Here is a 72,089-nt window from a genome sequence, read left to right on the forward strand (position 1 = left end):
AAGCACCCCCTTAGTTTCAGGCTGCCTTCCACACTCTTTAGAAGGTCCCTGGCTTTCTTTGCCACATGTTATACTTCTAATTACCTGTTAACTGTCTGTCCTCCCTGCTCTACTGTGAGCTGCATGCAGGTATAGTGCCTGACATATAGTTTATGTTCAATGGATATTTGTTGGTTGAATGAATGAATATAGATTGAGCCCTTAGGTAGGCCTGTATGTTTCAGATACTTTCACAAAGACACACTGCATATAGCGTATAGGCATATTATTGTTAGATTTGTTTTTTTTTAAATTTGGTTTTTGTTGTTGTTCAGGCAACTCTGGCTAACTAAAACAAGAATGAAATTTAATGGAGGGAACAGCTAACTCACAGAGAAGGCCAAGAACCAGTCTTGGAAGAAGACGGGAACTGAGCCAGCTCTGGAGGAGCCGAAATGGTAATGACTGAAACAGTCTCCTAGCAGGGAGAGCTGGGTCAGGGGCTGTGGCTATAATCAGTGAATTCCTACTATTTAAAATCACAAGTTTCATGTGTCAGGGAAGGAGCACCCAATTAACATAAGGTAGTGTCTGCTCCTTGGCCCACTGGGGAAAGAGTAGATTTTTCAAAAGAAGATCCTATTAGGAAAGAGGAATGAATGCTGAGCGACTAAGATGGAAAAGCAAAATAAGACACGTGTCCACTCCACATATACATAGAAGAACTGCCTCAAGTCTTTCTGTGCTTTCACAGACTGGGCGAGGTGTTTCCCCGTATGTTGGGCACCTCTCACACGGGGGTGCAGTTCTGCCAAGAGCTCTGCTTTCCCCCTGAGTGTGTGGGCTCCTGAGGCCTGGCATATCGCTGGTGTATCATAAATGTATGCTGAGTGGATGAAAGGCTAAATTTTAAATAGGTGGGATGGTGATCAGAGACAGCTCTCAGAGAGGATGCCAGAGATAGCGATATAAGGTAGATATGGGCAATAATAAACATTCAACTTCAGGTGTATATTCAGTTCTCAATTATTTCTCATAACAACCGTGTAAAAGAGGGAGGACAGTTATATTCTTTATGTTACTGATAAAGAAATTAGACTTAGCGTAAATGATTTATTCAGGGTCACAAAACTAATTATTTGCGAAGCTGGGATCAGAATATAGGTCACCTATCTCCTGCCCCAATGTTTGATATAATGGTTGAGTAATTTTTTTTCATGTTTTTATTCAAATGTTTGGTGATGGATGATAAGTCAGGGATGAATATGGGGTTTTGTAAGGGAACAAAAGAAGCCTGAGGACATTTGAAAATAATGAGCAGTCTTAGAAATGAAGCTAATGAGAAGTACCATGTTTACGTGTACCTAAGGTATGAAAGCAGAGGTGGGTATGAGAGCAGAGAGGGTATTGTGTGCGTTTGTGTGTAAAGAGGAAGATACAGGTAGAGATGCTCTTGGAAATAGGACTCTGTGAAAGGGAGTAAAGAAATAAAAATGTTGTGGGGTCTTTTTTTTTTTTTTTTAATGTTGTGGAGTCTTTAAAAGTTCCATGTCATTGCTTCTATTTTTTTTTTTTTTAAAGATTTTATTTATTTATTTGACAGAGATAGAGACAGCCAGCGAGAGAGGGAACACAAGCAGGGGGAGTGGGAGAGGAAGAAGCAGGCTCATAGCAGAGGAGCCTGATGTGGGGCTTGATCCCATAATGCCGGGATCACGCCCTGAGCCGAAGGCAGACGCTTAACCGCTGTGCCACCTAGGCACCCATTGCTTCTATTTCTGAACATTAAGGGTTTTTTGTTGATGTTGCTCTTGTCATTGCTGTTGACTTATATCTCAAGGAATTATTGAAATGGATGCCTTTGGTTTTAGACAACCCCAGCAACAACAGAAAATGAGCCACAATTATTGAAAAGAGAAACTTGTGTTCTTGGAGAAATTTTTTTTTTTTTAAGATTTTATTTGAGAGAGAGAGTGTAAGAGCTGGGGGAAGAGCAAAGGGAAAGGGACAAAACAGACTCTGTACTGAGTGCAGAGCCTGACATGGGGCTTGATCTCAGGACCCTGAGATCATAATCTGAGGTGAAATTAAGAGTTGGGTGCTCAACCAACTGTGCCACCGAGGCACCCCTTGGAGAAACACATTATGAAAAGAGTGGACTCATAAAACATACATTCAAGATATTTTAGATTGAGTAGTCCTGTAGTACACGAGTATTGCTATGGGATGAAAAGCCTATTACAGGATATATGGACACAAGACTTTTCGTAGGGGAACCAGGAAAGTTTCTAATATGCCCACAGCACAGTTTGGGATCTTATGACTCTCCTGTATTAGAGCAGAGTGGATTACATACTTGAAATTTGCTAAGAGAGTTGATATGAAATACTCTCACCAGGCACACACAAAAATTATAACTGTGTCAGGTGATGGATATGTTAATTAGCTTGATCATGATGCTCATTTCACAATGTATGCATATATCAAAACATCACATTGTACACCTGTATAAGTATATATAACTTTTGTTTGTCAAGTATACTTCAGTAAAGCTAGAAAGAAAAAAAGATTGGAGCAAACCAATTCTCAGTTAAGATATTCCTGGAAGCAAAAAGGTCAAGGAAAGGGCAAGAAGGAAAACCAGAGGCATATGGGGACTTCAGCATGAGGCGGACATGACCTGTAGGCAATAGCCCTTGTTGGAGAAGGGACCCCAAAGAAATCTGCCAGAACAGGAAAAGAAAGTCATCATGTTCCATTGGATCCTTAAGAAACTCTCTGTCTGAAGACTGTGCTATTTAAGGAATGGGGGTACGGGAAGGGGGAAGAGGAAGAGAGAAAATGTTAGAATTCATTGCTGGCAGCATTTTGATAATGAGAGTGATGATTCTATTTAGAGATTCAACTTAAAAAAAAAGAACGTTCTGTCATTTGGTGGTAGGAATGTTTGGTAACCAGTATAAAGAAGGAAAAATCAATGCTTAAAAGTATTGTTTTACCTTCTCCCCTGGGTTCTTTTAGCCCTAGTTTTTCTGAGGCAGAAGAGGAAAGTCCCATTTCCCCTAAAATCCTTCAGACTGTAAATGTAAAGAGGAAAGGATTCCTGAGACGTAGGTTTTGCCTTTCTATAGAGAGCAAAAATTAGCATTCAGCCTCCTTGTTATAAGTCCCATTTTGATCTTTTTTTAATTGCCAAGGAAAAAGTAATGAAGAGCAATTCTAATTTAGCCACAAGAATCCTACAAATGATAAAAAAGGCCGAGCTGACAGGTGCACTGAAAATGGTCATGTCGTTCCCCTCACTTTGAGGCTAACTACAGCTAATAATGGTCTAGAGTCATCCTTTGAACTGCTCATGGTGTCTTTCATCTGGAGAGTTCAAAGCCCTTTACAAACAATAAATAATTAGATTTCACAAAAGTCCTCAAAGTAGGAACGCAAGAATTACACTGTACCCATTTTACAGTTGAATAATGGATCACCCCGGGCTCAGAACTGGCTACAGAAACCCATTCCTGTCTGAGTCCTTTGCCCTTGACCTCTCTCTCACATTGAGGGCCTCTCAACCCCCTAGGAAAAGTGACCTCCACATTCTCATCTTTACCCTGTGCCAACCCCACTGATGTAAGCACTTTTTCTCCATCTCCTGTTTCTGATCGTCCCTCTCATGCTTGCTTCATGAATAATCATTGTCTCTGCTGCTTTGTGAGAATTATTATATCTCTGGTGTACCCTGTACTTATGAATTAGAATAGGGCTTCCACTCCTTTTTAGAAAACAGTTAACGAGTAGGTGTTTCTTGGTTATCTCCTATGTCTGCAGCAATGGCCTGAGCACTGCAGGTGCTACCAAAGGAGCATAAAACAGATCTGACCTTGTGGCAGCTTCAGGCAGGTGAAGGGACAGGCCTAAGATTCAGGGTACAGCAAGGAGCCAGGCCCTGCATCAAAGGCTTTATTGTATGTTACTGAATCCTAGGGATCCAGGAATTAAGAAGGAAGATCTGGGGAGTCAGGTTTCTTGGAGGAAGCTTAGGTTTGGTGGCAATTTTGGAGACTGGGTGAGTAGATTTAGGAGAGGCTTTCCAGGTCCAGGGCCAAAAGGTGTCCTGGGAGGCTGGGGAGATGAGTTGTTAGGGGATGATAACAGAAAAATTTTTTCTGTAGCATGCCCGATAGACCCTTGAACATGTTAGCTACTCAAGGAGATGGGGTGTGTGACTGATACATGTAGTAGCAGTTACAGAGCTCAGCACAGCCCTGTTCACAGTGTTTGGAAGTTTAATCTAGTAACCACAAAGAGGAGATTTGCTTCCTATCAGGTGAACTAAAGGTAACCTTCTCTTAATGAAATTGTTTATTCTCATTTTATTTTAACTTCAGTCTAATGCTTGGGATCTTGAAGCTTGTTTCATGTATGTCAAAACAGGCGGAGGGCTTTGCTGTATAGCAGTATCTCTAAATATAAAGCAGTCTAGGCCAGGGTTCATATATAAATGAGTATCTAAGCAAGAGAATGTTTCTTTTCAGCGGGCTTTGTTCAGCGCTGGCTTCTGGGAGGAGATAAAATACAGGCTGAGCTTGGGTATGAATTGATACAGAGAGTAGGGCATGGGTCCTGGGAAGAATGTAATGAGGATGTGCAATGGGACAATAGGGGGTGGTTATCTGTAGGAATATGCAGCACTTTGTAGTTTTCAGAAGCTTTTTTTCTGTCTACAATATTTCATTTGATCCTTTTGATATCTTTGAGAAGTAGGCATGACAAGTTTTATTACCCCATTTTATAGATGAGGAACGTGAGAATGGAGAGTTTAGGTTTTCTTTAAAGATGATATAGTAGTCTAGTAGCATTGTAGGTCTAGAATCTGACTTCTGTCTCTTAATCCAGGGTTCTTCCTCCTAGTGAGCTATGGCAGGCTTGGAGCAGGGTGGGACAGTGCCAAGGTCCTGCACTAGTCAGGTGTCAGATGATGCTTCTTTTCCTGTCTCTGGGATTGGAGAAGTAGCCAGAGAATCCGGGAGGCAAAGCTGGTCCAGGCTCTGTTGGCTGGGACCTCTGCCTGAGCTAATATTTTAACAATATTTCTCTGTTAGACAGCGAACTTAGTGCAGGGCCACGCACAGTAGGTGTTCCATAAATATTTGTTGATGGTGTGGACTCAGTACAACTGGCTCACAGCAGGCCCACCATACCTAATCGCCTCAGAAAGGACTGGAAGAGATTGAAAATAAAAATCTCATCAATAATAGAATCTGTTGTTTTCCCTTCTCTGCCCAGGGAGAGTTTGGTTCCTCAGTTGCATTTCCAGTATTTTAAGATGAGAATAATTTTCACAGTGGCAGGTTCAGCTGGTGAGATGCTGTTTTAATACGAAGGAAAATGCTAGAATAGAATTTAAGAATATTAAGAAGGGATTTGTTTTCTGACAGAAATATTAGCTGTAAAGGCTGGTATGAAGATTTTAGAGAAATTTAATTAAAATTTAATCTTCTTTCTAATTAAAGTTTCCTTTAATTAAACTTAAAATTAAATTTGCTTTAATTGGAGGAATTTAAAGGGTATTACCTTTTGAGTGTCAATCATATTGAAAGAAAAAAATTATGCTTCTTTGTCTAGTTTAAAATGAGGATTGGTGTCAAATTTCCAGAAAAGTAATAAAAATATTGTATTTAAATATAAATCAGCCTTCCTTGGTGTTTGGTTCCCCATTTGCCTGGTTCACAAACATTTGGCTTGTGTTGCAGTTTCCCTCTGCGTGGGAGATCTCTGGAGAAGGTCAGTTTTAGACCATCAAGGGCCCCAATATGACAGTTCTACATTTCTTTCTCCATTATTCAGGCTCCCTGGGGAGATGCCTCCCTTCTGGCTGCATTGCTATAAGCCTCCTCATGCCTTTTTTGGAGAACCTGCTCAATCGATAAGTCTGGGGAAATGCTTGCCTCCTGTCTTTCTCTGGGGCTCCAAGCCCCTTTCATGCTTCATTCCTTTCTCAAAGCTTTTTCTGTGTGATATATTGGAATCTTTTCAAGCCCCAAATGTCATCCCTTCAAAAACTGAGACTGAAAGTGAGTTAATTTCTTCTTCTAGAATGGCTCCCACGTATGATTTCACCATTTCCAACAATAGCATCCTCATCATTTGATAAGTCTTTCATAGTAGCCAACATGGCCATAGCTTCAGTAGGCTCTCACCTCATTTCTGGATGGGTGAGAGCAATAGCTTCTAATTGATTCTGTCTGCTCCCCGTTCTCTCTCCCATCTATCCTGTACGCTATTGTCAAATCATTAGTCTAAAAATATCTCTCCTTGTCTCCTGAATAAACTCCAAACTTCTAACCCTGGCATTCAAGGACTCGAACAGTTTAGCTTTAGTTTACCTTTCCCACGTTTTATCTCCCTCGACTTTGCTAACACACTTTTTTGGGGGGGGAGGAGGGGCAGAGGGAGAGAGAGAGAATCCCAAACAGACTCCATGCCCACGTGGAGCCCAGCTGGACTTGGGGCTCCATCTCAACCCTGAGATCATGACCTGAGCCAAAATCAAGAGTTGGATGCTTAACCAACTGAGCCCCTTTTACTTTTTTTTTTTTTTTTTGAGAGAGAGAGGACTTTGCTAACATAGTCTGCTCCACCCATGCTAGTTACTCATTGTTCCTTAAACATACCTCAAGCATTTTGGCTTCTGTGCTTTTTTCCATACCATTCTTCCAGCCTGAAATGTTTTCTCTTTCTTTAAGATCCTGATGAAATTCTAAATCTTTCACAAAGTAACCCCTTATCAATCTGGCCTGGCATGATGGCTCATTGTTCTGTAGCATTGTAATGTTTATTCTGCATACTAATGTTTATATCTTTTGTCCATATGTATCATATATTTGACAATTTCTGAAGCTTGAAATGTGTTATCTTCCCATTTGATCACTTGAGCCAGCTGTGACATATGTCACTGAAGTATTACTATTTATATTTAGTATCTGACCATTACGGGGCTCCAAAGGGTTTTGGCTTCCTTAAGATCTCATAGCTAGTGAGTGACAGAGTGAAGATTAGAACTCAGGTTTTCTTCATCCATACAGTTTCTAGTAAAACTAGGTTTTGGCTGTTCAGTTCAAATAGTTTAAATGCTTCAGAAGAGAGGACAAAAGCCTTTCAAGAACTCAGATTTAAAAACTATTAGGAATCGCTGAGCTAGTTATACAGATAATCTTTTGCTATTTTATTCAAACTAAGTATGACACAAATAAAGATCTTCAAAAGAGAATAAATTACTGACTTGTCATCACTAATGGAGAGATATACTATTAAGGGCATTTCTCTCTCAGTTTCCTTCCCTTCCTCCCTCCCTCCTCTTCAATCCCTCCCCTTTCCTCCCTCTCTCCTTTCTCGTGCCTTCTTCCTTCTTTTGGAAGAGAACAAAAGTAATTGCAGTAAAAGACACAGAATGTTGCAGGAAAGAGAAGTGGTTAAAGCAGTAGATAAAATGAACCAGGCTTTTAGGACAGTTCTTGTGTAGTTGCTGGGGTTTCTGCTCTTGAGTGTAGAGCACCGCAGAAATTTCTCTCCTGCTTTTGTCTGGACCAAGGAATGGTTTCAGTCAAGGGCAGCCATGCAATGGCTAAACATACAGGAAGCTAGCCACTGTACTTCGTGGAATAAGGCATCAATCCAACCAGATAGTTTCTCTTGGGGGAATGAAAGCTATGAGCACACAGGGCTGGTGGCTTTGTCTGAGGTCATGGAGAGTCCTGAGTAGATGAACTGTTTTCCTTGGAAATTGGAAGCTCTAGGACCCAGAATGGCTATACTGCTCCTGAGGCAGTTGCCTTGTTGTCCTGCTTCCCTTTGTGACCTTATAATAAATGATCATTAGAGAAGACATCTGAAAATGTCTTAAATCTTAAACACTTAGCATCCTGATTATGTCACTTTATGTCTCAAAATCCTTAAGAGTTTTGGATCTGGTACCTTTCAAATTATGATTAATCAGACTGTTTTGAAAACTGCCTGTCACTTACATACCCTTCTAAACATTCCTCTGTTACTTCTCTAGATCAGGAGTCAGTAAGCTTTTTCTGTAAAAGGCAAGTTAGTAAACAGTTTAGGCTTTTCAGGCCTCACAGTCTGTGTTGTAACTACTCAGTTCTGAAAGTGTCTACAGACAATACAAAATGAATGAGCATGGCTGTGTTCCAGTAAAACTTTATTAATGAACACTGAAATTTTATTCAAAGTTTGTACATTTCATATTGTTTTCACTTATCTTGAAATATTCTTTTAGAAGTATTTTTCAGTCACTTACAAATGTGAAAACCATTCTTCAGACACTGGCTGTACAAAAACAGGTGGTAGATCAGATTTGGCACCCCCCTGCACCCTCGGGGCCTAACTTTACCATCCCCACTAGCTCCATAGATATTGTACTCTTATCGCCCTGGGTCCCCTAAGGATACCTCTTATTTTCTCACTTCTGCATCTTTGTTGATGTTGGTCTCTCAAACAAAATCTTACCTCAGCCTGGGTTTGTTGAAATTCTGCCTATGTTCCAAATCTAGCTCAAATACAGAAGTCAGATTACATTCTGGATTTCCTATTCTCAAGCTATACTAGGAATAGGAAGTGGTTAAGACTTTGAAATCACACTATCCGGGTCTGAATCCTGGTCTCACTGCTTACTAACTCCGTCATCTTGGGTAGCCTAATCTTATTAAACCTCATCTGAAAAATGGAGATAATAACAGCAATCAATTCACAGTTCAGAGGGCTATTGTAAGGATAAAAAATTATAAGCAAGTAAAGAACTTAGCACAGTACCTGACCAGGATGAAGTAATCTGTTCATGTTAGCAGTTGTCAGCTCTTTGTCCTGGGTCCTGCGCTTAATGGTATACTATCCTTCTGCAGTTTATAGAAGAAACAATTTTGCCACGAGAACAAACTCTATGTAATTTTCTCTGTTTTAGCAAATGTCTTCTTACATGTACATTCTAATTTCTTCCACTTGGTTTGGAAATTACTTAAAAGAACAAATGTATTTTTTCCTCCCTTGTCTGTACTCACCTCCACAAAAGAAACTTAATTTTCTCCTTTCTAATTTTTTTTTAAATTTTAGGTTTGTTATATGTGGTGATAGAATTAATGTAGTTTCTCCCTTTAACAAAAATTTATGCTCTCAGAGTCTTATCCTACTACCACATCTTGGTTTGGGTACTAGAACCATCAATTTATATCAACCCAGTTCCAAGAATAATGCTGGTTTATTAATTCTTTCTGTAGACTATAGAAGCAGGGCCAGGAAACTACAGAAAGAATTTATTTCCTTTCACTTGCCTTTTGATAAAGTGTAAAGAACATCAGGTAATTAGGAGTAGGAGGATAAGATTTTTAAAAAATTTAAACTCATCTTAAACCATGTCAGATACAAGTTGGAAACCAGTTTAAACTTTTTGAATTCAAGTGTAGTTTTTCATAATCAAGGATATTTGCCTTCTATGGTTACTTCATCTATCATTTCATTCATTCAGGGCATTTAATGAACACTTAGAGATTATCTTAGCTAGGTTGTCTGGGGGAAAGAAGATAAATGAAAGATAGTCATAATTAACTCAAGTAGCTTCCAGGCCTTGAGAGTGCAGAGCCATACAAACAAAGAACTATAACATCAGGCAGAGTAAAATGCCTGGGTTAGGCAGACAGCCACTGTATGGTAGGAAGGAGGAGCTAATAGTGATGGTCCAAGATGAAAAGGCTCAAGGGAAGTAGGATACGTCTGAGGACTGGTGAAAGGGCTCCCCCAGCCAATGGGACAGCATAAATGTGAAAGTGTGTGGCAAGTTCAGGAAACAACAACAACAATGGTTTGTATGAAAAGAGCAAATAATGTGTACAGGGATATAAGAAGAGATGGGACTGAGAAATTTACACCCACCATTGAAAAGCTTATTGCATCCTTCTTAGAAGAAGGCAAGGACACCCAACTAAAGATGATAATTATCTTTTCAATTCAGAAAATGTTCAGAAAACATTATAAACCAGATATGGAAGTATGAAAATTCTTGACTTTTCAGTGGTGAACTATGGGAATTATGAACACCAAAAGCAGTTTCTAAGGATGAAGCACACATCTTTTGAAAAGCATTGTCAAGTTCTCTGTCTCTGCTTCAAGCCAAAGAATCATAAAAGCTTAGAATAGGGGGTCGCCTGGCTGGCTCAAGTCAGTAGAATGCGACTCTTCACCTTGGGGTCATGAGTTCAAGCCCCATGTTGGGTGTAGAGGCTACTTAAAAAAAATCTTGGAATAGAAAGGAACCATAAATGGCCTCTGATCCAATATATCTAGACATTTTTTATGTGAGGATCCCTTAAAAATACCATAAAATTTCCTAGATTCTCCATATAATACTTGTGCTCTATGATGAAAAAATTCATAATTACAAAAAGGAACTATGAATTTTGTTGAATCTTATTCACCTTTGCATGTATATTATGTTGAAGAAAAATTATCATGAAAGGGTATATATAAACTATATTATTTATTTAGGCTATAGCCAATGCTAGGACCCAGTAGATTTGTGATCTCCTTGCATAACTTGAGGAAGTGTCCTCCCATATCCCAGGCCTCTAGGCCTGTCACCTCTGCTGAGTCTCCCAAGTGACTTGTTGCCTGGTTAGCTATTTTTCAGTTAGGGTAAGACTCCAGAAAGATTCAGTTAAATTCAGCTTTCATTGCTTAAACATTTCCCGTGTGTTTAGTATTGTGCCAAGGCTCTGATGCACATGGAAGAGAGCCAGAAGATGGGATGCTTACCCTCAAGGAGTGTGTAGCTTGAGTGTTGCTGCTCAGTGGGTATCCTTTCTATAGTATATTATCTTTAAAATTTCTCTATGAGGATTCAGTACTAATTAATGATGTAGATCAAAAAGTGGCCAAAAAAAAAAAAAAACCAACCTATTGGAAGATAGACTTTTTTTGAAGCATAGATTTATCTTGTGACCAGAACCGTCATACACAGCACTTTAGTTTGCACATTCTCTATTCTGCTTCCTGTGCAAATGCCCTGCCCCAGACTTCAGGGATAGCTTTGCTCTGGTTCACTACTGATTTCTGTAAGGGGTACTTGGGCAGTAATGTTTGTTACTTCTTTTCCTCACCAAAGATCACTTTTAGTGTTGGTATGTTGGGATTTAAACAGAGTACAGGAGCAGTGTTGAACTGTCTTGACGAGGTTGGGTGAAGCTTTTAAGGACTCAGGGACAGATATTAAATGAAACTCAGTGGAAAATCACTTCTAAGCAATTATTGAATCAACAAATTATGCTGTGGTGGAAATGGCATGGGGCTAGATGCTTGATGACCTACATTTTCTTCTTGAATTTTAAGTTCTTTTATCTGAATGGTAGTATTTCAAAGTGGTGAAGAGCATAGTGCCCATGAATGAGACCAGTGAGATGCAAATCCCAGCTCTGCTCCTTCCTTACTAGCTTTACAGCCTTGTTCTTTGATTGTCTCTGTGTATTGGTTTCCTCATCTGTGAATGGCTATGGTTCATGTAGTAATAGTGCTTGCATCATAAGCTAGCTAATGTATGTTAAGCACTTAGCCCAATGCCTATTGCTTGATATCCAGAAAAGTTAGCAATTACTGTGTGCTACAAAATAATAAAGTTTTTTGGATTCTGTTATTTTTGGAGCTAGAACAGTGGCATTAGGTGGGTTTGAATTCTAGCTCTGTGACTTGCTAACTGGGAAACTTTGGGTAAGTTTTTTAACCTTATTTCTGTAAACCTCACCCTCTTCTGCAAAATGGGGGAAGTAATACATATAAGATTGCTCTGAAGATCAGACCCAATTTCTTATTAGCACATTCTCTGACACACAGTATGTAAAAAATGATTCGTACTCATTTCCCTTTATAATAACATTAATGATGGTGATTTTTGGACGTATTCATGATTGGCTACTATGTTGAAGGTCTAGTGCTAATAGTTTTGAGGAGTAAAGTATTCTCTGTCCTCAAAGAACTGACTAGCTAGCTAAGGAGTTAAGAAATACAAATCATCAGTGGTGCCTAGGTGGCTCAGTGAGTTAAGGATCTGCCTTCAGCTCAGGTTATAATACTGAGGTCCTGGAATGGAGCCCAATGGTGGGCTCCCTGCTCAGTGGGGAGTCTGTTTCTCCCTCTGCCCCTCCCCCTGCTCATTTTATCTCTCTCTCTTTCTCTTTCAAATAAATGAAATCTTAAAAAAATATAAATCATTAACAATAAAAATGGTGTATATGTCATGTAAAAGATGGTAAAAACATGATATGATTAGCTTCAGTTGTCTTTTGAGTTCAAAAAAAGCAAAGATGGAGCAGAGACCTTGATTATGTAATAAATGAAGACTGTATCATAGAAATGTATTTTTGGAAGATGGCAGCAAGCTAGATTTTACCCCTTATCAGTTTCAGGGATTCTTCATCTCTTACATTCTTTATAAACACTGTATTGTAAGTGGGAAATGCAATATCTTGAATAAAACTGTGTTTAAAATTGTCACCAAAAAATGTACAAAAAAATGAGTTTTCCAGTTTTCCCCCTGCTCAAAATCTGGGAGTGACAGATGTCCAAATTGGGAAATCTGCTATTACTTCGTGCTGACCGAATTAGGCCCTGACCAAATTGAGCCCTTTGAATAGAATGTTACTTCTAGTTTATTTCAGGCACTTTGTGAGTTCATCTTCAATGACCCTGCTGCTGCCTCTCTTGCCGTTTCCCACAGAAGCCATTCGGCCTTCTCATCGACTCTTGGTTAGGAACTCTTCCTTTGCAGTAGAGCATATATTTACTTTCTTTCAATCTCATTTCGTTGTTCTGACTAATACCCTCTTGGGTGACATAGAACTATTTTTCACCTCTTTTGGGACTTGTGATCCTTCAATATTTGCCCACTGTTGCCTCCCCAATGCTACCACCCCATCTAGATAACTTTGCTGTGATATTAGTATAAATGTTCTCAGTTTAAATGCTCAATCACTAGGTTATTTTTAAAGACTGTGTGCTGGGAGAAGTGAGGAGGGAACAAGAAAAGGCTGTTGATTTAGAGGAGTGGATTGCAAGCCTGTAGAGGTGAATGACTGTGTGTGTGTTTTCGTGAACTACCTGCCATGTTCCTTGGCTGGTGAGGAGGGGAGAAGTGGCAGCAGTCAACAAGAGACCAATTAAAGTCTGACCTCTTCATCGGCACGGGTCCTGGCTGTGGGTATCTGGGCCAGGGGGTGGCCTCTAACTACCTCTCCACCTATGCAACTGGTTTAGAAGCTTCTTTTCTAAGATTAGATGAAGGTGGGGGTGGAAAGGCATGCTGGAAAGACACTGTGGCTTGAGAATGGCTTTTAATAACATGGCTCCCTTTGGAAGCAGGCAGTGAAGATGAGTAAAACCTTCAGGGAAAAAAGCAAGCAAAAGGTACTAGGAGGAAAAAGTGCAAAGGAGCAAAGTAGGCATTGCCAATTTGTTTTAGAGAACAAGAGGGGAGAATTTTCAGGGACAAAGGGTGAAGAGCAAAAGGGGAAACAAATACACACCCTGAAAACACACCACACACACACGCGTGTGCGCACACGCACATCACATTCAGGGGGGTTCTCTGATGTTGCATGTAGCAGGATTGACAGGTTCTTGTCTGCAGGCTCTCTTTGTCATCCAGAATCTATCAAACAGGCAGTTGCGAGAAGGCACTTTTCTGGGATGACAGTGTTAATGATTAAGGACTTCCTTGTTGAGTTTAGCTTTCCTGACAAACTGGTGTTATCATAATTAAATTCACAAACCTCCCTCCTACCCTTCAAATTACCATTGCATGAGGTTATTTATTTTTTTTCTGTTTGCTTCAGTTCTTCTTGGCACTTCTCCCCTTGAACTCCTTCCTCTGAGAAAAATTTGTACAGGATTCAGAATTTTTTTTCCTGAGAAACTACCTTGTTTCATTATCTGACTGAACAGAAGTTGGATTGTTGAATATTTCCAACTCTGCCGTGCTAGAGATTTCTCAGGCTGGCCAGGGCACCTTGTGTCAAAGATGAACACCATGCAAGGCCACTACCAAATTTTCTGAAATCATATGCCTTGACTCTGAGAGCTTCAACCTTCATCATTAATTAGTTCTGCATTTTGACCCTATTGAGTAGGTATGTTATAGCATAAATTAGTAAGAATGATTGATGTTTTAACTTTAAAACAAGGACCTTACTTTCTAGATTTATTTCTAAAGTCTTTAGATTTATTTCCAAGTACCTTCCAACATGTTCCTTTTGATAGAATGAGGATGGTTGCTGTGAAGTCTAAACATTTTGGGCTCCTGGCCTTTGCTTATTGTAGTTCTCTGCTTTCACTAAGTTTATCCCAATTCCACCCTCTCTGAAGTACCAAATCAAGGTCTACCTCTTCTTCTTCTCTTTTTTCCCCCCCAAGATTTATTTTTTTTATTTGAGAGAGAGAGAGAGGGCATGAGTGAGCACAAGTGTGGGGAGGGGCAGAGGGAGAGAATCTTCAAGCATACTCCCTACAGAGTGGGGAGCCTGTCTTGGGGGATCTAATTTACAACCCATGAGATCATGACCTGAGCTGAAACCAAGAGCCTGACACTTAACTGACTGAGCCACCCAGGTCTGCCTCTTCTAAGAAGCTTTCTGTGACTTTGCCTATTTTTGACAGGTCATTCTAGATGACTTCCTATATCTGTCTATCATCTGTCTCTTTACCAACTAAATAGACTTTTTTCTTTTTACAGCAATTTTAGGTTCACAGCAAAATTGAATGGAAGGTGAAGAGAATTCCCATATACCCCTTACCTTTACACAGGCACCCATTTATTTTTCATTTATTCAGAACATTCTTATATTTTAATGGCTTTTTTGTATGTATGTAACTTTCATCTTTCAATTAGGGAGGATGGGAGTCTTGTCTTCTCTCAGAGTGTCCTGAGTGTTGCTAGTGCTCAAAAATGGCATGTTGGTTGATAATGCCATTTTTTTTCCTTAGTTGTAGAAAAGGTAGAAATTTATGGTACATTTCTTTTGTTACATCTTGCTTTTCAATGTTAATATTGTTTTTATAATACACTAGAAATATAAACACATGGCTAAATGTTCATAATGTATCATATCTCTATCCAGATTTAGTCTTGAGGAGACACCAACCTGGTCTTGGCTAATCATTTGAAATAAAGAGCTGTTTGTCACAAAAGCACCTATTGCACAAGAAACTGTGTAGTTGGTTCTCTTCAGATCCATCTGTCCTTTCCCATCTGGAAAAGGAACATCAACTGATGTTCCACTCATGTTAGAGGGATGCCTTTGTATACCAATGATTATGCCAAATGAAATGAAAAGTTTCAGAAAGTCTTCTTGATCTCTGCTTCCTCACCTGAACAGATCTCTTTAATCTATTTATGCCCAGAGTGGAGGAAAACTCACTCATCTAAGAACCTATGACTAAGGGTATTGAAAGGAAACTTCAATAATATGATGCCCTCACAAGGGTAGGATCAGAAATGAACTAATTTTTGAATCTTATGCTCCTAATGGGGTAAAAAAAGAAATTCTGTATCCAGACAGCTCTGTTTTTTTTTCAGAGCAGGAGTTCGTGAAGTAAGTCCTTAAAATCACATCTGTTCACCTTATGTGACGGGAAGGAGAGGCGACTTCTGAAGCAGGGTGATTGAAATGGAAATACATTCAAATAAATGGACTCTGGAGCTCCACTTTGTTCTAAATAACCTCTACTGTAAGTGATCAGCTTATTTGAAAGTATGATGGGTGGGCTATCGGGGCAAGGCTGTATCTGATTTTTTTTTTTTTTTAATCATTAGTCTATCTTCCCTTTTTATTCAACCTTTTGGAATAAGGTCTTACACTCAGGGCAGAATAGGGGGTGGGGGAGCTGAGCCTTCAAAGGACACTCTGCACATGTTTCTAATGGGTTTTCAAGTGCATTCTTCTCCCCTTGGACTATGTCTCTTTCAGAACACCTAGATTTGAATTTGCTGTATTATTGCTAGGTGGTCAGAAACCAAGGAATGCCATAAGTACTGATTTGTATATAAGAGGAGAAGAAATTAGATTTTTTTAAATTGAGAAAGCCATGTGCTCAACACCCTGCAGCACTAACAACTGTACCTTGCATAGCACGACTGGGTACCATGGTTGAAGGTATCTGAGCTGCATGGGAACAAAGAATCAGTTACAGTGATATGTACATATTTGCATATGGTCAGCTCAGATTTTTCCTTTATAACCTCTGACTACACCTTAAATTAGCCTCAGGTTTTATTTAGCTTGATCCGTGTTTTGTCTCTGTCACCTGAATTGCCTCCTCTATATTTTTGCTCACTTCAGTGTCCTTTTTTCCTTTTTTTCAAGCAGAAAGGTGAGGAAAACTTTCCCCTTTATTGAAAACGCGGTATATTTTAGGCATTATATTTGGGACTTTACATTCTGCATCTTATTTTATCCTTTCAGCAATCCTAAAAAAAATACATTAGTATCCTCATTTTTTAGTCAGGAAATTTGAGGCTTAGAAAGTATTGAATGAATTGTCCAAATTTATATAGATTATAAGTGGTAGTATCAGGATTCCAGTTCTCTATCAAGGCTCAGTCTTTTTTCCTAAATCTGATCTATGATTTTGTCTTGTTTTTTTTTTGTTTTTTTTAAAGGTTTTATTTATTTATTTATTTCACAGAGAGAGACAGCCAGCGAGAGAGGGAACACAAGCAGGGGGAATGGGAGAGGAAGAAGCAGGCTCCCAGCGGAGCAGGGAGCCCGATGTGGGGCTTGATCCCAGAATGCTAGGATCACGCCCTGAGCCGAAGGCAGACGCTTGAGGACTGAGCCACCCAGGCGCCCCTGTTTTGTTTTGTTTTTGATCTATGTTTTATTTATTCACAGATTCAGCTAGATTTTCAGTTCCTGGACAAAGCTGTTTGTCTACCCTTCCTTCTTTTGTGCTTTCTTCCCTTCATCCCCCCCTCTTCTCTTTAAATTATATGCTAATGGCACAAAATCCGAACAGTCTAGACATACAGAGAGCAAGTTTCAAGTCTCTTTATCTCCTTGTCCCATTCTTTTTCCCATCTCTTGAGGCAACATTTGCAATGGATTCTGTTTCTCTCTAGACAATTGTCTTAATACTTAGGCATATACAAAAACATATGCATACATACATATTTATAGTAACATGCATGTATATTTCTATATTCACACATACATTTATAGTTTGGATTGGTGTTTTTCCATAAAAGGAATTAAACTGCATATATTGTCATGAGACCTGATATCTTTCATGTAAGGTATCTGTTCCAGCTATTTGGCTCCATAATAAATTACCACAGAACTTAGTGGCATAAAACAACCATTTATTATGTTCGTGGATTCTGTGGGTCAGAAATTTAGAAAGAACATAGTGTGGAAGGTATGCCTGTACTTTCCAATGTCTGGGGCTTAGAGGACTTGAAAGTTGGAAGCTGGAAGCATCTGAAGATTTATTCAGTCATGTGTCTGAAGGTTGATATGGCTATTAGTTGGGAGCCTTAATTCCCCTCCACGTGGGCTTCCCCATCTGATCTCTGTGTGGTATAGTTTAGGCTCCCCCACAGAGTGGTGTTGGCTTCCTCCAGAATAAGTGTACCCCAAAATAGAGCCAGGAGGATGCTATATCTGCTTTAATGACCTTGACTGGGAGGTCACATGGCATCACTTCCACTCAACACTGTAGTCATAATTCCACACAAATTCAAAGAGAGGGAACATAGCCCCATTTCTAGGTAGGAAGAAAGTCAGAGTTACATTGTGAGAAAAGCATGTGGGATGGGAGATGTTCTTATCTTCATGTAGGAAAAAAACAACAAAACAAACCATCTGCTACAATAGCTTAGATATATTTCCATATCAGTCTGGAGTCCTGTATAGTGTTTTTAAATGGCTGCATAGTATTTTGTGTTACACATGTACTAAAATTTATTTGACTTTCTACCTATTTGTGGACATTCAGATGGCCGCCTTTTTTTCTTAACATAAAAAATGCAGTAAATATCTTTGTTAATGTAATTTTGGGCATCTGTGTATTTCCTTAGATTTTTATCCTAGAGATAGAAGTTTGGGGCCAAAAGGCGTACATATCAGATAGTGCAAAATTGCCCTCCTCAAAAGCTGTTCTAAACTTTGTCCCCACAGGGTATAGGTGGCCTAAGGACAAATGTTTTTGATTTTTGCGTGTATACAGTAAAAAACAGATTCTAGTGGTTGTTTTATTTTTTAATTTGCATTTCCCTATTTACTAGAGAGATTAAATATTTTCCTCTGACTTTGTGCTTGTTTCGTGAATTGTCTATTAATATGTTTTGGTCATTACTTTTTTATTATAGATGGAAAAAATTTTTACATATTACAGATATTAATCCTTTCTTTGTTATATGTGTTGTACTTGGCTCTAAGTTTGTTACTTGTCTTCCCCTAATGTCTTAAGGGAGTTTATAAGTTGTATGATGTAGTCATATGCAGTCATGTAAGTTGTAAGGTTCTCCTCTGTGCCTTCTGAGTTTACTCTTACAAAGGAAAATCTTTCCTACCCCAGTCTTGTTCTTTATATTCTTCCAATGTTATTTATGGCTTTGTTTCTATACTTTTATATTTGGCCCTTAATTCATTTGCATCATTTGTAAGTGGGGAAAGTAAGTAATCAGAAAAGACCAGAAGCTTGTACCTAGTGGTATATGTTTTCTTTCAAGTCATAAATGCTTAAAAGCTTCACATCTAAGTTCATGCCCATTTACAACCTATTTTTCTTTTCGTCTCAGAAATTAAATTTAGTAGTTAGAATGGGAAATGCTTTTGGTGATGTTTTTAAAGGTTAGGGATGTTGGCATTTTTATTTTGAACATGCAGATTGTTGTTTTTTTAAATTTTTTTGTTTTTAAGTCCAGTTAACATACAGTGTTATATTAATTTCAGGTGTTCAGTGTTGTGATTCAACACTTCCATACATCACCTAGTTGCTCATTACAACAAGTGCACTCTTTAATTCTCATCACCTATTTCACCCATCCCCCCCACTCACCTCCCCTCTGGTGACCAGCAGTTTGTAGAACATGCAGATCTTTATAAGAAGCTGGCTGGAAGAGGACATGGTATTTGAGTAAGGAAGACACTCACTAGCACAATAGTAATATCTCTGCCCATCAACCATATGTTTTAGGCCTGAATTATCTTTTACCAGTTTGTGCTAGGAAAAGAATGTACTAATTTCTATTCTGGAGTCCCATCTCACTATTCTGAGTTATCCTTTCAATTTTTTTGTTGACATCAATAGGCCCTTGAGAGAATCACAAAAAAATCTCTAATAAGGGCTAAAATTTCTTTACAACTAGGACCTTTAACACTGCTTTCAACCAGGGAAGCAAGAACTCTGTTTTGTTGATTGTGAATGTCATTTTAACTAACATCTTCTGAGCAATGTTGTTGTCCTTGCATCATTCTCCAGTGAGGCTCAGACTACTTCTCCTGAGGGAAGATAGAAGGCCAAGTGGTAATCATAGCTATGGATCTCATAGTACATGCCTGATGTTTCACATATACCTCCACCACCTTTCTAAAGTTGCCATTAATATCCTTATTTTCGGTTCCAATGACAAAGGCTCTGAAGGTAATGTGACCTAAGTCATGTAGTGAGAAAATATCAGAAGTAAAACTCCAATTCAGGTCTGACTCCAAAGCTTACTGTATTACATATTGCCTCTCCTACTCATGGACTTTGAAATTGTTATCTCATACCTATAAAAATGAAAATGATATGAAATACCTACTGAACACACTGTTTTAAACTTTTTACATACAATAACTCAGTCAGTTTTTATAAAATAACCACGTGAGGTTGTTATTATCTTCATTTGCAGATGTGGAGCCAGAAATTAAGCAATTAGCCTAAATTTTCTTAGCTAATAAGTAGGGGAGTGGGATTCCAAGATAGTATGATTCAAAAATATAAATGTATTTAATAGCATGGGTTAATTCATGAATTATAGCTCCATAAGCTATTATTACAGGGATGTTGATCTTGAAGCTTTGCTGTTAGACTGTGTAACTGTTTTAGTGCCCCTCCAAATGCCCCACAGTGCTGCTCTTGGAGGCAGAGTTCTGGCCTGGATGGATCCAGTATGTCAATATGTGCATTATTCAGTTCTGAAGTTAATCATAAACCTGAACAGAGGAGTCTGGTTAACTCACCCACAAATCTGCTTTATCTTGAGCAGCAGGATTCTCACCCCTTCTGAAGCATCTAATTAATCTGCCTAGTCTTCTAACTGTGGCCAGATGAACACAGCCTTGGCAGAGCAGAGAACCACCTCCGGCCTCTTGGAATGTGGGGAAAGAGACAGGGCACCCTGGAAAGGACTTGTTTTGGAGGTCAGCAGAATTATTGGCAAGCAATTTCTCTAACAGAGGGAGGGAATTTGGAATTCAGAAGTTTCTCCATTCTAAGAGTGCACACATTACAAGGAGGTAATGTCCAGTCCAGGCTGATGGTTCAGATACCCCATTTATAGCCTCAGCATGGGAAGGGCCCTGAGGCAACACTACTGCTGTCAACTCAACTTGTGAAAGAAGCTGTGGAGGAACAGTTACAGGATGTTGCTTCTGGGGAAATATCTCCAACTACAGACATCTGGTTCCAGAATGAGTGCCCATAGAAGAAGAGCAGTGAGTTGAGGCAGTGATAGGAGCCATTGTTCTGTGGCCTCAGCCCCACATTCTTAGAATCACAACCTTTCAAAGCCAGAGTGGCTGTTGTCCAGAAATCTCCACCTGGGGAGGAGGAGAAGTTCTGAAAAATCAAAAGTTTAAAAAAAAATTAACAGGCTATACAAATTTGTATAGGAATTAAGTGGTAAAACTAGACAAGGGACGCAGAAGGTGCTCAATAAGTACTTGATGAACTACCAATTTTAATAAAATCTTCCTGTAGGATCAACTCTGTTCTCCATCATTCTTCCATTGTTTAAAAAATTTGAACCTTGCTAATTATAAAATAACAAGTATTGATATTTAAAATCATGGCCCTGTGATATAACAAGGCTGTGAAGTATTATCTGATTTGTTAAAGATTAAATTAGATCCAGCAAAATCTCTGGGTCAAAATGTATTATTTTTCTGAAGATTTGTAATCCCTATAGAGCACAAAATAATTCAGTTAATCAAAGTCTGATGAACTAAAACAGTCCATTCCAAGCAAATTGTGCAAACAGTAACATTTGTTAAATTCTAAAGCTGCACTTGGGATCCTTTGTTAAATGACATATGAACAAGATGGAACAAATCTGGACACCTATACCATATTCTTTCTTACAAAGAGACCTTTAGGTGTCTTTGATGTTAAAAAAATAATGCATATGGCTTAACTGGTTTTGATATAAATCTGGTGTTAACAATGGCCCAAAATAAAATTGGTTAAAAGCATATAGAAATTAGTTTCTCCTGTGCATGAAGGGCCAAGCGGGTCTGGAGGTTTAAAAAGCCCATAAAACTATAAGTTACCTAGAAGGGTTGAAAAAAATCCCTATGATTGAGCCAAATTATTGGGAAAGATTCTTTGCGCCTCTAGCCTACAACATGTCTCCTTCATCCACATATTTCAAGCCAGCTGTCTATATTTTCATGACTTCCACAGGAAGAGACTTTACCCTTTTCTTGAGAGCACAACCCAGAAGTTGCTGACATCAGTTGCATTAATAGTCCATTGATGAGAACTTTGCCATGTGGTTGGGAAAGGTAGTCCTAGCAAGATGGCCAGTTGCCCTGCTGAAAATTCAACTTTCATGTAAGAAGGAGAGAATAGATAATGAGAGATGATTGGCAGTCTTCCCCATGAGACTCTGTTAAATAAGAGTTACGGGTATTATTTCTTTCTTCATGTCACTGACAGCTTCTGAATATAGGCCATATAGCTGTCTGTTAGCATAATAGAGATATCTGTGCAACTGGCCCTTGTTCTTGTTCCATGGCATTGAATTCAAAATGAGAGAAATGCATGAAAAACTGTGCTTGAGGGTCTGTATTGTCCTGCATTGAACCCTGTAGTCATGGTGTGTAGGCATGACCCATGATTGCTGAGTGTCTCTGACCCAGATAATGTGGTCTCTTTGTATTCATTTGCTCCTACTGAGAGTCTGATGGGACTCTCTTGCTGTCTCAGGTGTCACTACTCATGGTTGTGTACCCTCTTAGTTGAGGGTCTGAAACCTTATACTTCATGTCTATTGCTGAGCTTTCTGCTCTGGGTCCTAAATATGGTTACTTCCTCCTGTGTCCTTTGGTTAAGTGTATTACTCAGGATTCTCCAGAGAAACAGAACCAATGGGATATCTATATAGATATATAGAAAGAGATTAGATGTATAGATAGATGTATAGAGAGAGATGAGGACAAGTCCCATGATCTGCCATCTGTAAGCTGGAGGCTCAAGAAAGTGGGCGATCTAGTTCAAGTCCAAACCTAAAGGCCTTAGAACCAGGGGAGCCTGGATGTAAGTGTTGTAAGTCCTGGTCTGAGTCTAGACGCCCCAAGAGCCATGAGTATAGATGTCCAAAGGCAAGAGAAGATGGAGAGCTCAGCTCAAGCAGAGGAATGAATTTGCCCTTTCTCTGCCTTTTTGTTTTATCTAGGCCTTCAAATGATTGGATGGGGCCCACTTCACTTGTGAGGGTGTCTTCTTTACTAAGCCTGTCCACTTCAGTGCTAGTTTCTCCTGGAAACACTCTCACAAACACACCCAGAAATACTGTTTTACCAGCTATCTGGGCATCCCTTAGCTCAGTCAAATTGACACATAAAATTAACCATCATTAAGTAAATGTGGTCTGACCCAAGTGGTGTCTGTCAAATGTCAATCTCATTTCTCAAGATTTTTTTTGTTCATTTGCACGGGTTTTTGTTCTTACAAAAGAGTTGGTGGGAGGGAACTCACAGCGTGACTTTGTAAGGACAACTCTTGAGTTTGGATGATCCTAGGGTTCTCTGTTTTAGTTTCTCTGTGGAGCAGACTTCTGTATAAACTCCAAGGACAGGAGCAAGTCTGCCTGGCTCAGTCTGTATCCTCAGCATTTAATACAGGATCTGCTATAAAGTAGAAGCCCAGGAAATATTTGTTTATTGAATTTATGGTACTCAAATATAAGACCATTAGAGAGGTCACCGTGGAGCAGTATTAATGCCCTTTTAATACAACTTTTTGTTTCCGAATAAGAATTTGACTTCAGAGACCCTAACATTCCCTTAACATAGATGTTGGATTTATCACTTATTTGTCTCAACTTTGCCAGAATCCTGTTTATAGGGGTAAGAGTTTTTAGTGTTTATTGTTTGGAAAACACTGCCAATTAACCCAGTGCTGTTTTTACCCCAGCATTTTGACAGTGATGATATTTGAACTCTGTGTGAATAAATCAGAATTATACCAACTGATATATTCTAATCAATGAATTTTCATTGAGAAAGATTTTTGAGAGTGAACTCAAAACCAATTTAATACCTTGGTCAGTTTTCTATAGAGTACAGTTAAGCCATTTACTTTTTCCTTATTTTTCTAATTCTATTTTATTAAAATTATTTTCTTCAGGAACAGTTCTCCATGCATAAAATTTATAATAATGATTTGCTTCATCAGTCATCTATAAAAGATCTTGCAATAATGCTTCTGCCAGCCTGAATTTTCTTTTATGGCAATTATTTCTACCGTGTCCAATTTTCCTGGATCAGATTCTCCAGATCAGAATTTGGGAAAGAAAATTAGATTCTTCTGTCAATTTTTAGTCAATAACACACTTTTCTATAATGTGGTTATGGCCATTGTCAGTTTTATTTTGCAAAGATTGTTTCTACTAAGTCTAATTTTTCTTGGTCAATTTTAGCAGTTTGGAACTTATTAACATGGTGGGATTTTTCAGTTGATTTTCTTTTAATCTTGTTGTGTGCAGTGTTAGCCTTTTTCAATTTTAACTTTGTTGTTTGTTTGTTTGTTTTTTAGTATTTATTTTTGGAACAAAAATCCATGATATATGCTGGAGTCCAACAATGGGGTTAAAATGGTAGTATTCACCTCACCTTTGAAGCACCTCCAGTTCTGATGGAGAGATAGAGATAGTCTTTCTCACATAAGGCTCATGTTGAGTATTACTTTGTGAATTTATGTTTAGCTATCCCTGAAGACAGAACTGGGAATATTTGGACTGAGGAGGTGATTTTATTTCAAATTAAGAAAAAAAATGTTTATCAGCTAAAATGGTGCAAGTTGAAATGGAGTTGGTGAGCTTCCCCCTAGTACTCAAAAAATTGTGGAACAGTCTATCAGAGATGTCATTGGGTTTTCTGTATTTTCTTAAAAAATCCGTATCAAATAATATTTTGTCAGTTTATATTGCATATAGTTTAAGGGCAGATTTGAGTTCTCTCTCCTTTTAGCCTCCATCTTTTTAAATTGTAGACAACTAATTGGTTTAATCTAGTTTATTTTTAGGTCTTTCGTGATAGGTCCTTGTTTTTTTCTTCTGCTCCACTTCATCTTGCCCCAGCCCAAACTCTTAGATCCTGTCCTTGGATCTCTGAGAATGTTGCACTTTCTACTTCTACTTCTGTTCTACTTCTACCCCACTTCTACCCTGCCTTCCCCTGGCCCATCAATCCTTGGCCTTCAGAATTCTGCTCACCTCTCAGTAGCTCTGAGCAGCCTGCCCACTCTGGCCTTTTGAAGGCAGGCTAGGTACTCCTTCAGTATTATTCAGATATTTAGTAACAAGTGACATTGGATCATCTGGATGACTGATTGATTTTCAAAAGATTTATTATGAATGTATTAATGAAATACAAGTAGACAGGTATGACATACTTTGTCAAAATTACACAAAGAATTTTGTGTGGCTTAAGTGAGGTCTGGTATGCAGTCCTTCTCTAAGGGCTTCTGTGCTTGTTGAGGGATCAAAATAAATCTTTGTAAACATTTAGAAAAATTACAGGACACTAATTATCCAAGTACTCCATAGGTGTGATAGACAAAACTTGCTATAGAAGTTTACAAAATAAGGATTCATGTGGGCAAGTGTTATAAAAGAAGGCTTAATGGAAGAGGTAAAATTATTAATTATTTATAGGCAGCTTTGATATTTGTGTTGTGTTTACCACAAAGAGAATTATTGTTCAGGAAGTCCTGCCAGTGTTTTGATTTAAAATTTATTTGAGTTATAACCGAGTAAGCTGTTAAGTTTTCAGCTGGCCTTTGGAGTGTATGACAATCACACACACAAATCCTCTTTTTGTAAAGGAGATCTTAGAAAATCTAGATTGTAAAGAAGGAAATTCAGAAACTGTGGCTAGAACTCTGGTCCAGAGCAATGGTGGTTGAATCCTAAATTTCCTCAGAGAGCTCAAAGAACAATAGTGAAGAGAGATCCCAGGCAGCGTGGGATTCATTCATTCATTCCTGTCACAAATATTCACTGAGTATCTGTGATGTGTCAGGTGCTATCCTAATTATTGGGGAGGAAGAAATGGACTAGACAGAATGCAGTTGGGACTTTTCATGATTCTAAGCGGAAGAAACATCCACATTTCCCCCTGCTCCTGTCACCTATTTATAATACTCATTCTGCATCCAGCTCTACCTTGCATGTAAAATGTTATTTTGTCATGAAAGAGCAAGTGAAGTGGCCTAGGGGAAGGGTAATGGGCCTAATAACCTCTGAATGTCCCATCTAGCTTGAGCAATCCATGATGCTCTCCAGCTCTTCATGAGCCATAAATCTGGAGGGCTGATGATCTTTCCCTGGTCTTCTCCGTGTTACACTGGAGCTGCGGCAGTTCCCCAGCAAGGCTTGCAATTGACAGTCATTTAATAATGCCCCTTCGCTCTGAACCTAGGATTGCTCACTTTAAAAAAAAATGGATCTGAAAACCCATATGGGGGATTATTCTCACTTTATGTGTATATATTTTCCCTCGAAGGTGGTAACATATGGAGGAATAATTACAGCAAGATTTTCTTCTGTCATTATCGCATTTAACATTTTTTCCCCACATGGAATATTCATTTTTAAAATCCTTGGCCAAAACTCAATGTTGTCCTTTTAAATGACTAAACCTTTGTTGAGTTCTCACGTGCTGTGTAATATAGGCTTAGCTAACCAGCCTCACCCAGCTCATATATCATAGCAAAGTGTTTCTCAGAGCAGCTCAATCTGGTGGCAATGATGATGAAACTATTGAATTTAACAGGCCTATTTCATATGTGCCCTTTCAAACTGCAGCTGTGATGTCTGTGACACTAATCATCTTCCCCTTCCACTCTTTCCCCTTCCTTCTGTCTACCTCTTTTTTCTTTCTCTTCTTCATCCTCCCTACTTTCTCCTTTTTCTCTGCTTCCTCCCTGTTTGCCACAACACAAAGCAGGCAGGTATTAGATCCTTGCTGATAACTGTCTTTAACTCATAAGGTGTGGTAAATTATGTGAATTCCCTGAGTCTTCCAACAGTCAGAATTCCGGTCAACTTTCCCTAAGCTATGGTGTTAGTTCCCTTCCCACAGGAAGGTTGAGACCAAAGGGCAAGAGTTTCCCACCCTTCCTCCTGATTTAATCCTAGTTCACTTCTTCTATTTTGCAGAATTTTTTCTTAATGCTACAAATGGACTGGCCTTCTCAAATTCTGCAGCCCTGAATGTGCTGCTTGCTTATCTGGTTCTTGCCATGTTCTGTACTGTTATTCATCAGCTTCCTCATGGGTAAAGTTTAATCTGCCTAGGGAATAAAGGGGAAGATAGCTCATGGTTTTGAACTTCTTTTGTAAGCCAGGCAGTGTCAGAAATTGTCATGTACATAAGTTACCTCCTAATGCGAACAACAACCCAGTAAGGTGGGTTTCATTGTCCCCTTTCAAGTTGAGAAAACTGAAGTTCAGTAGGATTTGAAACATTCACATATTACTATTTGGACTTGAACTAGGGTTTATTGACTTCAAAGGAAATGCTTACGTTTCTAAACAAATTTGTTACCAGCCATGTTACTTAAGGACATAGACTTTTCTTTTGAATTACTTATATCTAGCATAGCACATTTATTTAAGTACCCAAACATTATTGTAACGATTTCTGCATTCTCCAATATCCTGGTAGTCTCAAAATAGGAGCCCTCCCCTAATAAATATTGATTAATTAACCATTGATTGATTTTTTGCATAACCTTTAAATATTCCCAGATATCATAAATTTTTAAGATACATGTACTGACTATCCATAAAACCAACATATCCTACCTATTATTTATTACAAAAATATTGTTTGTCATAATGCCTCTTTCTGGGTTTCATATAATCTTCTTAAATTGGTACCTTATATTTACTTTCTCCATTTCTATGTTTTTAACTTTGATCTTGTGGTTTATAAATCTGATTTTAGTCCTTACCATTATTAGGGATGGGGGGGTGGTTTGTGCCTCATTATACCTCTAAACTCTCCTCCCTCTGGAATTACTGCAGAAGATAGATATACACAACTAACCATAGTAAAAATATAAGACAAAATATTATTCTGGTGATACCTGTGCTACTATTTCCAAATTTCAAGTGTAGTGCTCTAAGGAAAGCTGCACATGACTTGGACTAGGGTAGTCTTTGCTACTTCCATCCTCTCCTCTGAATCTCAGATAGTCAAGCATTGCCAAAGTGGTTTTGGATGCAGAATGTTCCCAATCTGTTCCTTCCTTGCCCTGGTTGTAGCAGATGCAGTGAGGGAAGTTAGAGAAGAGTAGATTGGCTGTTTCTAGGAAGCAGGCCCTAAATACTCCTGCTTAGCATATTAACCATGCAGAGAGTCAGAAAGGCAGATAAGATGCAGGATGGCTGAGTAGGTCCAAAGAAACAGAACCTGCCCTGGAGGTTTAGCACGTGGGGCAGGAAGTGGGAGCTCTGTCCCCATACTTTGGCATTGATGCGTAACACACAGTGACCTTGATCACTAGTAAGAAAAAAAATGGCTTTGTGTTTCAGACTCTTAGCAATCAGATTGAGAGCTGCTCTTCCTTGTTAGAAATTAGTGAGGATGATAGGAAGAGGCCTGAGTATAGTAAGCACCAATTCCCAGTGTTCTCTCTGTGCTTGCTGGAGATTCTTGAAGAGTTGGGCACTTTAGAGGACAGCTGCCTTTTCTCTGTTAACTTGTAGCACAAACTGCATTTATTTGTTTTTACCTGTTTGCTTTTTGAGTAGGGGAATGGAGAGAGCAGCAGTTATGCACTGATCCTTCAGGTGTGGCAGCACAGTGAGCTGGAAATGTGGGGATTTTCCTGCTCAGCAATGGGCAGGTCATCCCAGTCTGCTGTCCTTTGGCAAAGCCCAGAAGGCTAATCCTTGTTTATATGTGTCATTATAATTCTGTATTATAGGTGGATATTATTCTTCAACAGTGGGTTAAACAGTGACTAGAGAAATCAGTCAGATAGAAGTCAAGGGGAGACGGCCATGTAGATTTAGAGCTGTGACTTCAAGAATTGGAGGGAGGTCTGAGATCCAGGACAGCCATTCCTTGATTTCTCTTGTGTCTGGACCTTGGCGTGTGTCATTTGCTTTATGTTCTTTGTCCCTCCTGCTGGCTGTCTTGAACTCAATAGCCTACATTCCCCTCTTGAGTCTTCCCTGATCATCTCTCTCTTTTTTTTTTTTCTGCTTCCTAACTTCTCCAGGCTGGACTAGGGAACTCCCGCTGTGTCCTTCTGAGGTCCTGTTCTCATCTCTAGCTTGTAACTGCTTATTTAATTGCATTCCCCCCACCCCAACCTCCCTTGGCTGTGAGCCTGCTAGGGCAGCTCCTAGAATGGGGATTAAGGTTTGCGGAGTACCTTCAACTTGCCAGACATTGTGCCAGACGTGTCCTATCCATTATCTTAATAAATCTCTACACTCTGCCCTGTGAGGTGGATTTTATTATCTTTATTTTATGGATGGGTAAATGGTGGCTTAGAGATATTAAGTAGCTTGCCCAAGGCCATTTATTAAGTGGTAGAGCTGGGATTTGAAACCAGTTTTCTCTGACACTCCAGCCCTTGCTTTTCTCCTGGTGTTGCCCTTCAGATCCTGTGCTACAGTTCATGGGCTCTACTGATTCGTACATTCACTGCTGGCTCAATTAATGTTGCTGTCTTTATTTCACTTTTCTGACCACCTATCAGGGGCACCTCCAGCCACGGCTGAACCTGTCGACTTCTCCCTTTCCCATTTCAGCTTCTAGGTTTCTCTTGCTGACTAGAAGATTTGCAACTCGAGTGACAGAGAGTGACTGATATCATCCCCACTCATTTCACTGTCAAGGGTTGGGCCTGACAGCAGTTGGTGAATAATATGCTGGCAATGGGCACTGATCATAAATTGTTCCCCATTAGCTGTCATGGTCAAACTCACCTCCCCAAGTTGTGGAGTTCCAGATGGGCCATGTCCTGCACTTAGGCTTTGAAAAAATCTTTCACTACTTGGTCATTTGATTTTTCACTCTGATTTCCTACTGATTTGCATTTCTGTATTCTAAGAGGAAAATGGATCATTCATGATGGAGCACAGACTCCTTTCTATGCTTATCACAAATTGACAGTCATCAGATTAAAAAAGCAATTAACAGCTTTCTTCTCTCTAGATATGGAGTCAGAAAAGAGACCCTGTTTTTGCTTGTTTATTTTTCTTGCTATTCTCTGTTTCCTCCTCATTGCCACTCTTTTGCCAAATCTGTTGTAACAATAATTTATGCTCATTGAGTGTTTCAGAGGTACCAGGCTCTGGTCGGAGAGCGTTACGCAGATCAACTCATGTAATCCTTGTTCCAGCCCTGCGTGGTAGGAGCTATTCAAGGCTGCTGAGTAGAGCCTCTCTGGACATGCACTACACCCCTCCAGGGCACCATTAACATATATGCAATGTGAACAACATCCCTGGATCTGTGTAATGGCCACTCTCCTGGCACTATTATCACCTCCATATTAAAGATGAGGAAATGGAGAAGCAGAGAAGTTCAGTAACATGCTGCCTCACAGTGCTGTGGGTAGTGCATGCTGGCTCCAGAGTCTCCTGCTTCCCTCATTGTACTGCTGCTTTCACTTGCTCGGTCACTTAAGTAAAAAGTAGAACCTAAGAAATAAAAGATTTTGTTTGGTGACATATTCTGGGTAACTGAGAGCAAGAAAATGTGTTTTGTTTTTGTTTTTGCTTTAACAGACATCCTTGAAAATCTTTCTAAAATGACCCATTTGACTTTCTGCTCTAATGAGTTTAAGTCCTCAGTAAACCGTATTTTTATCTGTGTAAGTAAGGGTCCTGCAGGTGCATAGGTTCATTCTAAAACTCTGCTTATAGTTCAAAGGAATTTCCATGTAGATGGAGAAAGTATAAGAGATCAGAAGAGTCTCTCCATAAAACTGGACCTAATTTAGACATCTGACTTTAAAAATTAATTCCTCATTTTCATGTACAAACTTTACAGGGTCCACTAAAATAATAGATTTCCTTATTTTTACTGTTAGGCTAGTTTGTAGTTGACCACGGAGTTGATTTGATAGAACTTTTACTCCAAATTACCTTTCAGTATGAATTAAATAAGTGTATATACTCCAATGATGGGATAGAAACATTTCTTTTTTTAACCATTCCTTGATTAGACATCCTGTATTTCAACCTAAATTAGAAATCACTTTACCACTTCTGTGCATTTAAAAAAAATATTTAAATTCAATTTAGTTAACACGTAGTATATTAGCAGTTTCAGGGGTAGAATTTAGTGATTCATCAGTTGCGTATAACACCCAGTGCTCATTGCATCAAGTGCCCTCCTTAATGCCCATCAACTAATTACTCCACGTCCCTTCCCCTCCAACTAATCTCTGTTCATTTTCTATAGTTTAGAGTCTCTTATGGTTTGCCTCCCTCTCTCTTTTTATTTTATTTTATTTTATTTTATTTTATTTTATTTTATTTTATTTATTTTATTTTATTTTATTTTATTTTATTTTATTTTATTTTAATTTATTTTTCCTTCCCTTCCCCTGTGTTCATCTGTTTTGTTTCTTAATTCCATATGAAATCATATGGTATTTGTGTTTCTCTAACTGACTTATTTTGCTTAGCATATACCCTCTAGTTCTATCCACATCATTGCAAATCACAGGATTTCATTTTTTGATGACTGAGTAGTATTCCAGTGTGTGTGTGTGTGTGTGTGTGTGTGTGTGTGTGTATGTGTATTCCACATTTTCTTTATCCTTTCATTGTTGATGGACATCTGGCTCTTTCCATGTTTTGGCTATTGTGGACATTGCTGCTATAAACATTGGGATGCATGTGCCCCTTCAAATCACTATTTTTGTATCTTTTGGGTAAATACCTAGAAGTACGATTGCTGGGTCGTAGGGTAGCTCTATTTTTAACTTTTGAGGAACCTCCATACTGCTTTCCAGAGTGGCTGCATCAGTTTGCATTCCTACCGACAGTGTGAGAGGGTTCCCCTTTCTCTGCATCCTCGCCAACATCTGTTGTTTCCTGACTGGTTAATTTTAGCCATTCTGACTGGTATGAGGTGGTATCTCATTGTGATTTTGATTTGTATTTCCCTGATGCCAAATGATGTTGAGTATTTTTTCATGTGTCACAGGGATCTCACCACCTCTGAAGATTGCACTGGTCCATTAAAAGACCATTTGCATAGATTAACTTGTGGATCACCCAATTCCTACCAGTCTTGGGGAAGGAGAGGTTTCTGGCCTAGGCCATGTGCTGAGAGGGCCCTAAAATAACAAACACATGCACAATTGATCAGTTGCTTTAAAAGTGCTTGTGTGCCTCTCTTGGGGTCTGATGCAGCACGGCTCATGACTCTAAACATCTGCTCTCATAACTTAACACCATTCGGCCCCCAGGGAAAGTCTTCTCATCTCTTTCTCTAAGTCCTCAAAATACCAAGCACCTGTGTCTGAGTTTCATGGAGGCTTGTAGATTGAACATGTGGAAGCCAGCGGGCAAAGAGTGCTTTGGAGTATGGGACTGATTTGAGCAGAGAAAGCATATAGTTAAGATAAAAGACAAATTAATTAGCTTGTCAAGTCTTCTCTCAGAAGGCATGGAGACAGTCAATTTCTGCAGTAGAGCTGGGGTCCATTTCTTACTGCTCTTTCAGTTCCACATCATGATTCTGGAGGTATACACAAAGCGCCAAGGTGGCTAGGGAAATTTTGCAATATTAAACAGTGTGTATTATTTTCAAATTAGTGTATATATGGTTTTAGTTATATGTAACATACATGAAGAGTAATACTGATTCTTTACCTGGACAATTAGATGAACATTGAAAGCTAGTATAGTGAATATTTTTAATTAAAAATGTTTAATATATCTTACTATATTTTCAAATTATTAAATCATTCAGCTTATGAAGATAATAGTTCCAAAAATTTTATTCACTAATTATTACTGATACTGTGCCTTTTAATTTTTAATACTTTAGGAGAAAAGTTTTAAAAATATACATGAAAATATTTTTATGTTATATTTACGTTTGGTCAAAATATATTAAAATGTTTATACTTTGAATACATTTACATTTAAAATATATAGATCATTATGTTCAATAAAATCCAAATTATGTGCAAATATTGGTAACAGCATAATTAGTAATTTTATTAAAATGAAGTCAAGATAATACATTTGGTGGAATAAATATATAACTTATGAATTATTAACATATTTTTAAATATCACAGGTCCATCCATAGAACATTCAGACCTATAATTGTAATAATAAATTCAGCCATCTTTCGTATTTTGCCAAATTTTAGCCATAAAAAAGTATATATATTTTTGGCATTGTGGTTTGAAGATACATTTTCCAAGGGAGGAGGGAATTAAATACAAAGCTTCAACTGTTTGTTGCTTGATTTATAACTTTTAAATATTATTTAGGCATAAAGTATGTTAGTTGCATTCTTGCCCTCAGTCCTGCAAATGTGATACCCTAGGACCACAGATTAATCTCTGTAGGGATCAGTCTGCTATTTATAATCTAGAGACCATAATCTCTGGTGGCTGTGGTGAGAATTGATGTGCACATCATAGCACTTTGTAAATCCAAGGCACCATTCCCATATGTAAATTATTATTGTCTAGCATCACTGACTAAAAACACTTTTAATGAATGAAAATCTATTTTCACATAACGTAGAATAACAGAATCTTCAAGTGGAAAGAAACCTTACAGATAATATAGACCACTTCTCTTTTCTTCCCTCCGCACTTTCTGAGACAGCCCTTTTTATTCTTTGATAGCTCAGGTTTTAGAGAGTTGAAATGTACCCCTCCTTCCATCTTTGTAATCTGCCTTTATCAGAGGCATCATTACTGCTGCACTTTTTTCTTGCATGTTACCTCTTGCCTGCCTTAAAAATTGAGATAATTTTCAAAGACATAATAAATTGCAATTTAAAGACACTTCCACCTCTTGTGAGTCTTATTCCCTTTAAAAAGCACTCACCAGGGCACCATATCTCTATTTTCCTTGACATCACATTTTCTCCCCAAATATACATATCCAAGTGCTCCTCTCTTTAATGTCATGAATTCCAGGTTGACACGATCACTTTCTTTCCTGCCTTATTTCTAAACTAATAGTTTATTTTTTTTTATTGGTCAGAATGAAACCCAGAATAACAACTTCCCTCTTTGCTTCTTCCTCCTTCAGAGCAACCACATTCATCAGTAAGACAAGCTGAAGTCATATCAGATACTGTACCTTTAACATAATTACATCATTTCTTTTGTTGATGAGGATTGTGCATATATAAGCAGCCTATGTGGGGGAATTACTGAGATGCTGCATTAATTTTCATTTCGTATAACTGTGAAATCATCCGTATTCCAATCTAGCAGATGTCCTGAGCAAAGAGAATTGAATGTAGTAGGAGTAATGGCGGGAGCCCTATGATGAGTTAGAGAGATTTCTAAATATTTGTTTTAGTAAAATTCGTGCCCAAACCTTGAAACACTGTTTTTTTTTTTTCCCCTACAGAACATTGTATCCAAACATCTACATGAAATAAAGAAAAGTACAATTGTATTATATAGCTGACAGTGTGTGTATATAACATTAACTGCGTGGGGTAGCACCGCAGCAGTTTAGAGTGAAGTTATGGAGGCTTATATCCTCCTCCTGCTGCCTCCCTTCCACATTATCAAGTGATAGATCATTTGAAGTCGAAAGTAAACCCTGTTGAGTTTCTATATCCAACTTAGGGGTTGTACCAGAATTAATTATACCTTCTGCTACTTTGTAAAGGATTGTCATCAATAAATTCTAATAAACAGGAGTAGAAAGATTTTATTCATGCCATTCCAAAGAAATTAGAACATAGTAGTGTTATTTAGCAATGCAGATGTTATATTATTGTGTTGTTTATATGAAAATGGATATGACATGGAGAGGTATATCAAATGAGTAGGAGAGGGGTTTGAGCTGGGCTACTGTTTTGATTATGCGTATTTATTCATAATGCAGAAGTCGTTCTATGGAACCTCTTCTCCTAAGATGGATTACATATTTTTGGAAGCCATATTCTATTTTTTTTTTAATATTTAGATGTGTCAATACCACCCTGGTACAATATTTATGAATGCCTTATTTAAATTGTACCTTAATTGGTTTAGTCTCCAGAAGTCTAAGACGTGATGCTAATACCTGATGTCCAAGTGAGCAAGGGAGATGATGATGTGGTGCTGTTGGTTGGCTGCTGGGGAATGGGCCCGCTGTACATGGCCTGAAAACAGTAATTGCACTGTGACTCTGAGTTGTTGTTTTGGGCATAATGTGGTTTTACCAGTAGATCACCTTATTTTCTATTACGATTATTCTGTCAGGACCATATCCCCTTGCACATTTTATTTTATGTACTCACTAGCATTATGCCAGAAAAGGATCACTGTTAACCAGCTGACTAAAGAATTAAAACAATTAGATGACTCCATTCATGCATGTGCACATGCACACACATACACACCCCCATCTTTCACTCTCTTTTTCCCTCTCTTTCTGTGTGTGTGTGTGTGTGTGTGTGTGTGTGTGTGTATGTGTTTCTTGCTTGAAATATTCATCATGTTTTGGTCAAAGTGATTTAGGGAGTACCTTGAATTATCAATATCATGAGCCAGTTTGATGACTCTTTTCTTCAGTGGTATAGTCACACCCAAGTATTTCATATGTTTTGAAAAGAAAGATAAAGAGTAATAAGTTTTTTTGGACGGAGAAGTTAATATCTTCTAAGTTAATATCCTATATGGGACAGATTAGAAGGATCAAGAAAAGAAAGGGACCTAGTAGCTTTGCAATTCTGTTTCCAATTTGGTACAATAATTACATCCATCTTCAGAATCAGTACAGGTCTTACACACTTTTCACAAAACCTTATAACTTTATACTCTAAACTCATCCCCACTTTACGTTATTCCTCATCTCATCAAGCTCACAACATGACATGTCAGTTTCAAGTTTTTCTAGTTTCATCACACTTGATTCCAATATGCTGATTCTTCCAAGCCTACTCAATCTAGTCCTCCAATCTAGTCCCTGCCTATTTTTCTGTGTCTGCAATGCCCAAGGACTATTACATAGCTTATAGATCCAGTGGAAGTTCTCCCATGTGTCTCTTTTATGATTGGTTATACCTAGCAACAAGGACAACCAAATATTGTATAACATTTTATGTTTGTGTCAGAAGTACACATTTTAAAAATTTCTACTGTCTCTAAGCAGGTGAGAGAAGGAAGGAACCTAACTGAAAGACATACTCTACAATTTCAGCCCTCTGATGGTAGCTGAAACCAGTCAAAACAATGCATAGGGACCAAGGGCCTCTCCTGCCATCTCCCAGTTTCTCTCAAGACTGTGGTTCATCTTCTTGTGGGCAGGCAGCATTTCTCCTGTGTGTCCCAATGATTGCAGTTGTCAAGCCCATAGTTATGACTTTGTCAAGATGCCCTGAAGAGGAGATGCAGCATCTGCCTTTTCATGAAGTTTTTGAGGGTGTATCTGTGATTTTTACAAGTTACCAGCAGATGTGCCAGGTGGTTCACTTCTTGGACAATTGAATCATTCTAATTAAAGATCCAGGGTCACCTTGTGTCATTATAAAGGTATGATAGAAAATCTGAAATTTCTTCAGTTAAGTCTTCAATTAATTTAGTCAGTGGGATGGTAGCCATTATCCAAAGGGGTCTTATTATATAGTTAATAAAAGCCAAGAGCCTGGAAAAAATCCAAGGCGAGAGATTTTCTTCTGGCTGCATTTGTGTTACTTCAGGTTCCAAATTCCATCTTCTCCCTGATGCCTACACTGACCATTTCAGCTTGCCTACTTTAGACTTTAAAAGCATGTACTGCCACTCAGTGATTTTGCCCTTCTTACGTACTGCACATATTCCTAGTTACCTAAATAATTTCTGATGTCTTTTTGCCTTTTCCTTTCACTTAGGATGTAAGGAACTTGAATGCAGGAAATTATTATGATTCTTTTTATTCTGTAAAGTCACCCAAACTGTGATTTAGCAAATACTGAACCACAGTTCCTAGGGGAAATTGATCAGAAATGTTATAGTGACTTGCCTGAGACCACCGTTAATAGGTGCCAGAGTTGTGATTCAAACCCCTTCCACTGGCCCCAGAGCTGGAGCTTCTTGCATTACACTGTGCTTCTTCCTGCTGTCTCCGTCCTCTGGTCATTTCTGCATGAGAGCTGGAACAAGATGGCAGAGCTTTATTTTATTTGACCTCAGCTGGGAAATGCAGGTTGGAGTCTCGAATTTTTCACCGCTCTGGGCATATGTCCATGCATGTCTGCAAATTACCTGAAAGCCAGTGAGTATTGATTTTGGGATTACAAATCAATTTTAGCAGTAGGTGAATTTGCAAATGTGGAATCCATGAATAATGAAGATTGATTATATTTGTCATATTTCTTTGGGTGCCCCAAACACTGAATATAGCCCTTTGCTGGTAGTGATTGCTCAATAAAGGTTTGTTCAGTGATGGGTTGGGTGAGTGAGTAAGATGACAGCCCCAGAATCAAAGAGCTAGGTTTATTTCTCATTCTTTTGTAGTATACCTCCCGGTGTGTTGAAAGACACATAGTGAAGGAGCTGAGAGCATGGACTTTGGAGACATAAGGTCTGGATTTGAGTCCTAACTCCACCATTACATCTTCCCCCATGACATTGGGCCTCAGTTTCCTCATTTATAAAATGAGAGATAATAGCAGTATTGATTTAGGGAGTTGTTACAAGAATTAAATGAGTTAATATTCAAAAAGAACTTAGAAAGTGCGTGATACAAAGTGCTATGTAAGTGGTAAAATAAAAAACAGAAACAAAAACCCCAATACCATGTTCTGAATACCTAATGTTATAATAAATTATTTATACTGTATATCTAAAATTCAATATAAGCTTCAATTTCCGTATCCTTATTGTAGGTAACAACATCCAACTTCTTTCTTTATAAGAAGACTAGGAAAGCATAATAGAAACTATATGGAGAAGTATAAACTTAAAGAAATGCAAAATAGTACTGTAAAAGTCTGGCCTCTTCGAAACCAGGTTGTGGTCTCTTGGGTCTGTCCTGGTACTACTCTGAAACTCGCACTTTGTGGTGCACCCAGTGCATGGACAGGTAGCAATTTTGTTGTGACTTTCTCACACTAATGTCTTTGAATGAGCTGACAGAGCTCACTGCTGCACTGCCAGAAATAACCGCTTAGGGTGGAACTGTATACATTTTTTCCCTTTCCCACCAATCAACAGGTTGTAACTTAAGATAGAAATGAGGCCCCTGAGTTCATGCTGGAAATGGGGGGAAAAAAGTAAGAAATGATAGGTTGTCAGCTACCCTGAAAAGGTGCAAGGCATCAGAACTGAAAATAAAGACTTTATTGCCTTGCAAAGGAGGCTTGGTAGCATTCAGATATTACCTACATCTGCTTTAATGATTCCATTTAAGCTGTCATTTTCTGCATTTACCTTGCAGCATTCAAAAGCAACTATACTTACATGTTCAGAGCCAATGCATTGCCAGCATTACAAAAGTGGGGAGGCAGGGGGGTAGAAAATGGTGTATGATGTATTTCAAAGAACAGTTTCCTTGTGGAAAATTAGCGGTAATTTTGAGGCTAACTCTTAAAAAGGAATAAAGTTTCTTTGGAGATAAAAAATGCTGACACTGAACAGAGGAGAAGGAGGTCGGGAGGGGGGACTAAAATCACTCTCCTGTCCTTTCTCTCTCTACCCTTTTGCTGTTTGCTGGACACCTGGTCAAGTAGTTCAGTGGGCACTGTAAGGAAGCAGAGGATGACGTCACCCTGATTTTATTCCCAGCATGACCAGTCCTGATCGATACAGGAACGAAATAAAACTGGTTTTCCTGGAGATTGACTTGGCTGCATCTGAAATGGGGGTAATGGTGACTATGAAGAAGGTCCCAAGTTTTTCTCAATGCTCCTTGGAAGTCCCACAGTGATTTATAGTTAAGAAATGCAAATCACTTTGAATATAGCAATTTTGTTATGACTTGTCAAATATTCTTAATCAAATGATGCAATTTCTTTTCTATGTAGGCTTCATTTTTCAAGTTCAGCTTAAATCCCACCACCACTACTTCTGATGCCTCTAACTCCCAGAAGTCTCTTCCTCCTCTTGGTTCCTGTGGTTTTGGTTAACCTGACTCCAGGTCTGTACTTTGAGTGCTGAGCTAGGGCATTTGTTTGTTTGCTTGTTTCTGTATCTGTGTTTATTTTCTTAGCTCTGCAATTAAATTTTAATTGTGTGAATTCAGAGTTACACTTTTTAGGGTCACTCATGTCTCCTGCATGGCATATTGCAAAGAGGAGGTGCTTGAAACAATAATAATCTGTTCGCTAATTTTTACTTAAGGTGAGCTCCAAATCCACAATTTATATGACTATGTCTGTTTACTTTTTGGACTCCTTCTCGTGTCTATTTGCCTGTTAAGGGATTCTGCCAACATTAAGCTTCCAAAGGGTTTCAAATTCATTATGTTAGTGCTTCAGACGAACTTGAACTGACAATTTTAGATCAATCAAACTAGGTTTCATAGAACACTTAGGACTGAGCTGACCTGGCCCATCTACCCATGATTCTCAACGACAGCCTCTCCAGGACCAGCTAATGGTGAAGACAACTGTGTGGTCTTCCTTAGTACTGAGAATACAGAGCACTCATGATTATAGAAAGTGGAATACCATAAATCTCTCTTTAATAAATGAATGCACTAATGAATTAATAAACAAATTCAGCATTCTTGCCCATTTTGCTTAGTTGGATCTTCTGTAATCATGGGGCTACTACTTAGTGTCCTTTTAATCTGGTACATAATTCAACAAATTTATGCTCATTTATTTTGAGAAATAATTTTTAATCTTTTTTTGAAGGAATTAATACTTTAAAAGAGAAAATCAGGAATTCTGAAATAGATGGTAGGATCAGAAACAGAAGCAGAGAGAGGAAATGTTTATTAATGTTACTCTAATAGTATTTTATTTTGTGGAAGGTGAAAGAACCCTAGGAAACATGGGCTAGAGTTTAGTTATAAATTTTAATTATTTTCTTTCTTGACTGAGGGAAGAGTTCTTGTCTTAATTTGCTTTTGCATTCAAGTGCCAAGCACAATGTCTAGAATATGATAGGTGTTCAATAATTATGAGGGGTAGGCCACGTGGATGGAAGTTGACAGCCTAACGGAGAACATTTTATCTGTGTTTCTGCCTCGTCTTTTTCCAGATACACTTCCACGTGGGAGTTGGAAAAAGAAGGGAGTAAATTTTTTATTGCTGCCATTTTTATTCCATATCTCTGCCAGGCCCTGGCTCTAATTCCTTGTGTTTGCAATTCAGAAACGGACTTTACACCTCACCTCACCCCCACCTTCTCACTTCCCATCAACTCAACTCTCTTATGGAGAGAATTTAAAGAAATAATTGCCATGGAAGTGCTGATAATTGAATGTAAATTGTGAAGTTTTTCACAGATATTTGGCTTTACCAGGAAACAAATTCTGATACCAAGGATCTCATGTCTAATAGAATTCAAGATAAGATTTACCAAAGATAATTAATCACTAATTTAAAAACCATACATGCATGTATTTTTTCCTGAGGTCCAAATAAGTTTGAAGAGTATGGCTTAAACACAAACAGATTGAACTTCCCAGTTTTCTGTCTTTAATATACAAAAGCCTATGTGAATCTCCACATTTCTGGAAGTTATTTTCCCATGGAACTTTGTTTTTGTTTTTTTTTTAAATAGAGTGTTTTGAGATATTAGCATTCTATGCAGAATTCTTTGGAAAAATTTATAATAAGTCATCTCCCAGAGCTCATTCACAGAGTGAGGGCTATAAGCTTCAATCTGAAAACAAGCTGAAATGGAATAATTTTCTGATTCATTTTTTTCCATTTTGCAATTCACACAGCATTATTTATCTCAAGCTATAATAATGTTGAGCACTACTTCCCCTTCACCAAAACAAGAAAAAATATAGGTGTGTGCAAGAAATTTTGCAGTAAAATCACCTGCCCCGCAAAAGGACTGGTTTAGTTATTGATAAGGCTGGGGAAAATAACTCTCTAAAATCTATGCTGTGACATTTCTCATAAGCCATATCTCCCAAATTCTTCAGCTGCTTCAAAACCTTTTAATTAGTGAAGAAGTGTATCCTGAATGCAATAATTTCCCAATGGAAACTACATGTATCAGATTGAATGGATGCAAGCTGATCAAAATATGTTATGTTTCCCATAATCATGGCGGATTATTTGGTTAGTATTGAAATTTAGACTTTAATTTTCTGCCATGACCAAAAGGAAATTTGAGCCAAATGTGGCAGAAACTCAGGAGGCTGTGCTTGCCACAGGTGTTTAATCATCAGGGATGCTCTGGGGGAATAGCACTGATGGCTGGCAGGCCAGTGTCTACAGATGGGGAAAAGCTAGTGGGGGGTGGGGTATAGGCAGGTTAGAAGACTATCACAATCTGGACAAGCTCCAAAGAAAATCTCATCTCTCATTTCACACCTTTGCTATTTGCTGTCAGTCTCTCTGCAGAAAGCGTTATTACTTTGCAGTGCTCAACAGGGGTTGATGGGCAACCCTGACGTTTCCCCTCAGCTTCACTGCCTCACGGATGGACTTCTTCATTAAAGCCGGCACCACACTTCTCCCGGTTTAATGGGCATAAATATAGCTACTCAAAGAGGGGAAACACTTTCCTATCCATGAAGATATTACATCCAAGAGACGAAAGGAAAACCTGCTAATTGAGAATCGCACTTTGGTTTAATTACACAGATGCTAAAATAATGTAACTGAAGCTCCTTAAAAATATAATTATCCACTATGCAATGCTTGAGAGCATGTTTTATCTTTTTGCCTTTAATACACATGATCAAGAAAGAGCCAACAAAATAATCATTCCTGGGTAATTTGGGAAACTGGGACATGTTTGGTTTTGAAAGATGTTTTAGAAAATACCTTGTTTTTGGAAGGAATCATCAAAGGTATTTTGTGAGTAACTACACGTAAAATCCTTCTTTACCTGGATGTTCTTCAAAGGCACTTGGGATTAAAATAAATAATAAGTTTTAGGGTAGCTTGAAGCTGTATCCAATTATCTTCTCCGATATAGTAAAGAGTGAGGACTGCTGTACATTTGAAAAGACATACCGTGTTTGTGGTGTGACTTGAAGAAGGTCTAGAAAGTGTGTTTGACTGACTAATTATTTTTTCCACCTTTCATTCCCCAACCTTAAGCCCCATCCTCTTGAATTTATTATTAATACAATACTGACATATATTTTTTCAAAGTATTTGCATGGAATGCTAATATCTCAAAACATTGTTAAACATAAACCTGATTATGTATTGTTTTCTATTGCTATTTACTTTGTGTTTTGATGTTTGTTTTATTTTCCTTGTAGATTTTGTCTATTTCTGTAAGTAGCATTTGACATGGGTTATATATAGTAAACGCTGCCTGATTGATGCTAACGTTGTGCGTTTATGATTAACATGGTGGGCATTGCATACTATTGCTATCCTTCTAAGAAAGATTTTCAGACAGAAATGTATAGTAAGTTAGCAAAGGGAGGGCTGATAAAGCCTACTTCCATATAGTAATCTAGAGATGGTACTAAAATCATTTTGTAGACCCAGTTCTAGCCTTCAGGAGATCAGAAACTTCTAAATACGGGAAAGAGATGCATGTAGCCCTGAGAGGAGAAGGAAGGAAGCAGGAAATGGAATATGTGGAGCTTCTAAGGCCAATAGGAGGAGGACTGTGGGTGATGTGGTGCATCCACAAACCATCTTGGTTAGCCTCTTGATAAATAGGCTGCAGAGGTGGGAATATGACAGGGAGAGAATGGAGCCTGAGCTGGTTAGGTTTAAGCTGAGGGAGGTGTCCACCCCAACCCCCCCCTCCGTCCCTGCCTCCCACTGCCTCCACGGGGCCATAGAGCTGTGGAGAGCATGGGATGAAAGCGCAGGCTCTGGAGAATGAATGCCTGGCCCCTAATCCTGTCTTCATCTGTCAGTAGCTGTGGAGCCTCGGAAAAGTGACCCATCTGTCTAATCCGCAGTTTCTTCCTTTGTAAAATAAAGTTAAAGTACCCACTGAGTTGAGTTGATGTGATAATTAAATGAAATAATCCAAATGACACACTTAAAAGAGTGCCTAGCCTGTTGTGAACACTCAGAAAATTAGCTGGCATCAGTTCTCCAAATCCCAGGAGAATTCGGCTTTGCCAAACCATGTATACATTTCAAACACCATATGTGTGAACACTCAGAAGGTGGTCTGTAGCTTTCAGAACTTTGGAGAAGAAAGAATTCCTCAAAGTTTGAGGAATCTTGGATTTTAATCCAGTGTCAAGCCAGTTTGTCTGCTACATCCTTGCTCTGCTAGGAGAAGAAAAGCGTCATAGGTAAGAAAAGGAGCTAGAGCTGCACTGGACAGTTCGCAGGTTGGATAGTCACAGATGTGTTTACATTTACATCTAGATGCTACATGGCTCATTACTTCAGGGTGAGAGGCTACTGCATACATGTGCATCTGCTAATGAATCTGGACCTGCCCCAGCAGACTGCCTAGACAGTTACATTTTTTTGGATGATGTGTTTTTGAGTGGAATGAGGAAAGAAGAAAGGGAGGTATTTTGTTAGTTGCTAAACATCTTGAATGGTCAGTGTTTCCGGTTAGTGTTCCCTAATTTTTGTATTGATAGAATTGTAATAATGGGTAATATTTATAGAATGCTTTATATGTATTAGATTTATTGTAAAAGAAATCAGGAGCATTAATGAAATCTTCTTTTTTTTTTAAAGATGTTATTTATTTATTTGACAGAGATAGACAGCCAGCGAGAGAGGGAACACAAGCAGGGGGAGTGGGAGAGGAAGAAGCAGGCTCATAGCGGAGGAGCCTGATGTGGGGCTCAGTCCCAGCCAGGATCATGCCCTGAGCCGAAGGCAGATGCTTAACTACTGAGCCACCCAGGCACCCCCATTAATGAAATCTTCTTAAAGGTGTATTTGTAAGCTCATGTTAATAATGTTACTTATGATTTTGCCACTGTTGATATAGGAAGTTTCTTGATTAACTTTTCTTACCAAGATTGATTTGTGCCTTTCCAGTCTTGAACCACATGACAATTCACTGTAAAGAAGAAGGTGTGCCGGGTGCCTGGGTGGTTCATTCGGTTAAGCATCTGCCTTGGACTCAGGTCACAACCTCAGGGTCCTAGGATTGAGCTCCACATCAGGCTCCCTGCTCAGTGGGGAGTCCACTTCTCCCTCTCCCTCTGTGATCTCTCTCGCTTTCACTCTCTCTCAAATAAATAAATAAATAAATAAAAATAAAATTAAAAAAAAGAGGTGCAATAGTATAAAGAAATTTGAGGGTTAAATGGACCTGGGTTGAAACTTAGCTCCACCACTTGTTACCTGTGTGACCTTAAACAATTAGGTTTTCTGAGTCTCAGTTTCTCATCTCTGGTATGGAAATAGTAATACCTACCTTTGGCCTTAGAAGCTCCATGTATTCCATCTCCTGCTTCCTTCCTTCTTCTCTCAGGGCTACACACATCTCTTTCCAGTGTCAGGAAGTTTCTGACCTTTGTAAGAATTAGAACTAATATATGTAAAATGTTTAGAATATAGCAGACACTAAAAAAAATTCGCTACTTGGTAGGTTTAATTTTGATCCTTTATTATAGTAGCTCACAGGCCAGACACTAAGGATGCCTGTTAAGTCCTACCAATATGGTCTTTGTATCCCAAAAGTTACTCTTCAGCAGCAAACAGAATTATCAGCAAGTAAGGGAACGAATTTATCAGTGTGCCTATCTGTGTGCCTCCCACATCAAATTGATATACGGTGGTTGCGTAAGGACAAGGTTATGTGAATTAACTCCCATTTTGGAAAAGGAAGGATAGAAAACATACAGATATCATTGGTCCATAGTAAAATGAAAGGTTGTAGGTCAAGTGTTGTGAAATTCAGTGGGGAAATTCCTGATGAGACTGGTTTATCCTCCGGGAGTGTTTCATTTTATCTCCTTGGCTACTGGCACCACTCTGTAGGGGAAGGGCTTCTTTCTGTTCACCATCCTTCCTGCAACATTTGGGGTGGTCAAAGTTCTCCAGAGAAACAGAACCAACAGGATATAAAGGAGATTTATTATATGGGATTGGCTGAGGGATGCAGTTATGAAGCTGAGAAGTCCTGTGATCTGCTATCCGTAATCTGGAAACCCAGAAAAGTTGGTGGTGAATTTCAGTTGGAGCCTTTAGGCAGGAGAACCAGGGGTGTTGATGACGTAAATTCCATTTTGTGGGGCAGTCTGTCCCAGCCCAAGCAATTAGGCAGAACAAAGGGGACAGATTGTTCCTGCTTCAGCTTTTTTGTTCTGTGTAGGCCCTCAGTGGATTAGATGATGGTAACCCACAATGTGGAGGGCCATCAGCTCTACTGAGTCCTCTAATTCAAATGCTAATCTCTTCCAGAAACACCCTCACAGACACACCCAGAATCATGTGTAACCATATCTGGGCATCTCCTGATTCAGTCAAATCGACAGATAAAATTAACTGTCATAGTAGGTGCTGGGATGTGTGCCCTTCTTGGGTCTGTGGAGTTTTCAGAACCCATTTAGAAGGCTGTGGTCACAAGGATTTTTTAAAAATCCTGAATGGTAAAGGGGTTGTACTATCCTGGTAGTTTACCTTCTGACGGTATACTCTAGGAACACACCTCCCTTGAAAAACTAAGAAGGCTGCTGCTGATCTGTTTGCTTAAAGTCAATCTCACATGTTAGTAACTGAGGCACCCAAGTTTCTTTCCCTAGGAAGAGTCCAGAGCTGTGTTATTTCTTTGCTTCCTCTGAGTCACGTTTTCCTCTTTCAGCTTAATGGCAGATACCTTGAGGATATTGGGTTATCTTTAATCTGATTTTTTTCCAGAAAGCTGGGTCCTAGTGGGATTCTGTTGCTCAAAGCTTTATTTGATCTTTTCTTCCTGTTTCTTGGAGCCCATGAAATAGCCAATATTTGTAATCCAAGGTCCCATATTACTGGACTCTCTCTATTCCCTTTTCTTTTTGCAAGCTGATCAGTTTTCTCTTGAACTTATCACTTTATTATAATTTCTGACCAAATTCAGCAATAATTGTAAACACATGCTAACACTCTACTTTCCTTCCAGCTGCTTTACCTAGAGCCACAGGCTCGGAAGGTGTGGGATATTTTTGTCAGGTTACTGCACGTGTGGCCTTTGCATACGCAAATCACCATCCTCCCAGACTATAATGTCATCTTCCCTGTTATCTGCCCCCTGACTTCTAAGTCAGTGTCATGTATTTTTGGTCTTTGTTTTAATAGCACTCCATTTCAGAGTAACCATTTCCATACTAGAGTAACTAATGCCACCTATTGTGGGGTAAAACAAACAAACAAACAAACCAAATAAACCTCCAATTCTCAGTGGATTAACACATTAAACATGTATTCTTTACTCTGACTGGCAGGGGAAGGGGAAGTATGAGGCTCTGCTCCATGTGGTTAGTCAGGAACTCAAGATCCTTCCATCTTTAGTTACTGCCATCTTCAGCATGTGGCTTTTCAAGCTCCCCACTGAAGGAGGAGAGAAGACCCACCTGCTCTTAGCCATCATAGTCTATAAGTCCCCAGTTAGTTTTCCTTACTTTCCTCTGGCTCCATTGAGACATAGGGAGCAGGGGAATGTAGTTTTGCTATGTATCCAAAAAGAGGGAAATGCGTTTTGTGAGCATCTAGAATGGTGTCTGCCAGTGATCTAATTGTTTATTTCACTTTTTAAAAAGTAGTTTTGTCCTAGGTCATTTCTGAAGAAGGCAGCATTAGAAAAGAAGGAGAGTGGGGAGTGTTGACCGGATAAAAAGAACTTAAATCAGAACAACCTTACAATTCAATACAACCGGCATTTATACTTTTCCCCTAACTCTTGTCTGGGTAGCTTTGATTTTATTGAGTCACTTCTAGTACAGCATCTCTAAATATCAGCTAGAGACTGAACGTGCAAGGTACTTCATGATTGTGCCACTTGGTGTTCTTTTGTTTTTTGGGTGTAGAAATAAATCTTACCAAGGTGTTAGGATAATTTTTTTTTTAAGATTTTATTTATTTATGTGACAGAGAGACAGCCAGCGAGAGAGGGAACACAAGCAGGGGGAGTGGGAGAGGAAAAAGCAAGCTCCCAGCGGAGGAGCCTGATGTGGGACTCGATCCTGGAACGCCAGGATCACGCCCTGAGCCGAAGGCAGCTGCCTAACGACTGCGCTACCCAGGCGCCCTGGGATAATTTTTTTTTATCACAAAGGAAATTTCTCCATTGATTCTTTATTCTCGAATTCATTTGGCTATTAACCCAAAATGTAAGAGAAGAAACAAATGTTATTTATAAATTAAATCCCTTTTAGGTTCAGTGATATCTATTTCTTGTCCTGCAACATAGCCACATAATGTCCAGGTATTAGGGCATTATGATAACCAGATACTCACTGGTTGAAGCTGAGCTGAATAATGCATTAGCACAGCATCATGCCATACCCTCCCCGCTCTCATTGAGTGAAGTGCTTTGTTTTTAAAAACCTCCTTTGGGAGACTTCACAAACAACTGCTATTCAGCTCCTAGATTCCAAAGATGATAGACAGAGACCTTTCCCTGCAGGTATAGATAGCTTACCTTCTGATGGTAGAAATCTGATTATTGCACCCTCCCTGCAAATGACCCTGTCCAATATCAAACAAAAATCTGAGATATTCAAAACCAAGTGAGAAAAGACTTAGAGTCTAGCAAAATTCAAATTAATGCTGACTTCCACTAGCAGAATATATAAAACGGTATACTTATTAAGAGGTGCATTTGAGCCGTTTGGGCTTGAGAACTTTGTGTTGCTGATTTTGAAAGAAGCGGGGGGCGGGGGGGAGAAGCAAACCCAGGCAGCTGCCCTAGTTTCTAGTTGGACATGAGAGTATTTACTTAGCACAGAACCAGTCGGAGCTAATGGTTCTGAGTGCCTCTAATGGGCCTCAGGGCTGGGCAGAGCCAATTTTGGCAAGAGCAGAGACGGATGCCCATTTGCGAGTGGGCATATATCCTCAGGTGGGCCTACACCACCCTCTCTTTCCCTCCATCCTCTCTCCTCGGGAGCTTTCAGATCCTCCCCACAGAGTGCGTGTGCGTGCTTCCAAAGCTCAAGAGTTTGGATCGATACCTAAAAGTTTGGAAGTTTATGAAATCTTCCAAATTGGAATGAAAACATCTCCCTGGGTATTCTGCAGTGCTAGTAATTGGAAATGAAACATCTGAGTGAAGGCAAAGCATTCCCCAGACCTTCATCTTATTTCCACTCAGATGTAATCCAAAATTAACACTTGCTCCAGACACCCAGCCTATTAGCACCCGGAACGATTCCTCAGCTTCAACAAGAAGGGCAGAGGCTGGGGGCCTGAGTGAGTGGTGATGAGCTCCCCCACTTGGAATTCCACCCTGGTAACCCAACAAGAGACACGCATTACCATTTAATTATAATGACGGAACAGATGTGATAACAAGGTTGTCTTCTCTGGCTCTGTTCCTGATGTCACCACAAGGGTTTCCAGTTGTTGCTCTTTCTCATTTTGCGCTTCCTCATTAATCTCAGCTCCTCCAGCTGCCTCCTGCTCTCCTCCCTGACATGTCTGGTCGGCCTTTGTGCCAGGCGATCACAGCCTTTCAGAGAAGTGGCTGCGTGGGGCTGGGTCTTTGCTTAGTTTGCTTCCAGCCATCTGTGCCTTCCTGCGGGCCACCTCATGCTCCTCGCGAAGCCCTGTGACTTCATCTTCACCAAATTATTGCATTAAAAAAAAGATATTTCAAACCCAAATGATTCCTTTGTGGTATCCATAAAAGGCCTTTTTCTTTGTATTCTGTGACTGTTATTTGGAATTTGCTCCTCATTAGGTTCCTGACACTCTCAAAGCTCGCTCCTCTCTCTTTGTCATTTTTCCTAAATCCATACTTGAATATAGTTATAATCATTTAATTTTCCTCAAAGTTCAGGCTTACCAAACGCAAAATCAGGAACAAATTAATGGATTCATTAGTCTGACATAAGCTAGAATTCTGTATGTCTTCCTGTGAGAGTGAAACCTGAGGATGAGGTTGATTTTGGTAAAGTTTTATATAAATGCTTCACAAAATGTATGGTGTTTGAATTTTTGAACACAACTAGGCATATTTCTGTTTTTCAGTTTTGAGTTTCCTGGCACTTGTGGGACAGACAGGTGGTGAGCTGCTTTAGCAAATATGAAATAATAGGATACATATAAGCTCTTTGTTGAGAGAAGACATGTCTTTTTCTTTCTCGTGTTATTCCCAGTACTTGCCATAGGATAACCAATTCTACAGCGAATTATAATAGACTTTTATATATTTTTTGAGTAGTTAGTATATGCCTAGTACTGTACTAAGCTTTTTATGCATAGAATCTTGTGACAGCTCTCTAATGCAGGGGCTGTTCTACCATTCCCGTTTTACAGATGTGAAAACTGAGGCACTGGAGAGTTAAGACTTGCCAAAGTTATAGAAAAGGTATTGTTGGAGGCTGACTAGGAATCCTGGCAGGGTTATTTCAAGACCTGATATCTTAGTCATTATACATTTTTCTTTTCATAAAAAGCAACATAGCTGTCTGTGAAGCTTTTCATCTAAACATGGAAGCAGTGCTCAAGCACAGTAGCTGAGGAGTCTGTCTGTAATGTAGGTGACCACAGCTGTAAGGATCCAGGACACAAATGGATGTGTTTTTCAGTCTCTTAGAGGAAAATAGATTGGGGGGGGGCGGCGGGAGAGAATACTGCAGGTCGGGTAACACCTGATGCAAGCACAGGGAAGGGCCTTTGACTGCAGAGGAAGGAAATAGGATTGCCGTTCCTGTGCATACCTGTGGCTCTGTACAGGGAGTCAGACTCCTGGACTCTTCTGAAGATATGTTAAAGCAATGGAGAGAGCCACACATTTGAGGACTAGATTATTATTTAGAGGCTTTATTATTGCTGCCCATTTCATACACTTGTGCTGTATGTGCAGTTAAAGTCTGAAAGCAGTGACATCTCTCATCCTCAGGTGCTGAACCAAGGAGAGGAGCTAGAAGTCCTTGGCATTCACAGGTGAGCTTTTCTTCTTCAAATGCTCTGCTTGCTCTTTAAGCTGGAGCGACAGTTTTACCCAGCAGGCACACTGGGCTGATCTGATTCTAGCTGTCTTCTTGATCGATCCCAACTAGATCAATACAGAATGCTCATATCAGAGGTCATTCCTTAAAGCTGCAAGTTTAGGTCAAAGAAAAGAAACATTATTACACATAAAAATGGATAACTTGCAGATTTTTAGAAACAATTACATCATCGCAGAGTTGAAAAATACGAAGAATTTCAAGGAGTGAAATATATTTAGATACATAAACTCTAATATATTAGAGATACATATATTTAGAGATACATAAAGTTGATAGTTAATATCAACTTCTGGAGAATGTTATCCAGAGATGCAGTCAATTTGCTGATTATAAATCAAGGTCAGGTGTAATGGTGTTCTTGCGTTTGGGCCCCAGGTACGCAAGTATCAGTGATTACATATCCAGGGAGCTGTGTGGTTCCAAGACTATCCATGGAGAGATATGGGGGAGAGCCAGAAACAAAACCACTTAACCCATTTCAAGTTTATTGTTGTTCCGGTGGTGTGGCTCTTGGTAATTTACGAGACTGTCTGTGGGGTTCAGGAGCTCTTGAGACCTCCCGTCTAATAAAATAGCCATGTCGTTTTTCCTGAGTGAAGGGACCGACATATATCAAGAAGTGCAATTTGTTTGATATCCTTTTGTACAGGAAAAGGAAAGGTTGTGGCATTTGTAGGTTAGTAAAAAGAGGGAGGAAGTTAAGGTATATAGGTATGTTGAGAAAGACTTTGCAGTTGAAAGTACATAAAGGTCCTTTTGTATTTAACATCTTGGGGGCATACTAAAGTTTCCAGATGGAGCTGTCAGTTTAAAGTCTTAAATGTAGTCCATTGCATATTCCTTCAGGTTTTAAAGGTAGCAAAACAGCTCTTTCTTTCTAATAATTGGTTAAATCACCCCTTACCTGAAGAAGCAGGCCACTTTGCTTTTCCTGTTTGCAATAAAAACTGTAATCCTGACTATGAAAGAAGGTGTATGGATGAGTCTTTATTCCCAGTAAGTTGTCCTTTTATAATGGAATTCCCAAAAGAGGGATTTTGTAGTTACATATTGAGAGATTTGATCCGAAGACTATGTCACTGAATGAGCAGTCTGACTCACCACACAGCTATCCCAGGAAGTGAAGATCCATTAAGTCTCTTGTTTAATTTATAAAATTATGATTTTTACTGACAGAAAAAATAAGGCTGTGCTACATAAATTAATGACACAAATATTGAATTATCTGTGATCCTAGGCAACAGCTAGGCCTGGATAATTTGATACAGGCCGTAAGACTAGAAGTATGTGTCTGTTTGCTTGTGGGGTATGTGTGTGTGCCTGTGTACATATGCGTGTGTATGTAAGTACATGAATGAGATGATGAAATCATAAGGCTGAGGACTCAAGGTTGTACTGGTGGCATCGGGGCTATCAATTGGCATATAGGATTCTAATTAGGAAAGTTGAGATTTTCTGACTAAAAACTAGGAGTTTTTGTGGGCAGGGCATAAATGTACAAATGAATGTATTGAACTATGGGCTTTTATAACAGCTTATGGATGACAGTGCTGTCACACATTCAATACACACCTTTTCATGGCAGGATATAGGATAGCTTTCTTCTTCAAAAGATATTTTTTGTCTGGCTAGAGCTTCTCTCAATAGTGCTGAATGTTCAGTTCAGGCACAATTCAGAGTAAAGAAATCTGGCTCTTAAAGCTCTGTCTTTTCTAGTAGAAATCATTTAGTCAGTTCCTTCCTTGTGGTCTCTGCTAATGAGAATGTTGAGTCAACGTGGAGTGGTTATGGGAGGAGCCTGATTGCATTCCCCTTGGGGGTCCCTAAGAATGGGTATTCCTGGCATTGGGCAGAGTAGTAGCCAGTAACTTACATGAAGCTCCGGCAACTTTGCAATAACTCTTCCAACTGTCTGACTCAATAGCAGCCTTTGGAAGGGTATTTTTTATCTATGACAGTTGCACCTTTCAATCCTAGATTGGATTTCTCCCTGTCCTCCCAGAAGATGTTTTAGTGATGTACCAGCTTTAGCATATGATTGGTAAATCCTTGAAATAAATCCGCAGCTAAAAGAGAGGCATGGTAGGGTAGGGTGGAAAAGGGCGTTCAGATTCACTAGTAAATCTAATACCCTGCTAATACCATTTTTAAGAAAGGAGGGGCTTGTTCTTCATTTCTATATCCTTTCTAAGTTTCTTAACTCTCTTCTCTTTTTATTGTCTTTTCTCTGTACAATGAATTAATCAGATCAGTTGTCACTGTTCTGAAATTTGTGGTGCCTGGTTGCTGCCAGGGAATTGATTTTTACATCTGACGTGGTACATGGGACCAGTCAGTGACGTGGTCTTCATGGGGGCTGAATGTCCACTGTCCTCATTGGGACTAACTTGCTGTGGCTTTGGACAATAACCTTTTCTGCCAGGGCCTTAGTTCTCTTTATCCTGAAAACAAAATGAAACAAAACTGGTTTTGTTCGTACGCCACCTACCTCCCAGGTAGGAAGGAGACTGAGAAATCAAAGTTGGAGAATAATGAATGGATGAGGAGACATAGGCTGAGAAAATTATATGTAAGGCCATGATCAATGATTGGAAGTCCACAGAGAAAAGCAAGGGGAGAGGCAGAATAATAGAAGTCCTGGGGAAATAGAAAAGGAAACAGAAGATGCATTGAGACAAAGGAGAAAGAGAGCAAGCTGGCAGAAAGGAGAACGGGTACGAGAGTTGCAGAGAGGGATTTTCTTCAGGAGGAGCTTTTGAAGCTTCTTGGGACCATGGGCCCTCTCTGGGCACAAAGTGGCAGCCTGACCAATGTGTCATACACAGACAAGGCCACTTGTAGTGCCTGGGGTGTGCAGGGTAAAATGTGAATGAATGTTTTCATGCCAATTCCGCCCTTTAAAGATGTTTTCCCATGGTTTCCTGGAAGGTCTGAATCTCTGAACAGGGTATTAGATAAGGGCAGGAGCAGTATCTCCTAAAGATTCCACAAAAATCCAGACTACTTATCTAAGAATCCACGGAATTTTCCTATTAACACTCCCGTGCAGCTCCAGTAATAAGCCTGGCACAATGAGGATAGAGGGCCATTAGGTGACATGCCCTGCCTTTGCAGAGTTACAGTCAGGGGAAGGCAAACATAGACAGAGGACAAAGGTGGTAGAGGGGTGTGTGTGTGTGTGTGTGTGTGTGTGTGTGCGTGTGCGCATGTGCACATAGAAATGCTTTCTTAAGGGCACCTGGGTGGCTTCGTCGTTAAGCATCTGCCTTCGGCTCAGGGCGTGATCCCAGAGTTCTGGATTCAAGCCCCGCATCAGGCTCCTCCGCTGGGAGCCTGCTTCTTCCTCTGCCACTCCCCCTGCTTGTGTTCCCTCTCTTGCTGGCTGTCTCTCTCTCTCTGTCAAATAAATAAATAAATAAAATCTTAAAAAAAAAAAAAAAGAAATACTTTTTTAATTAGGTGGCTTAAAAACTAAAGAGATGATTATGGACTTGAGAAATCAGATCCATTTTCAGAGAGGAAATGGAACATGAGAAAAATATGGACCATTTGGAATAAATGGAGAGGCATGAGGTGGAGCATTTCCTCCTGGTGAGAAAGATGAGGACACCCCTAAAGACGTGGAAAGTCATGGCTTGCACAGATGACAATTAAGAAACCCTGCTTATATCAAAATAGAGTAAATAGGTTCTTTTGAGGAAAGGACTTAAATATCAGGATAAAATGTGGCATCCTAAGCAAACAGGATAAAAGCAGCCTATGATTTGACAGTAGGTTAAAAGCTATAGAGCCTGTATTTTCTCTCTTAGTAAAGTTCGCTTTGCATTTTACAAACAGTTTTTAATTCATTTCTGGGTATAGAAAAAAGTCCATTTTTTGGATGTATAGATTACCATTATATTGATTTTGAGATCTGTAGGTGATGGCTACTCAGACTCCAAATTGTGAATTTTTAAGATTTAATTAATTATATTGTATCAGTGAGGTTTGTATTCACCTGCAGGTGAAACCTGATTACAGATTCTTTTTTTAAAAAAAGATTTATTTATTTCAGAGAGAGATAGAGAGTGAGAGGGTGCGTGCACGCGCAGGATGAGGGGCAGAGGGAGAGGAGAAGCAGACTCCCTGCTGAGTGCAGAGCCCTATGTAGGGCTAGATGTGGGGCTCGATCTCCCCACCAGGAGATCCTGACCTGACCTGAGTAGAAATCATGGTGGGATGCTCAACCTGCTGAGCCACCCAGGTACCCCTGATTACAGATTCTTATTATGCAAATAGAGTTGTATTTTTCCTCACATAACAAAGGATCTCAAGGTCAGCAGTTACCGGATTGGGTCTGTGGTTTGGTGATGTCAGGGCTCAATTCTCTGTGAGTCTCCTGGCTTTTCCTTTACTGTCTGAAGATGGCTCTAGCCATTACATGCACAATCAAATCAGGAAGAAAAGAGAAAATAGAAGGCCTAAATTGGATCACAGAGACTCTCTTAGTCAAAGAGAAAGCTGAGAAAGGTGGTGCTTGGCTTTGCAGGCAATTCAGTGAGGTGCAGAAATGAAGAAGAGAGATGGGAATAGTTTTTAATTGCCACAACTACCATGATCATCTGGGTATTTAGTGATTCAAATCTTTGTTATATCTTTTTTTTTTTTTCTTAAGATTTTATTTTTATTTATTCAACAGAGATAGAGACAGCCAGCGAGAGAGGGAACACAAGCAGGGGGAGTGGGAGAGGAAGAAGCAGGCTCATAGCGGAGGAGCCTGATGTGGGGCTCGATCCCAGAACCCCGGGATCACGCCCTGAGCTGAAGGCAGACGCTTAACTGCTGTGCCACCCAGGAGCCCCCGTTGTATCTTCTAAATATGAAAACACCTGCATAAACAAAGCCTGTGGTGGCTCTCAATGTCCAGATATTTTTTGTTTGTTTCAGGTTTTTATTTAAATTCAGGTTAGTTAACATATAGTGTAATACTGGCTTCAGGAATAGAATTTAGTGTTTCATCACTTAAATACAACACCCAGTGCTCATCACAACAAGTGCCCTTCTTAATACCCATCACCCCTTTAGCCCATCCTCCCCTCCAACAACCCTCAGGTCTGTTCTCTGTAGTGAAGCGTCTCTTAACGGTTTGCTGCTTTTTTTTTTTTTCCACCTATGTGTATCTGTTTTGTTTCTTAAATTCCACATACACGTGAAATCATATATCTCAATGTCTAGATATTAATATTATATAGCAAACAACTGGATTTTTCAACTTTCATGTAACAGTCATCATTTCTAATAGCTTTATAAATATTATTCACATTTCTCCCTATTTTCTGGTAAACGATTTCCATGCCAAACGTAAGATTTCTTCCAAAATGCTAACCAGTTTTCCAGCAGTTTTTGCTTTAAGTCATGATCATGATCATCTTCCTTGTTGTCAACATTTATTGTGCCCTTGCACGTGAGGTCTTTTTATTTGTAATTCTCATTTTCGTAATACCTAGAAGTAGTTGTCGTTATTCCTATTTTATAAATAAGGAAAGTGAGGCTCAGATAAAAGTAAAGTGAGTTTCTCAAGGGCATATGGCTGGAAGGTGGCAGAATGAATTGAAAGCTAATTCTTTCTATTCCAAAACCTGTTTCATTTTGTGTTTTGGTTTTTGTTTTGATTTGTTTGCTTTCAGAAGGTTGTGCTGACTTCCCTGTGCCATTTGAGGGAGTTTGCAGTTATCTGTTTCCCAGATCCCATCTGGGTTAAAACTATGATTATGAATTCAGGGATAATTTTTTTTTTTTTTTTTTTACTCTAACTCAGCCTCGGGTACTGATTACCTGGAGTCAGAATATAAAGGGCCAACTCCAAGAGTTGCAAAAATCACAGCTATCATAGAGATAAGTCTTGCTTCAGTTATTAGGCAGAAGATAATGATTAGGTTTTTAATAACATTAATCTCTCCCTGTCCCTGTTTCTAGCTGCTTCATTTGGAAGGAACAGATTTTGTTCTTGAGGAGAGTTTCCATCAAGAGCTTTGGATTTGGGTCTTGCCTGAAAGGGACTGGTCAAACATACTTCTGTCAGTGAAGTGCCATGATGTGTCTGGAACAGTGGTTCTCAACACACACATTAGAATCACCTCAGAAACCTGAAAGCATGTAAAAGCCTGCACCAGCCTCCAGAGATTCTGATTTAAATGGTGTGGAGTGAAGTCCAAGCATCAGTCTTTATTATGATGTTTGTTGTTGTGTTTTGTTTTGTTTTGTTTTTAGATCCCCAGGTGATTCTAATGCTCAGCTTGAGGAGGAAACCACTGGCCTAGATGATTAATAGAGGTACTAATGGAGGAGAGGGAAGAGAAAGCCCCAGAGTGAATGGTCCTCAAACCTTTTGGTTTGGTCTATGGACCATTTTATGGGGGTGTTGAAAGAAATGGGTCTCTTTAGAATTAGTAGAGATAATTGCCTGGCTGTTGATGAGACAGGATGAGTGGAAGGATAAGTAAATGACTAACGAGAGAGAAGTTATATGGAGGGAGTAACTTCATCGTGTGTTTCCATGATGCTTTTATAGTTTTTTAAATATCATCCAAATTTACCAGTGAAAAAACTAAGATCTTTTGGGATAAATAAATTAAAGAGACTATAGTTTTAGTGTGTGGCAAAACTTGAATTAGAATTTCGATCTGCTAAGACTTAGTCCAGATTCTTTCTTGTTCTGGAGATCCTGGATAACATCCCAATGGTGAAATCACCTTTTATGAACACCCCTGGGAGATTTCACGGAATGCACAGATTTGTATTCTTGGGGGGGAAGAATAATTGATCTGATTTGGTCCCCAAATTTCATTTTGCAGAAGCTCTGTTCTGAACAATTTTCTCACAGCAGCGAGAGAAGCCTGTTGTGTACTTAAACACAACACTGTGTCAGCATAGATGTTTGCCATGGCTATTTTCAATTCCCTGGGCCTAGTGTATTTCCTTTTTGTTTAGTGGCAGATGCCCCTTTGTTTCCCAAAGCCCATTTCTTTACACTTTTTTTTTTTCTGTTTTCAAGTTTGATCCATCTGAAATCTATACATTATTTCACAGACATCAGTGGCTTTTTTCCAGGTTAAATTATTTAATGGCATTGTTTCATTGAAGGCTTCAGATTAGCTGCTGACACTTATTGGCAGAAAGAAACACGTTTTTCCATTGGGATAAAACATATTTTGTATCAGAGAAAAGAGCAACTGAATTGAGTTTCTGTCTTCTAAATCTTAGCTGTGGCAAATGAAGACATCTGATGCTTTAAATGACAATTTACCTTTGTATCAAAATTAAGCATTAGTCACCCAACCTATATTTTCTTTCTCCCTCCTTCCCTCTTGCCATTTCACCCTCCTGCTTTCTCTCCTCTTCTCTTTCCTTCATTCCCCTACCCCTTCCCCTCTCTCTTTCCCTAGATCCCAACTCCTCCCTGAGCTCTCTCCCTTTTCCTGTCCACCTCTCCACCCCTCCTCCTCTCATCTCATTTATTTTCTCTTCTCTTTCTGCCCTTGCTTCTCTCTCTTTTGCCTTTTCTAACTTACTCTATTTTGGTTAGCTTATCTTCTCATCTTCTGAGTCTTTATTCCTCTGGGTTTGGAGGTTTTAATTCCAAATGCCACTCATCTTGTGGAGTGAATAAATCAGGCATCTGAAAGGAAAGAGGAAAAAAAAAATGAGGTTTAATTTCATTTCTCTTTCTTTCTCTGCCAAGCACTTTCCTTGGGAATTTTACAGAAACAAATGGAAAGAACATACACTTTGCCTGTTTGACTATCCAGGTGAGAAATGGCAGCGAGGAGGTCAGCAGCTATCTGGGTGCTCCTACCGCCCCAGCATGGAAGCATGTAAGTGCAGTTAGGCATCTGTTTTCCTGTCCTTTCTAGACATCTGTCTGCCTGGAATGCCAGGCACTGCATTGGTATAACACTGCTTTATATATTTGCCCAAATAGCTTCATAGCTACGGTTTGACCATTTATCATCACAATAACCTCTCGCTGCAGTATATGCCCATTTTCCAGATCAGGTCAGTGATCTAAGCATTGGTAGGATGAATCTTCAGCTGTTAGAGAGGAGAGCAGTGCTATATATTGCAGAGCCTGGGAACTAAGGTAAACATTAGCAATCTGGAAAAGCATCCTTTTGGATGCCAGATCCAAATGGGGCTAAATGAGTTGAGGGAGGGCAAAGCTGAGGATGTTTGGAACATGCTGCTCAAGGAAGGGTGGGGCAGGAGGAGAAAGAAGAGGTCAGGAGGAATTTTCTTGTATTAATGTCACATATTAATATTACAGTAATGTCACAATAATGTCCTAGAGCCTTCTGTGTGCCTGAATGTTTAAGAGGGCAGGTTAGCAAAGGACAATCAGGCAAGACCACAGACCACCTCCTGTGGTGGGATCATGTGTGCCCTGAAGAGATGCTTGGCAAGGGGCTGAATGAGGCTGAGCTTAAGCCACTCTCAGCTCTCTGAGCTGGGCTATAGTTACAGAGGGAGAAGGGCCTTTGTCTTAGCAGAAGGGTCATTTAGGCTTAACTAATCAGACATTGCACCTTAAACTCAGGTAACTTACTTGATAGTTAGGGTTTCCTAGTACATAAAGTGGGGCCCAAGACCAGGAATTGGGATCCTTGATATTTAGGCTGACTTCCTGTGTTTCTTCTACCTGCTGCTGTCCACTGGATAGCACTGTGTATTACAATTGCAAAAAAGATGAAATGCAAAAAAATGAAGTGGTAAGCTTTTCTTTTCAAAATGGTTTGAGAGGACAACCTCAGAAATTTCTTTTAGAGAAGAATGTAGCAATCTTGTGGAGAGCAGGCATTTTCTGTGCCTGATTTAACCAGATACTTTTCAGCCACACTATGCTAAGGACAGCACTTGACTGCTATGTTACAGCCTCTTAGTCTTAATGGTGCTGCCACCTCCGCTTCACTAGGATTCTTCAGAACTTGCTTAGCCATGGATATAGTAATTGGAATCAGTTATTCATTCCTAATAAATGAGCCGAGTAACTGGGAGTACGTGGGGTAGAAGTGGGGGGTCATCGCCTCAGCACTGACAGTCAAGAAAATAGCATGAAAGCCTTCTTGAATATAAGGAAAAACAAGAGTATTTCAGGGAATGATGAGTGGTCTTTGTTTTGGATCCCTTATTCCATCTAAAGCGAAAATAAAGAAGAGACTAGCGATTGGGGAGATGGAAGGAAGGGGAGCTGGCAAGAAACAAACCAAGAGCATTCTTCACAGTATCTGTTTAGCACAATGAATTGAGGTCAGATTAACAGCCACAAAATAGTCATTACAAACATTGAGTTAGATTCTGGAATTAGGAGTTCTGTAACCCCCTAGCTGGGTCTACTTTGGAGATGTCCGCACAGCTGTGTGAAAGGAATGATGTCTGTCTGGCTGCCTTGCAGTCATCATGAGACTCAGTAGAGAAAATACATTCAAAAGCACATTGGAAAATACAGTAAACTGTGCAAATAAAGGCATTTTTATAATTTTATAAATTCCCTTTTTATTCCTGGACTCTTTTCTAAGCCCAGTAGTCCTATGCCGTCTCTCCTGTCTTCTGTATTTTCTCCCTTTATCTAAGGACTACAGTTATCTGATTTGAGGAGTCAGTGTTTGGCAGATAGCTAGCAGAGCTCTTACTCATGGCATGCTCATTAGGAGAAGAAAATGAGAGGACAATTTGAACCATCTTGTTGGAGGAAAGAAAAGAAGAAATACATTCACTTATTAATATATAAACTTATTCATCATGTATTTGCAGAGGGTCCACTGGATCACAGTCACTGCACTAGACACTTAGGTTGTGGTAATGAATGATGCATAATCATCCTCTTGAGAATGTCAGAATCTAGTACTTTTCTTGGAGGTCTTCCTGGAAAAATTCATGTATTTTCTAAGAAAAGTCCAGAAATTTGCTAGACTAGGTAGGTATCTTCTAAGCAGAGTATGTGTGTTGTTTTGGAGGAATAGACTTTCCCTCACCAAATGTAAAAGTGACTCTGTATGTTGGGAGTAAGTTTTGTATTTATTGCCTCTTCCTCTCATGGAAGCAAAATACTGATAATTCATGCATCTAGGGAGTGAACCCATGGTTTTTTTTTTAATTTTCTTTGGAAGTCAAACAGCCACTGTGTTAGGCCAAACAGGAAAGACAAAACTGTTGCCAGAAAGCTAGCCAGGTTAGAAGCAACCTAATTACATGGGCAAGGCAAGAATGCAATGATAGAATGAGTATAAAGTCGGCCAGAAATAGATATGGGTGAATGGAGTGAGGAAGAAAAAATCTTACAGTAGCAGGTGAGGTAGGGAGTTTACGAAATGACGGGAAGGAGTGTGTGTTAGGATATGGATGAATCTGCTGTAGCTGGGGTGACTCTTAAAAGTTACCAAACATGACATTTAGTAAATGCTTCCTGAGCCAAATCACACCGTTTAGGGGAACTCAGAATCTGAGTCTAATATCTGTACCAAAAGGAAAATATTTTCAGTTACTTTATCCTAGTTTCTACCCAGATTTTTATCTCTTCCATAAACAGGTTAATCAATAGCAAGTTAAATCAGCAAATATTTACTGGGAACTTCTTTGTGTAAGAGCTTTGGGGTTCAGAGATAATACGATTTGGGGTTTTTCGAAGATGACTCAGAGTCTTGGGGCAGATACTGTTTTCAGGGAATTTACAGAGTGACAGAGCAATGTGACATACACAAGAATGACTCTGCAGAACGTGAGAAGCCATGGGAGAGCCATGTCTAATAATCTCTGGGAGTTCAAAGAAAGCAATGATCACTTCAGTTGAGAATCTCAGGGAGAATTAGGAAGGGCACATTTGGAAGTAACGTTTGACCAGGAAAGTTACGAGGTGATGAGAAAATGAATGTTTCCTATGAAAGAAACAAATTGAACCAGGAAATTGAAGGAAACGTGGCACATAAATAGGAAACAGTGAGCTCTGTGAGGACAGTAGGGGGAAATTAAAGTTGGAAAGGTCATTCTGGACTCGGTTATAAAGTACAGAATGACTTAAAAGCTGCAAGTCTCACTTTATTCTACAGCCAACAAGGAGCCAGTCACAATTTTTTGTCTATGATGGTAATGTTATAACCAGAATTGCATGTCAGAAATATTAATTCAGTTATCAATCAACAGTTATTTACTGGGTATCTACTCATTGCAAGGTACTATGCCAAATGTTGACGAGAATGCAAAAGAAATACATCACACAATCCTTGATCCAAAGGTCTTGCACTCTGAGTAAGGAGATAAATGCCATATTCAAAGAATGATGACTAATTATTGAGTTATTTTACAATCATGTTGGATAAACGGTGATACTTGTAACACTATTCTGGTTCCCTCTGAGCATAATCTGGAATCTTCCATGTTGAAATTGTTACAAGGTTTTCTCATTATGCTTAGTTTGTAATCTGTTAGTTGGTTCTAAACTGCTGCTTGTAGAAGGGAAATTACATAGCAAATTTGAGTGCTGCAAACCTACTACCTTGAGCGGATTTGTAAAGAAAATCTTCCTAAGCCCCCTTCTCCCCCCAGCTGTGAAGTGCATTTAGCTGAATGGAGATTCTTTGTTTGTCTCAATGATTAATTGTATCTTGCACTGTCCTAGAACCTGATATTTAATTATCCTAAAATGCTTTATGAATATAGATTATGTGTCTCCAGGACCATGTGAGTGGGCCAGGGATGTTTTGCTGAGTGATCTTTTCTCCAGTCAATGTAAATTTTGCCAGAGACAGGCCGTGACTTCTTCATTGTCTGACTTTGAGCCATTGCTACGTCTGGAAAGAAGGACATACCACCATAGGGTGCCATTTATCTCAGGCCACAACTGGAATCTGGATGTTTGCACCAGCCTTAGCTGTTAATTCTGGCTTATTTCCTTGTCAGGGGTGTGCCTGTGTGTGCGTGCACACACACACACACACACACACACACACAATCATTGATAATATAGATGGCATAAAATGAGTTTTGTTTTTGTTTTTGATTTATGTTATGCTTCTTTTATTTATTTCTTTATTTCGGGGTGAGGCACAAGAAAATTGCTTGCCCTTTGCTGGTAGAAATCTTAGAGAAGATCTTTGTCTTTGTTAACATTGCCATCATCACCCCGTCATCATGACAGCATTATCAGATCTCATCATCCAAACTTTATGAAGTACTGCCCATGAGTTGGGTTCTGTGTTTGGCTGTTTTATTCGCTATGAAAGAGATGCATTTAGAATCCTTTATGGACAAGAGATGCCACCATTATATCCATATCAATGAACTGTTCTGTCAGGCAGTAGAATCAGATTATGCTCTTGCCCAGGTAACTTTGTAAGATGACTAACTGGAATATGGAGCTTAGCCTGAGGCCACAGGATATAACATGTGTAAAGTTAGGACCTATACTTTTATATGGGTTAGATCTCAGAACACTCTGTACAGAATCCACGGGGCTAATTGCCTACAGGCAAATATGGAACTGAGAGTTAATGTTTTAGGTGCTGATGAAGGCACTGATGTCTTCTCAAAATAGCTGCTTCCCTCAAAACCTTTTTTTTTTCATATTTTTTTCTCCTAATGGGAAGTCCTTCCTTGTCTTTTCCAGCCATACATTAAACCAGTCTTAAAATTGGTGTAGACACAGACCCACATCTGGGAGATATTAGTCTGCCCAAAGGAATTCAGCCTGTGAACGGGTAAGAATCTAAATAAAATATTTGAAAATTAGGTTCATTCCCTTGCTCTCATGTTTCTACAGGTATTTACATTTTCTGGGTTAGCAGCCACATCACTCAGTATTGTTGAGTGTGGAAAGGGTTTGTGAAAACGTTGTGGGCTGACAGATGTTTTGAACTTCTCTGTCTCCCCAGCTGCACCAGATCTAACAGCCTGAAAGTGATTTCCCTTTATGATATTTCATACCACATTACAAATCTAAATTGAGGCCTATTTCCTAAATACATTTAAATATTAGCTGAATATAAAAATGTGAATACAGCCAACAATCCATGAATACGCAAATGTATTTCAAAACATTCTTCACCCTGAGAATCAGAAAATGGCATATCTGGGACAAGGGAAGATGGATACAAAAGACCAAAATGGAAACATGCCTATCTGTGTATCTAACAGTTACTTTTGTGTCTATCACCATAGTGCCTGGGCCTTTTGTTGAGAAACATTTCTTCTCCTTAATGATGATAAACTCAGGAATATGCAGGAACAAGAGAGCTAATTTATAAATAACGCGAATCTCATCCATAATGGCCAGTATCGGGAGGCCATTATGTAGATGTATCCAGATCATTAAGTGGTAAGGTTGGCAACATTACAAATTCTATATCCATGTGCAGAGGCTGAGGGAGGGTGGTAGGAAGAGCGTGTACAAGGCAGGTGTTCTCTTTTGGTTTTGGAAATCCAGAATACAAGGGAACCTCTCAACTTCAGATTTTAGCATTGTTTGCACCAGTAATGTTTTGCTACCCTTAGTTTATAGACCTGCTGATCACGTGTTTGCCTTCTTTGTGAAATTTCTAGGAATGAAAGGTCTTGATGGAGTCCTTAAAAAGCACATTACCATGCCATGGATTTGTTTTTATTGTGGGTTACATAAAATTTTCCATTTACATAGTTACTCATGATGCAGCTAAATCCATGATGATATGCTTTGTAAGAAATGTATAGATATCCATCATGACTGATTAGTGGGCCAAGATTGAGTCCAATTTAATAGTATTCTCTTCAGCTTTTTCCTAGAAAATCTTTGTCTCCTATTTTTTTTACCCGAGGCTATTCTCAGTGTACCCTACAAAGAATAAGGATTGTTTATTATCAGCCCCTGGTATAGAGCAAATACGTGTCGATGAAGTAATTTTTATGGGCATGAACTACTGTTTCTTTTTATTTTTTTAAATAATCGTCCAAAGATCAAAGACAATTAGTGAATGAATCTCATAAATTGAACTAATTTTTATTTTATGTTGCTATATCATTTTCATTTCCATATTGCACTGGATATTATTGACCAAACAGGAATTCACTTTAAGAGAGTATATAGTGTTTGGTTTTTTTCTCTTTAAAGAATGAATGAGGTTTTCTTTTTTAACATACTGAAAATATCTTGTAGACATTTTAATTTTTCTGGTATTTGTCTTAATGTGGTCTGTAATTCTACAAGGTAGATAAGAGCAGGGGTATTTGTTTTTTGAGAAACCCAAAAGGAAAAGTGTCACTCTCCATTGGGTAGCTCCCCAGGCTCTGTGCTAAATTCGTTACACAGGTGAACAAATGATTGATTCTGGACTTCACTGTACACGAAATCTAGAGCAGGTACTATACCAGCTGATGTAAAGAGGACAGAATATTTAAAATAGATCTTGATCTCAAGGAATTTACATTTAGAAAGGGAGATTAGGCTTATATATGTAAATAGGTAATTAACCGTATAATGTAATTTGTGAGACGGTGGTGGAGATAACCAAGCACTACCAATACTCAGACGAGGGTCTTTCACATTGAGACTTTCAAGGAAGACTCCTAGAGAGGGACTGACTGCGATTTAGGGGGAGATTTTGATTGGTGGAGGAAGGTTTGTAGTGGCTGGCAAGTGGGGAAGAACGTGATGCAGTGTGTGGGGACAAGTTGGAGGAAGGCATATCCAGCAGGCATTGTTCAGATCAACATGACTAAGACAGAAAGTATATGGGAAGACATTGTGAGAATGCTTTGACTAGGTTCAGTGAAGTTTGAGTAGCCTGTTAAGGAATTTAAGCCATAAAGGCCATGAGAGTCCACTGAAAGTTTTTTGAGTAAAGTAAAATTAAATACTTAAGAATTATGTATCTGAGAGTTGGCAGGAAACTTGTGAGATCATCAACTTCTAGCCCATGTTTTCATATAACAAAGTATTATACCAAACCGGACAGGAAGTACTTCTGAAACATTCTGATTTTCTAGTCCAGTAGATTACTATGTTCTTTCAATTAAGATTTTGGCTCTTTCTGCAGTCCAACTCAGACAAATCAGATTTTCACAAATCAGGACCTAGTCTTGTTCATCTCAGACACATTTATGGGATATCTTTGATTGCCTTAGACATTTGACAGCCTGGCATTTGTCAAAAGTTGATATACTGGTCACCCTGCTCAATTTCAGCACTTTTATAATTGTGATATGTAAAGATGAAACGAAGTAATAATATTCCACTCCCCCACATGAAGATTCTTCTTACCCATCTGCTCTGATGTCTTTGTAACAATATCATGAAGTTATGTATGACATGCTGATCCAGTGAGGATCAGGGTGTTTCGCAGTGCAGCGATTTTAGTATCATGTTCTGCATTCCCTCTTACTTCCAGACACTGTGCAAGTTAAAGCTAGGTAAGCATTATTTCTTTTTTTAAGTACATTAAGGATGGGTAGTGGGCAGCCAACGGGATAAATTAATTGTCTGCTTAAAGCAGCTGAGTGCATTATCTCACCAGAAGTGGAAATCTTTAGCTCCCAGGTAGCAGCACAATGGGAAAACCCAACCAATTACTTCTGAGGGATTCAAAATACCCTGAAGTGAGGCAGTCGGGGAGGCCTTGGATAAAAGTGAGATGTATGCCCTTGTTGAGATAGGGCATGGACCATATTTTGGGCTGTTCAGTACTTTCTTCTTTTTTACTCTGATGGCTGTACTCTGGCCATTTTCTGCCCCAGAAGTGGACTGGGCTCACTGCTTGCAAACATGCTTTGTTTCCCCAGGCAGCTCTCCATGATCCTTAGAACTTGCAGTCTGTTTTCCTGTAGGAGTGCTGATGAACTCACCTAGAGGACCTGCTCCTTTGTTTTTGCTGTTTATCTTCTACCCATTCTTGAAGGTCTGCCCTCTCCAGGACACCTTCTGTGTCTATAACTAACCCTCATTCTCATTGGTTTCACCTCTCAAACACCCACAGTGGCTAAAGTCCATGCTGTACCATCTGGAATTGCATTTCGTATGCTTGTTCTCATTTCTGGTTGCTCAACAGAATCACCCATGCAAGGATTACTTTCTTTTTTCTTTTTTAATATTGAATCATTGGCTTTCAACTTGGCTGTGCATCAGGATTATTTACGGAAGTTTGCAAAAACAAAAAGGCTGCACCCAGAGATTGGGACTTTGGATGACCTGATCCCCTGCATTTGTATAAAGTCCTGCAGGTGATTCAGAGGCATAGTTAAAGTTCAGAATTTCAATTCCGTATGTTTTGCATCACCTATTTTTGTTTTGAGTTAATCTTTTCTTTATAATTAAATTATTAGGCACTGAAGTTTCTTTGGAGTATTTTATCTACAGCATTTGCATTGCCAATAGTATAGTATATTGCTTTGGTTAATTTACTTCGCAGAGATGTTGGGAGAAGACATCGTTCTCATTCTAGATCTGCTTGTCCTGGGCAATTATTAAACAATTCTGGTCACATGGACATGCAAAGACACCCCCCCCCCCCCCCGCGCCCCCAGCCCCAGCCTCAGGGAGGCTTCACAGGACAAACCCATTTCAAGAGAACACGGTTTATTTTTCCAGGAACAGAAGCCTGAGGGCAGTTTTAGATATTTTTGTTTTAGAATGCAGAATTTATGTGAATGACAGTAGCCCCAATGAAGATAAAAATTGGGGATGATGTGATGTTCCAATATGCATTTACCCTGGTTTACCCTGGCTATTATGGAATTCACTTTAGAAGAGGGTGGAGCTCCAGAATCTCATTAGAATCTCCAAACAGACCAAAATAAAGCAAAAAGGAGTCTGGGTAGCCCATTTCTTAAGTGCCTGTGCCCCTGTGCATCCTGGGAAGAGTTGAAATCAGGTGGGAAAATTTCATCTCCCTCCCACATTGGTCTTCCCTTTCTGTTGCTGTGGGTTTTTCCCCACAATAGGAGAGCTGTGCTGTAGACTATATATGATCTGGAAACTCACTGATAAGATAAAGATATAGCCACCTCTGGGTAAGGGCAGGTGACCATCCTTATAGCCTCTTCAGTAGCCAGGGTGGTCAGACTGGACATGAACCTGCCACTTCCTTTCTATTCTTAGGGAGGAGCCCATGTTGCCTGTGACAGGACATTATGCCTCATAGAAAGCTGAACCAGATATGTTTGCAAGGCTGCCTTCCATTGATGGTGCCCCCCAGACCCTGCCCCTCTGCTGGCCCCCCAAAACCCATCCACTATCCGCTATTTCAGCTTGGCCGTTGTAAGAATTTTGTTAAATGGGGCTCAGAGTAGTGAGAAAGGTGAAGCAGCTGCATCTGGAATGTATCGCCCTTGCCGTGCTTTTAGGTCAGAGAGTCTGGATGGCTAAGCTAGTTTTAGGCCTCCTTTCTTCTCCCCCCCCCCCCCCACGGCACTGAGGGGAGGCCTATTTTCACATATGCGCTCAGACATGCAGAAGCAAATGCCAAAATGAATTAACTGGAATAGCTCTATTAATTTATGCCTCGACAGTAATGACCTTAAGACACAGAAGAATTATATATTAATTTGTTTCTAGTGTATAGCACTGCTAAGTTAACACATTTAGGAGAATACACTTCCCTGTCTCCAGCTGTGAGGGTAAATGAGGCCGCCTGTGATATCAGGAGGAGTTCTGGCAGAGTCCCACTAGATGGCAGGGTGGCCTCAGGGATGGGCTGGGCTGCCAGCGGCTGCAAAAAAACACTTTGTTTGCAGTCATTATTTGACACACTCAAAAATTGACAATTTTTCTCGTGTACTTCATTTGGAAATTATATTTAAACTTATTTATTTACATGGGAACACACATAACATGTATATTTGCAAACAAATATGCCTACACTGTCCGAGATAAGGGTGTTTAAGAAACAACGCGTCCCCTGTGCCAGGCTGTCTGACTTCTGTGAAATTTCCTCGCTCTGCAGACGCCCTGCTGTGCTCCACACCAGCGCACACACCACATCTAGCCTTATTGATGTTGGGAAGGGGAGAGATGTCTTTGAAAGTCAAAGGGCATAATCCCTTCCAGGAGGGAAACTGTTTTTAACACATGGTTTGGTCAGTTAGGGGTGGCTCAGAAAAAATGCGGAACAATCAGCATCATACATTCAACCTGCCCCCACCCCCCCAAGAAGATTAAAAGTAGAATCAGATTAGAGATTTGAATTTTATTCAAATCCCTTCTTCCCTTTCCTTTCCCCCATCCTCTAATCTCGCCTACTCTTTTAGCTTCCTGTCTCTCTTTGTTCCTATTTCTATCAAATCTCCCTCCTCTTTTTCCTTTCCTTCTTAGCCTGAATTTCCACATCTCCCCCTTCTCCATCCTTCATTCTCTCAGAATTTGATGCTGCCAAGCTGCCTCTGATCCTGCATCCCTTTATGCAGCCTTTTCCAGTTAATGAATTGTTAAAATTTCATAGGGAGCGGTGACTGTGCTCTTCTCTGCTTCTGGACACCGCAGCTGGGAAGCTGCTTCCTTTCGGAGCAGGAAAGTCACAGCTATGAGCCGGCCACTTCTTGTTTGCAAACAGTTTTCACGGGTTTACATAGTTTAGTATGCAAGAGGGTCTTTTTTTTTTTTTTTTCCATCCAAATTTAGGGAGGATTAGTATTTCAGTTAATGAAGGCTTCTACAAAAGGGAGAATCTATCCATAGCAGAGAAAACAGACCCCAGCAGCCTTAAAATGCCTGGCTTTTGCAGTTTTCTGTAGTGGAAAGATTTCGGGAAAGTCACAGAAAAGGAGGACCATTTGACTGCATTTTCAGAGTGAGGTTCTTGGAAATACCTTCTGCCTCAGTTGCCTAGCAGGCAATCTTGTATTAATAATTGTAACTTTTAATATCTTTATTTCCAGATAAAACTAAAGTCATTTTCTTGATTGTTTCTGGCCAGTTACACACATGGGCTTCTGTTGGTTGTGTGTGCCTTCTTCCTTTTTGATTGTAGGCTAATTGCCTTATGAATAATGTGTGGGTAAAGAAAAGTAGAACAGAAGGTGATCAATAAATTGCAGTCTAGGTTAAAAAGGAATTTTCTCTTAAAATGTTACAAACAAGATATATATGCAATTATATGTAATTTTGTATAACACGTACAACAGTTATGACCCAGTTTGATATTTACATAACAGTGTGTACCCTCCTGGAAAATTATGTTGTTGTCACGTCTCTGGCTCATCATTAATTGTAGATTTTACAGTGCGAACCACAGAAATATATAGGTACTATCAACTTGATATTATCCCTACTTGATTGCCTCGCAAAGTTGTGGTTCATGGAGATTATCTTAGGCACTCAGAATTCTGAGGTTCTTCCAAAATTTTTCAGAAAAAGTGATGTTTAATTGTAGTTTCTGTGTTAAATATGTTATGTTATATTCTTAATAATAGGAAAGCTATGTGTCCTGTGCACAATACTTTTCAGTCATAAAGAAATACTCCTTAAACAGAACATCTCTTCAATGCATTGGGTAACTTAGTATTTAAGTAACCCTTTCCTTCTATTTTCCTCTCTCTCACTTCTTCCTGCCCCCGCCCCAAAGCTTTCCTGTACGTCACTGTGGTTCCTTAATGAGAAATTCATGCCAGCACTTTATAGAATTAAAAAAAAAAAAAGAAAGCAACTGAATTTCCTTCTTCATCTTAGCATTTTCTTCAGACTGGAGGTGCTGACCATCTTAAAACTACTAGACAGGCGCTGACATTTTATAAATTTGTGCCCTCACCATAAACCTCAACCAAGTCCTCTAGATTATTTCAAGAAAATCTTTCTTCTCTGCCAATACTGGACACATTTAGAGATCTAGGAAAAAAATAAATTGTTCTTCTTGTCTACTGTGGCATGCTTCCTGTCGTTAGGTGAATAATCGAGCAGTTTATTTTAATCAGAAGCTCTTTGCAGAGGGGGGTGCTGGAGAGGGTTAATTGCTAGGGTAAAACAACTACAGGAGTTCAGCTTACTGGGGTGCTAATTGGGTAACAGGTGAACATAAATAGTGTGGAGAAGCAGGAAATTAGAACATAGGAGGAAATATGTGGATGTTAAGCTCCACAACACTTATAAATGTACTTAAGTATCGGTGCTGCAAACTGAGTAGCAAGCTGTTTTCAGAAATTTCAGGCTGCAGTGCCAAGACTGGGATTGGCTTGGGAGAGAAAGGGAGCTTGGCTTCCTGTTGAGTAGGTGACCTCAGCTGAATCCAGCAGTTGGGTTTTAGGCTTTCAGCATCATTGATGTGTGTTGGGGGTAAAGGTAGCTGTGGGTAAAGCCTGGGTTATTCCCAGTCACGGCATGGCCAGGAGGCTTGAGGACAGCCCTGTCTACCTATATCTACTCAATGCTTGTATATCCTTGGTAATACTCACCGATGTTCACCTCACAAGTAAGAGTTAGATATAATCATCAACATTTACAGAAAAATAAATATGATGATTTATTTTTACTTTCAGATGTATTTAATTGAGATCCTATTCCTTCTTTCCTCAGAGCAGATTAGAAAGAAAAGACAGGCTAGACCAGCAAGTCCTCAACCTTGGCCGCAAGTGAGAATCACCTAGAGAGTGTTTAAAACTCCCTGTTCCCAGGCTGCACCCCGGGCCCATTAAATTAGAATCTTGGTAGTAAGGAGGGCACGTATTGCATGGTGCACTGGGTGTTATACACAACTAATGAATCATCGAGCCTTACATCGGAAACCGGGGATGTACTGTATGGTGACTAACATAATAAAATAAAAAATCATTATAAAAAAAATAATAATAAATAAATAAATTAGAATCTTGGAGGATGGGACTAACACATTAGTAAACTTTAGAAAACCCCCGGTGATTCTGATGAGCCAGGGTTGAGGACCTTGGAGCAGAGAGAAAAGCAGAGTTTGGGAAAGAGCAACTCTCCTATAACTCTCTGTGATAGTGTAATTATTTTGCACTTAATGTTGTGCTTCTGGGTGTCTATGAGGGATAAAGGGAAATTGTGTGGAGAGGCTGCATAGTCATTAAAAGGTGGTGCAATTCTTGTGTTTCAGGCCTGGGGAAAGAGTCATACTTTAGACTGTAACTGGGAACTGAGAAGGGAGGGAACTGTAGAAATGGGAGAGGGGACTCTTTCTCTTGGTCCAGAGTGAGATGGGTGAAGATATCTAAGAACGTTCTGGATATTAAACTACTGGACATCTCAAATTTCTAATCTGGTTACTGGGTGATATCTCTTTACTATTCCTACTCACTAGGGAATGCCACCCTGCCTAATAAACTTAAGGCTTAGGCCAGTCTGTGGTAGGTGTATTTGGACTTCAGCAAATCCATTAATCTCTCAGTATCTTTCACTTCCCCTTCAGTGGTTAGTTATTAGTTTCCTGTGGCTGCTGTCACAGATTAGCACAAACCTGGTGGCTGAAACAATAAAAATTTGTTTTTTTCACAATTCTAGAAGCCAGACATACGTACATAATATCCTCTTCTCTCCTTGGAGAAGGTCATTGAGAAGGCTTGACTGCAGGTTGATGCAAGAGCTGGCCCCAGACAATGGGATGCTCCTCACCCTCTCCCCTGTCTAGCTGCTGTTGCCATAGGTAAAGCCATTTCTAGGATGCCAGCCTTGGGTGAGCAACGTGTTATTGAGATCATCTGAATAATATGTGACTGAGCCCAGTTAAGGCCTTTCTGTAAACTCTTGAGATTGAGGCGAGCGGGCGGGGAGATCACTCGTCTTGCTGCTGCCCAAGACAAGCCTCATAGATAAGTTCCTCTGCTTCCTAAGGCTATCACCTACCAATCTGGAGTGGTCTGACTTTCTTCAGTCTCTCATTACACTCTGTGTATGGGGGCCAGTTTCAGGTTTGACCCTTGAAGCTCCTAAGTTTGCAGGCCAACAGTGTGTTTAGGTGTCCCTAAAGTTATATATATCCTTGTAGAATATGAATTATTACTTCGTATGCACATGCAGTTTTATTTTTCAAAAACATTGTGCTGTGAGACTGATAATATTTCTTAATTTTGAAACTCAGCATTGTATGTTTAGGATCCATCCATTTTGCTATATGTACTTTTGTTGTAACCATTGCTTCTAATGACTGTAATATTCCACAGTGTTCATTGACCACATTTTACTTTTACCCTTCCTCCAGTTATGGACGCCTAATTTATTTCCCCCTCCTTGCTACAGTGAATATTCTTGTACAAGTCTCGT

This window comes from Ursus americanus, chromosome 19 (assembly GCF_024610735.1).
Source record: "Ursus americanus isolate L20-20 chromosome 19, mUrsAme1.1.p, whole genome shotgun sequence".
Classification (NCBI taxonomy): Eukaryota; Metazoa; Chordata; class Mammalia; order Carnivora; family Ursidae; genus Ursus; species Ursus americanus.